The 72,089-nt window shown below is 33.2% G+C and overlaps 3 protein-coding genes and 1 non-coding gene across 4 annotated transcripts; 2 read left to right on the forward strand and 2 right to left on the reverse strand.

Moving 5' to 3' along the window:
- Positions 1 to 15,953: 15,953 nt before the first annotated feature.
- Positions 15,954 to 27,330, forward strand: LOC120067762 (mitochondrial import inner membrane translocase subunit TIM44-2). The gene is made up of 15 exons (XM_039019331.2): positions 15,954 to 16,397; positions 17,129 to 17,224; positions 17,354 to 17,460; positions 18,198 to 18,281; positions 18,419 to 18,494; positions 18,848 to 18,892; positions 18,972 to 19,388; positions 19,500 to 19,568; positions 21,766 to 21,830; positions 22,331 to 22,399; positions 22,487 to 22,559; positions 22,736 to 22,840; positions 25,736 to 25,807; positions 25,899 to 25,961; positions 26,987 to 27,330. Exons 2-15 carry the CDS (start codon positions 17,150 to 17,152, stop codon positions 27,116 to 27,118), a joined length of 1,452 nt encoding a protein of 483 aa, XP_038875259.1. The 5' UTR covers positions 15,954 to 16,397; positions 17,129 to 17,149; the 3' UTR covers positions 27,119 to 27,330.
- A 5,578-nt stretch (positions 27,331 to 32,908) lies between these two features.
- TRNAD-GUC (transfer RNA aspartic acid (anticodon GUC)) lies at positions 32,909 to 32,982 on the reverse strand. Its single transcript has one exon. It is a non-coding gene; the product is annotated as a tRNA-Asp (tRNA).
- Positions 32,983 to 45,319: 12,337 nt separating this feature from the next.
- Positions 45,320 to 49,585, forward strand: LOC120066989 (uncharacterized). Its single transcript, XM_039018330.2, has 6 exons — positions 45,320 to 46,135; positions 46,570 to 46,781; positions 47,309 to 47,597; positions 47,719 to 47,804; positions 47,885 to 47,976; positions 48,671 to 49,585. Exons 1-6 carry the CDS (start codon positions 45,812 to 45,814, stop codon positions 48,901 to 48,903), a joined length of 1,236 nt encoding a protein of 411 aa, XP_038874258.1. The 5' UTR covers positions 45,320 to 45,811; the 3' UTR covers positions 48,904 to 49,585.
- A 3,222-nt stretch (positions 49,586 to 52,807) lies between these two features.
- On the reverse strand, positions 52,808 to 54,891 carry LOC120066990 (uncharacterized). The gene is made up of 3 exons (XM_039018332.2): positions 54,487 to 54,891; positions 54,190 to 54,395; positions 52,808 to 53,369 (listed from the first exon to the last, which is right to left on the reverse strand). Exons 1-3 carry the CDS (start codon positions 54,577 to 54,579, stop codon positions 53,060 to 53,062), a joined length of 609 nt encoding a protein of 202 aa, XP_038874260.1. The 5' UTR covers positions 54,580 to 54,891; the 3' UTR covers positions 52,808 to 53,059.
- Between the last annotated feature and the right edge of the window lie 17,198 nt (positions 54,892 to 72,089).

A 72,089-nucleotide genomic window follows, 5' to 3' on the forward strand; every position in this document is an offset into this window, starting at 1 on the left:
GAGAGTTCCATGAGCATGTTCAGATCGCTCCGCTCTCACTGTGACCGAAATACAACTTTATACATTCAACATATACAGTTATGCAAATAAATTTTAATTAATGGCATGCTACGAACAAACAAAATTATAAGAGAAAGAGTTCCATACCAGTTGAAGACTATCTTCAAACTTCAGAACTCCAACGCAGCGAAACCCTCCAACTGATCTACCAATGCCCCGCGGGAACGTCGACTACAACAGCATGATCAACGAGAACACGAACACCGCAACGGGGACGAAACCACCACTAACGAGCCCCAGGTATTCTTTGAGTGAAAACCCAAAGGGTGGGCTTTGGTGAATTTGGTAGAGGACGGAGGAAAAACGAGTCGTGTAGGCGATAAGCAAGTGGGAGAGAAAACAACACTATCGTATAGCAGAAGTGCTTTTCGCATAGAGAAGCTACACGATTGTGTAGGATATGCTGAACAATCGTTTAGGAAAACGATCGTTTAGTTAAATCGTGAGGTGGGTGATCGTTTAGGCGGAGAAGCGGCTATCGTATAGGTTTCGTGCGATCGTTTCACGAAATCTTTTGGGCGGAATCACCGAATATCGATTGCACGATCGGAAATGAAAACTTTTTTCTTTTTTAACTCATCGGTTACCATAACCGATGTTGCCCACTATCCACATCCGAACGTGAAAAAATGATTAATTATCACATAATCAATCAATCAATTAATAAATAAATATAATCATATTATATTTATATCCTATAGTTTGATATCACATATCTACTATAGTATTTTCTCCTTTACTTGATATAAATCATATTTATATCTAATTTTCTCCATCATAATGTATCTTCTACATTTGTCAATTATATCATATATAATTAACTAGTCCAATTATATCATATATAATCAAACTCCATCTTGTCAATTTGAACATTTCAAATTAACCCAAATATTGGTTCTCGACTTTATCCAAGCTACCCAGGGGACCTAATGGACCTGTGGCTCGAAGCTCCAACGATACGTGAATAGTTGACTAAACTTTTTAGCCACGAGATCCATCATTCGTTAACTGTCAGAAATTTCACTAAAGATCAACAGTTGAACTTTTTTTACCACAGATATATTTCTGTGTCCATCGGATATAACCAATCATCAGTACGATGATCCTTCACAGATGCCCGTAAGTACAGCTGGGCCAATTTACCATTTTTCCCCTGTAGTTACATCTCACTCCTTAAATACCACTGATTCCTTTAATGAACAATATAACATAGTCCAACAATGTATGAACACCTCTCGGGCCAAGAGAAGGTGTGTGGCACCACATCGTTCAAGCCCTGAAATCAGCCCTCAAGGGAGCCATCTATCTACTTACCCCTGCCTCGGGGAATGAGTGAATTCTATCTTGTGCAGCTGAGTTCCCAGCTCCTAAATCAGACAAATCCCTAAAATAGTAGGTTTGAATCGGCGACCTGGCCACTCGCACCCATACAAATCAAAGAACCGCCTTCAATGGCAGGAGTTCCCAACTCACTCAGGATTGAGATCATGTTACCTATGGTCATCCTAGTGAAGTAAAGTCTCTGTCATGAACGGTGTTATATAACGAGACTTTAACACTTCGTGGTTAGGTCTTATATAAACTCTTTGTATAGGACGCCCCCACTCGTGTGTCCCCAACACGAATGATTAGGATTAGACCATCTATGACAAGTCACAACACGTGTGACCATTTCACAAAACGGGTCGTATCCGTAACGTTACCAAGATAAGGTTTTCTTACTTTATCCATATACTACAGACCATTTTGGTTATCACTCAAGACGTGATTCACTTATATGTCACCACATACATGCTTAAGTCACATATAGATAACTAGTTTGTGAAATAAATATCATATATTAACAACACAAGCGTTCGTACATACCAAACTACAGGACACGAGACTTTAGGGCATCAACCCCAACAATATCATTATGATCCTTGTTGTTTGTTCTCTTCATACGTAATTTATCCTATCTAATACCTATGCATGCAAAGAAAAGACGTTGATTGCACTAAAGGTGGGGACCATGGAGATACGAGTGGTCATGCTATAACAAATGATGAGGATGAGGATGCTCATTCTCATGGAGCTCTAGGTGTTGTAGATGGTGATATGGTACCTATGGTTCCAATGATTATCTTATAGATGAAGGGTCGGGCATTGATGGACAAAAGGACGAGGTATGACCTCATTGAGAAGTTATTGATCAAAACTATTGATGTAATTCTTACGGTCGTTGTCTTCCTATTTAGTATGTAGGTAAATTTATTGTTGTAATTCTTATTAACAATTGAAATTTTATTTCCGTCTTACTACTATTCTCCAACTTCATTATTTCTTTGATCGAATAACACTATAATTGACATAGAAGTGTAGTCATCATCTATAAGTTCACAAGACTTTATTTATTATGTAGGTCGATCGAATAACACTATTCTTATTAATAATAATGTAGTCATTATTTATTGTGTAGGTTGTCGATATAAGTTCACAAGACACGAAAAATCTAAACGTAATAGAAGGTCGTGTTGGCTGAATAAGGAAAATTTATTGAAAATTAACTACAATGTGGAAAGACACAAGGAAGTATGGGAAGAGGCAAAAAATGTAACAGAAGTATGATCTCCTCGTTGACATACTTAAAGATTTGAACATTTAATCTCAAAAGTGGATGGATAACATAGACCCGTCTGTGATGATACAGAGGAATGCATATGCTCAAATAGATTAAAAAAAAGGTTTAGTAGTCTGTTTACATTGTCTGAATGGATGAATGACGAGGTATATAACCTTTAACGAAGATTTTGTTGTATGTATAGGTGTCCCTATTTAATTAAACACTCAACATTGTTATGCAGGTAATAGACACAATATTTATGTTCATAAAAAAGAAAATGCAAGCCCAACCGGATTTCTGTCATCGAAAATTTGTCATAGCAAACATTATAGTAACAATACGTTATTTACATTATTCCATAGGTTCATACACTCAACATTGTTTGATTTTCTCATTGCTTTAGAACTTCCTAAGACGCGATCGTCATACTACCGGTTGGAGTGAGGCGGTGAACATATTGAAGTACGTCAATGGTACACACATTGACCACGATGTATCTTGGAGCAATGTTGATGTTGTTTACCTGCCTTTCAACCTCTCTGGGATGCACTGGGTGCTTGTTTGTGCGGACTTCTAGGTCATGGAATTAATCATGTTTGATTCATTGATTGGATTACATTCAAATGCAGACTTGAAACGTGAAATGAGATCAATGTGCAAAAATTTTCCCGGTTTACTCCTTGTTGGTGCAGTAATGGAGGCTAATAATCTTCTAGTGGATCGATGGACTCTACGTCGAGATGCTTTCATGCCTCAACAACATGAGAGTGGTGACTGTGGTATGTTCACATGTAAATTTTTTTAATATGACGTAACTGGGTCCAAAATGGACACCTTAACACAAGATAGAATGACATATTTTCATGATAATATGTCATTCAGATTTGGGCAAATAGAGCACTATTTTATAAGTTCGTAGACTTTTTTGTCATTAATGGTTGAAATGATGAATGAAAATTTATAGTTGACTTACATTGTTTTTGTAATTAATGATAAGGATATATTAGAATGCACACATTTCCCGCCTGGGTTCATGCAAAAATCATAAAAAACAACACATTCTCGGTCGGGCCCATGCAAGTAGGTACCAACTCTCAACCGGGCTCATGCAAAAAACCATCAAAGCATACTAATTCCAGGTCGAGCTCATACAAGTAGGCGCCAATTCCCGGTCGGGCTAATGCAAAAGATCATCAAAGTATACTAATTCTCAGCCGGGTCCATGCAAGTAGACGCCAATTCACGATTGGACTCATGCAAAAAAATCATCAAAGTATACTAATTCCCGGCTAGGCCTATGCAAGTAGGCGTCAATTCTCGGCCAGGCTAATGCAAAATATAATACAAAAATCATCCAAATCCATAAAGATGATAGATATAATTAGTAATAAAAAATCCATATCACTCAGCAGTATTGAAAGGTTGATTGCATGCCGTTTTGTTGTGACCCCGTTGCCCACATCTCGAATGCCTGTGGACTTGACGAAATTCATTTGCAAAAGGAAATCTTGTTATTCGTAGGCGACCTACTCTTTGAGCTCTTTTTGGAGGCAATGTTTCAACATCGACAAAGACCGATGATTGCTTCCACTTTGAAAAGTGTCCAAGTGGTTGTATAGGTTCAGCATACACAGCTAATACTGATTCAACAGAGTATACCCATGAACAAAGAGAGATAGGATCAATATTCCGAACATGCAGCAATCGCATGTGAATAAGGGGTTTCATAGTAATCAAACTTGCGACAAGTGCATGTTCTTGCATGAATATTTACACGACCTCCCAAACCTCCATCTATCACCCCAAACTCATGTTGGTCAATTGGTCTAACTTCATGTCTGCTTGCTTTGTCTGTCGCGTCACGAATTATTGTCATTGCATAGTCCGACAATCTTGACATACTGTTTGATGCATCCGTTCGACGTCTGTAATACAAGTCTTGTAACCAACCTCTAATATGGTCTAGAAATAATGTGATTGGTAACTGCATGCATCTTTTAACAGTTTGTTTATGCATTGCGAGATTTGTCATAATTTGATTGTACTTTCTGTTATATTGGTACACCCTAGCCCACCACTCAAGACCAATATCTTCTAGGTATTTGTGTGGACCTAGATACCCTACAAATTGACTCTAATGGTAGTTGAACACAGACCCACGACTTGCCTTAGCTGCTTTATCAAAAATATCTTTATTCTTAAAATTAATTAATAAATTAGTTTTCAAGTGATGGATGCATATACCATGAAATGTTTTTGGGAAGACCATTATAATTGTCTTTTTTATGTTTGGGTGTCTATCCGATACGATAACCAAATCACGAACTTGTCCTATTGCACATCTTAATTGCTGAAAAAATCACACCCAAGATTCATCAGCTTCTCTACTAGATATATCGAAAGTGACTAGGTATATTTGATTATTTCCATCGATCCCAGTCGCAAGCAGGAGTTTGCCATTGTACTTACCCCTTAAATGTGCTCCATCTACAATTAAAACATGGCGAATGCAGTTCAGAAACCCCTTAATGGAAGAACCAAAAGCCATGAACACGTGCTTGAAATATTTATTTGGATTTTCAATTCGTAAGGCTTCACCAAATTTAGGTAACTTCTTGCAGGATTCCTCTGGTGACCCCCAAACAAGAACTAATGCTTTTGCCCTTACCCTCTATGCCTTGTCGTAACTAAACTCACACCATATTCTTGTTTTATATCCTTCACAATGTCCTTCGGTCTATATTGATGACTAACTTCTCAGACTTCGACTTTATTAAATGTTTGAGAACCCAACTAAAAGCTTATCTATGATCGTTGGTCAATATTTCATTTCCAATGTGTGGACATAGTCGAACTTAGAAATCTTAAATATTTCATAATTTTTCAATTTAAAGACTCGAAGTCTCCATTTGCATTCTTCAACTAAGCATATAACTTTGTATAATGTTGCAGTCGACTTCTTCACCCTAAACTGAAAGTTAACTCTAATTGCTAACATAGATCACCGCATCTTTAAACCCTTCTTAGATATAAATATATCACGAACTTGTACATCTTCATAAGAATAAGACTGACCTAGCATGACAATTGTGATACTAGATGGATGTGACAAATCACGACCCATTGCGTGTGACGAGCCTCCATAGTTTTCGATTGTTCGTTTTTCTGCATGAGGTGTATGGTGGGTATTAATCTTGGGTTCCTCTTCTTCATCCTTCTCCTCCAAAATCCATCATTGAAATATTGACATTGGTCTACATCATCCCTAAGTTATGAGTTACAAAATTACTAGGCGATGAAGTAACTGATGGGTTAACATATGTGGGGAAAAATGGACAATGTACTAGCCTAGATATTGAAAGGATTTCTTCGGTTCGTCGGATATATGAATTGTTTGGATGAAATCCTTAATTACTTGAATAGTTTGGAACGTAAAGAGATATTATTGAGACCTCTTCCCATGTAAAAAATATGTGTAATCTTCCTCATTCTGAATTACAAATGAGGGGCTAAAGAAAAAGTAAAATAAAAAAAAGAAACTAAAAAGAAAAAAATTGGCCCGATCGTCCACCCAACCGGGTACAACATTGGGCCAAAAAACAGTGCACATGCCCGATCGGGCTAGAGTTAACTCTACTAGGCCTCGGACCAATTATTTTGTGTCCGGTGAAGCCCAACTGGGTAATTTTAAATCATTTCCTTTCTACTTGGTGAAATCCGGTCGAGTATTTTAAAAAAAATTGCTATTTTTTTTTTTATATAATTATCAAATGTAGGACATTAAAAAAAAACAACCAACCAAAGCAAGTATATGAATACTAACATGGAAAATAAAACTCGAATAAGGGTAAGTAATATGCCAAATGGCATTTTTTGTAAATAAAATAATGTTAACCTCTAGGGCTTCATCCTGGATGGCAAGAATGAAGGTGCAGCCGAACAGTTGTGAGAGAGAGAAAATGGCCGCAGGTGATTTAGTTTCGCCGGAGACTGCCGTTGTGGGTGATTCCAGTTAGGTCCTAGGCAGTGGGTATTGAGTTGCGTCGTTGGTGGTCGTTGGTGGTCGTTGGTTAACTGGTCGTGTTGGTTGTTTAGAGACGTGTTCCAGCATGAGTAATTGTGGTTCGGGTGTGTGTTCCGGCATAGGTTTGAAGACGGGCTTCCATCGTGGGACGGCGTGTTTCGGTTTCAATTCCGTTAAAATTGGGGCGATTTGAGAAACTGAGAATAATTGCACATCAGAGACAAAAATCGAAACTCAATAATCACCTTACCGGCAAGAACACCCAGTAGCGGTCACGGGCGTCATAGACCGAAGGAGCTCGACAGTTCGGCAGCGCCGCAGACGGAGTTAGGCGAGCGACCGAGATGGCGTTGTGGTTGATCGGTGCGTGAATGAAATGGTGATCGAGGAAGGAGAAATTGTCTTAGGATGCATGCAGTCAAAGGAAACAAATCACTATATATAGAAAATTAGGGAAGTAGAGGAGGGTAAAGTAAACATTTCCTCTAAAATTGAGGGTAAAATAGGAAGACAAAAATTCTCTTCTTTTACGCTAATTTAAGATAGTGTATATAGGAAGAGGGGATGTTTGAAAAACAATTTTCAACTACTTTGCCCTTATTTTAATTTCTATAAATAATTTTCAACTACTTTACCCTTATTTTAATTTCTATATCTACAAAGATGCCATCAACCTTGACTATTAATTATGTATAAATTTTGAAGAATACAATTTTGTATGATTTTTCTAGAGCAGTTTCGTATGAATTTTAAAGTGTACAATTCTCTCTAATTATTTAATGTTATTTGAACAATTAACTATTTAAAATTGATGGTTATGTTCTATAAAACAATAAATGGTTCTGCAATTTTTTTTTTTAAAAAAATTACATTGCCACGTTAAGGATTTATTTTAACAATGGTGTTGAATACAATTTATCTAGAAAAAAAAAATCCTCTCACCCACTAAATTTGCCATTAGAAAAAAAAAAAAAAATTGTATTCATTACAATTGTTAGTAAAGAATAAATATGAAATTCAAATATAATATATATGGTAATGATTAATTGAGCACCAAATTAAAATTTGTGATGAATAAATAGGAAAAAAACCAAAATCTATTCTATCTCTTTTACTTTTTCGCTTGGCATATATAAATAATAAGATAGAAACCTTGAAAACATTCAAAATAAAGAAGAGAGTAGACCTTCAAAAGGCGTATGATTTAGTCAATTGGGATTTTCTATTTGGTGTGTTGCTTACTATAGGTACGTCCCTTCAGTTTGTTAGTTGGTTGAAGATTTGTGTTACTTCGCCTATGTTCTCTGTGATGATTAATGGTTCCTTGAGGAGTTTTTTCTGGTAGGAAAGGGTTGAGGTAGGTGGATCCGTTGTCTCCTTTTTTGTTTGTGATGGTGATGGAGGTCTTGTCTAGGTTGTTGAATAATCCTCCTATGTGGTTTAGGTTTCATGATCGGTGTGAGCGTGTGGGCCTGACTCATTTGGTTTTGCAGTCGATTTGATGATTTTTTGTTCAGTTGAGAGAGATTCTTTGGAGTTTGTGAGGCAGGTCCTGACAGATTTTGCAGGGTTGTCTGTGTTAGTTGCTAATGTTAGAAAGAGTTCCATGTTTGTTACGGGTGTGGAGTCTGAGGAGGCGGAGGAACTAGCTGCGTTTATGGGTTTCTCTCTTGGTTCGCTGCCTTTTAGGTACCTGGGTTTACCTTTATTGGCGGGTCGGTTGAGGGATGGAGATTGTGCTCCTTTAATTCAGAGGATTACAGCTCATATTAGAAGCTGGGCAGCGTGGTCCCTCTCCTTTGCTGGGAGGTTACAGCTTGTTAGGTCTGTCTTACAAACCTTTCAGCTGTTTTGGTGTAGCATCTTCGTGTTGCCTGTATGTGTAACTCATGAGGTTGATCATCTGTTACATAGTTATTTATGGAAGAGTAATGCGGGGAGTCGGGGTGGTGCATGGGTGGTGTGGGATGAGGTGTGCTTGCCGTTGGGGGAGGGGGGGGTTAGGTGTGAAGCATATGGCATCTTAGAACCTGACTTCTCTTAATTAAATCGAGTTCATTGTGGGTGGCATGGGTGGAGGCTTATGTTTTGCGTGGGCAATCTTTGTGGGTTGTTTGGAGTGAGGTTGGAAGGTCTTGGTGTTTAAGGGCTATCTTGCGAAATAGAAATAGATTCAAGCATTTGGTTCGTTTGATGGTTGGCGATGGTCGGTCTTGTTTTGTTTGGTGGTATCCTTGGCTGCCAGGAGGTGCGATTTTGGATTCATATGGGTCTACGGTGGTTTATGATGCAGGGAGTAGTTTGGAGGCACGGTTGTCGAAATTAATGGATGGTGAGGGAGGTTGGAGTTGGCCTACACTGTCTTGGGAGCTTCTTGAGATATGGGGTCTTATTCAAGCAGTGGGGCCTAGGGTGAGGGGGAAAGATTATTGGGTATAGGTGTCGGATGCGAGTAGTCAGTTTTCTATCGGTAGTGCGTGGGAGAGTTTGCGTCCTCGCCATCCTAGGGTGTCTTGGGCTGGTATTTTGTGGGCGAGGGGTGGTATTCCGCGTCACTCCTTCTGTGCGTGGTTAGCTGTGAGAGACAGGTTGGGTACGCGAGATTAGTTGAGGAGTTGAGGTGTGTTGTCAGGGGGGGTGCCTTCTGTGTGGTGGAGGTGTGGAATCGTGAAATCATTTATTTTTTGAGTGTGGGTTTGGGAGAGAGGTGTGGTCTGGTGTGTTGCGTCAGTTGAGCTCGGCACATCGGGTGGCGAGTTAGAACGTGGAGTTGAGTTGGTTGTGTCAAGTGGGGTAGGGTAAGAGGGTGCGTAGTAAGTTATTTCGTGTATTCTGGTGTGCTTCCATATACTACATCTGGCAAGAACGTAATCGGCGATTGCATAGAAATAGACCGAGGTCGGTATCAGCCCTGGTTCACCTTATGGTCTCTATGGTTCGTGCTCGTACCTCTTCCTGGTGGGTTGATCTTTTTGGTCTTATACAGTGTGCTTACGAATGTTTTCTTGTTGTACTTTCTGTTGTTCTTTGTTTTGTTGTTGTCTCTTGTTTGTGGGATTTTGGTTTCTTTTCTCTAGCTTTCTCTCTAGTGGTCTGCGAGTTTGTTTTTTGTGTTGGTTTTGTTCTGATCTTATCTTGTAGGCTTTGTTTTGGGCTTTTTACCCTTTCTTTGCTTGTGCCTTGATGCTTTGATGCCTTGATCCCGAGCTGTGGGATCCCCCTTGTCGTTGTATAATAATATCACATATTCTAAAAAAAAAAAAAAAAAATAGAGAGATTGATTTATACAGAGACAAGTTGAGGATGAGAACTCAATTTGATATATATTTCTACCAAATCTTCTTTCTCAAAACAATTCAAATCCAATTTATTTACATAGTTGTCAAACACTTGATTAAACACGATTGAGGTAAGTTAGAAGATGATTATCTACCGTTGCTAAATAATCAAAGTGAGTTACGAGAATTATAAGATGATATGATATTGATTACTATCCAAATATGTATATGTGATTTTATTGGTGATGGATGACATTTTTTTTTAGTGGAGTAGAGAATGCAATAAATGTTACACAAAAAAATTCTCAAGTGTTTGAGTTAGGATAATAATATCAAAGAAATATGAGTGTCAATTCTCATTCCAAGTCAATTCAATTTTTTGTTATTTTTTTCCTTAAAATCTGTTTTAATAATATTCCACTCTCTACTTTGTGAGTGTTTTGAGAAATATGAAGGAAATGAAATTTGCAATGTTATATATTAGATAAAACTTTATTCGACGTATAATTTATATTTGGTTTTATAGATACAAAATTCTCTATTTTCCTTTTACATATTTATTATTATTTCTTATACTCCGATGATAGCATCCACCTAACTTTGAAGAAAAATATCATTGTAATTTTAGGGTTGTTTTAAAAAATTAATTGTCAATATTATGGTAATTCTTAAAGAAATGTGGAAACATATGCTACGAAGTATGAGTACGTGAAGGAAGGGATGGAATCCGCGTCCAGATACGTCTTGAGTAATATATATATATATATATATATATATATATAATTTTAGTATGTGTATCAAAATCACGTTCATGGACAAACTGTTATATTTTTTTTTAAAGGTTTAAATAAGAAAAAATCCATCGCAAATCGAAATCTTCGAACAAAGAAAAAAAAAGAACAAAAACTAAGAAACACCATGCCTATTGTTGCCGATATGTTAGTCGGAGGAATAATATATGTGGAGGGTTATGAGATTGAATAAGTCTGAAGAGAGATGGAGATAGAGATGAAGATGAAGATGTGAAGAAAGTGAAAAGATAGAAACTAAAGTATGTTGGAATAATTAACAATTAGAATAAAATGTATGAAATTTGATATTTTATGTTTGGGCGGATTACATTTAGTGTCCTCCTATATATATATTGACAAATCTTTGCATTCGACCATATCTGTATCATGTATCTGTGTTTGTACTTCTTAGCATATACAAATAATTAAAGGATCAATTAAAAGAAATTCAAATTTATTTTTAATAATTAAAATGTGTTTGGTGAAAATTTAACTTTAAAAAATAAGAGGGAACCAACCTTTGGTTGGAGAATCCCACATTAGAAAATTTGGATTTGGAAGTCTCCCTTATGTACTCAAATCTTGAGTTTTGGGTTCGGGTGTACCCATATTTTGAAGGGAGTGAGGAGATAGACCAATGTGGGTTCGATGAACGCACGTGAAGGTCCTCCTCGTTCGCGCAAGTCCGCTTTATCCATGCAAGCGATTCATTCAGGTTTCTTTGGTTGTTTTATTAAGTCTATGGACACTATTACTTCCAAATTTCGCTTCCTACCGTCTACGTTGAAGGCCTATTCTTTTCATTCACTCCATTCCAGTTTTTTGTCCTATCTCTTCCATTTTAGTTTTCCGAGCAGTGGGTTAGAAAGGGTAACGGTGCATTTCCGATCGGGTTTCTATGGTTTTTTTATCATGGGGACAACGCGACATTTTTCAAACCTGCTTGCACACTTGGACAGAGCCGCGAAACGTCTTAAAGAAAGTTAGCTCCACGACTCAGCCTATAACGAGTTTCTGTTTACAGGTTTTTGCTCTTTGCTTGACCATCGTGCCTTGACCATTTGCTGTTCGTCGTTCTAAGGGTCCTGCCGTTTCCAACAAAGTGTGTAATATATGTTTAGATTGATTTCTTTTCAGATTGTCATACTTTTTTTTTATTTTTCAAATATGTTATCTATTTATGACCATTTATACACTCCAGCTTATCCCATTTTGCATGAGTTCACAAAACATGTAACTAATATACTTTTTTGCATTTCAAGCATATGAAAATCCAAATTGTTTGTAACTCAAGTATTAACTATTCTTAAAGAAACAACTATGGTAAATGCATAAGTTGTCACCAAATTAGTGTTACGTGTTATTAACATTAATTATACTGAAAACAAATGACCATTAAAATTTCACGTAAAATTATAAGGACTAAACATCATAATAAGACTCCCTAAATCTAATTTTATAACAAGTAAAATAACTTGCAAGGAGCTTAAAATGAGAAAATAAGTGAGGGTATAATTGATGAACAAGTAAGGTGATTTCGTGCGACGCACATGACAGATAATGTAATTGACAAAAGATATAGATTATTGACCATTTGATAGAATTGAATGTAGATAAATGTCTTTAAACAATTTTGTTCGATTTGAATATATGATTAATTGATCCAACTTTCTCTATTAAAAAATATTAGTTTATTAGTTTTATGCACCAAAAAAATATTATAATTCAGTTTTTGATCCATGTGTCTAATTATGAAAAAAAATAATATTAACAAATACACTTTAAAAAAATGAAAAATACCCTAATAGAAAATTGTAAAAAATCAAATACATACCAATTTCAACCTTTCTTATAGAAGACAAACTATTGAAGATCCCATAAAATAAGTTAAAAAGTCGAGACCTATTTAGTAATCATTCTATTTTTTAGTTTTTGCTTTTAAAAATTAAGTCTATATATATTACTTCTACTTTCAAATTTATTTCTTTATTATCTAATTCTCACCGATGGTTTTAAAAACCAAGGCAAAGTTTGAGAACTTAAAAAAAGTTGTTTTCAAATTTTTTTTTTTTAGAATTTGACTAATAATTTGACCATTGTACAAGAAAGATGCAAAATTATAAGAAACGTGGATGATATAAATTTAATTAAAAAAAACTAAAAACCAAATGATTACCCAAAGAGTCTAAATTTTTTTAGACATTTCAAAATCTATTTGACCGTAATACACTGATTTTAAAACGACAGCCATCTTTAATTTTTCTAATATCCACAAATAAATATCAGGTCGTTTTTTAAAATGACTATTGCATAAATTAATTAAATAATAACACGTTATTACAAAAAAATTGTTTAAAAACTAATTAATAAATTTATTTCTATAGATCAAAGTTGGTAATTAAGAAGACTCAAAAAATGGTACCAGTACTAAATACTACAAGTATGATATATGAAATAGGGCAATTGCAAATTTAATAAAAAAAAAAAATAGTCCCTCCATGTTAGAATGAACTAAAAACCTACAAACATAATATAATATTTAGTTTTTAAAGAGACAAAACTTGGAAATATCTTCATTTTTTTTAAAAAAAAAAAAAAAAAAAAAACCAGAATATAATATAATATTTAGTTTCAAGTGGTTGAAAACTTGAAATTTCTTCAAATTTATTAGAAATTTAGAGGAAGAAATAAAAAACAAAAATCTCATAGATAGAATTTTGTTTTGCCTTTTTTTCTTTTCCCTTTTATCTATTTTTACAAATTCACCAAGTATTATGTCAAGTGAATTTATAACCAATTTTAGTATTTCCTAAAAGGGAAAAGCTCAATGAAAAAAAAAAGTTAAAACCCAAAAAAACTGAACTGAAATCGCTAAAATCATGTCGACTAAATTGGAAAACAATCAAACATTAGGGACAATTCAAATATATGTATCTATCCATAAGAATATTCAAATTAAATAAGATTATATTATAAGAAATAATCAGTAGTTTTTAAAAATGATTATATTGAATAATGTTTAAAAAACAAAAATTTAAAAATTTACAAGTACAGTACACGTGGTTAAACACTAGTATATATAAAAGTTTATAACAATAATTCTGGAATTAATATTACTTCAATTTAAGTATGCTATATTAATGTGTTTAAAATTCAATTTATATGAAAAATTAAATTTAAGTTTAATCCCTACGTTCTAAAAATCATAATTAATATATTTCGAGACTTGGATTTGGATTCTGATAAGTCTCCTAAAATTTACTAATACATCTAAGAACATTCGAATTTATATATAATATATTTCATAAATATTAAAAAATAAAAATTAATTATTAAACCCTGCAACATTTGGGTTAAGAAATTCAATAGAATATTAAATCATAGGTAGGTGGTGGTGTCTTACATAGAGATGTCCATTTATTACACGAGGACCCACCCCAATGTTGCTAGAAATCTCCGATTGCACTAGGAATGGAGGAGAGAGCATGAAGAATTTTCTTCCCGTTGACTAAACGAATTATATATATATATATAGACACACACTTTACAAAATTTACAGGATAAAAAACTAACCATTTTCTATTTTTCATCTCACAACTTTTCTCACTTTAATACATAAGATATTTTAATATTTAAGACTCTCTTACTTACTAGCCTATAATATTATAATTTTAATTTTAATTTTTAAAAATTATAGCATTAAATTATATTTTTCACATAATAAGAAATTTTATAGTATTTTTTTAAAATTTAAGATGTATTGAAAATAACTCATTTAACACATAAATTTTTATCTTGTTGATAATAAATTTAAAAGTTGTTAAAAATTAACAAATTAAAAAAAAAACAAATGGGAAATTTTTTTCACTATTGGAAGAATTTTGCGAGGATGAGAATTGAAATATAGGATGGGAATGGGGATGGAAAAGGCTTCTCCGTCTCCTTCCTCACCCCTGGACATCTCTAACCTTACAAAATTGATAACGAGTAAAATTGGTGGTAGTAAAGAATAAGGGAAAATATCAATTTATACTCATAAACTTTATGGTTATACATCATCTATTTATATTTAGTGCCTTACATAGTTGGTACCGAGTATAATTGATGGTAGTAATAATGATAATAAATAAGAAAAAGAAAGAATATCAATTAATATCCCTAAACTTTCAATCTAGACCCCTATGCTTTAAGGGTTGTAACAAATTAATCCTTAAACTTTTATAAGTATATCGATTTACAACATCTATTATGCTCTATTTAGAAAAACGTCGTCTAACAAAACACACCTAAGCCTGAGAGAAGATTGGGAGGAACATTTTCAAAGTGAATATGTACAAAGTCATAGACTTGAGAATTCAAAATTGATCAACACTTAGCCCTAACCAACCATGACTATGGCCCAACGAGGGAGTCAAAAACCCATTTGGCCACCCTTAACAAAGTGAGAGGCCGAACACATCCCTAACACATATCAAACACATATCTAGCTCGAGAACTCCTATAGATTCGGTTAAAGTTCTTCCGATCTAATCCGAGAGGAAAATTTGGAAACCTTAATCCTAGGTCAATGTGTAAATAAATAGAACATCAAGTCTTTAATGGAGGCAAACTTCAATTGAGTTATCCTTCTTTAAAACTCTATTGCTCCACTCATTCTACTTCGTTTTTCGACATATATAAACCTATGTGGTATGCACCTACCATTTCCTCATCTCAAACTTTTCTATAACATATTGTCTCGAAAAAAAAAAAACTAGTATTTGACTCTTTTTTTTTTTAAAGACTAGTTTTTTTTACTTCAAACTCTTTTACGACAATCGCTTACCTCAAGGATGGATTCAGTATGGGTCTAGAGGGTTCGAGCCCCTTCAACTTTATGTTCTTTATATAATATATATAAAAATTTGATATAATATCAAAATCATTGGCTAGCCTAATGGTAAATCTAGTTTTTAGCCCATTTAAACTTAAGTTCAAATCCATTTATTATATTTATTTTTATTAAATTACATAAAGTCTCTGTCAACAAAATTTTTGGATCCATCACTAGCCTAACTCGTATGTTGTAGAGATAAAAGATAAAATAAAATAAGTTTATTACAACTTATATTTGACTAACATGTACATAACTCAATCGACAAATAAATGCAAAACATACCATCTCAATCATAAAAGCGGAGTTTCGATACCTTAACCCTACCCAAATATTATTTAAGAAAAGAAAAGGAATTACATTATATTGATTTCCTTCTCCAGCCATTCCCTTTTACCTCTCCGCACGCAGAACTCGGCCGCCCTTTCTTTCTTTTTCCTTTTTTTTCCAACCATCCCCTTTTAATTTCTCTGAACCCTATTTCAAGGTCAGCCACCCCGTCTTTCCCTTTACAAGCCACAACACCCCCGCTCGCCGGACGCCGCTGCTACCCGACACATTCTCAGCGGCTGCCGCCGCACGCTGTACTTTCAGCTGCCCAAGTCTCAGCTTTCCGACGAACTCGCTGCCGCTCCCTGCCTTTCACACGCTCTCGCCTCTCCGAGCAACCAGAGTTGCTTATCTCTGTTTTTTTTCCTCCTCAGTGGTTCAGCCCCTAACCCGTGCCGTTGGCGAGGTCGCACCGCCGCTCACTTTTAATATACACAAGGTTTTGATTTTTTTTAAAAAACATTTTGTTCTGTTGATTTCTTATCAGAAATTCATGTAGATTATTTTGTTGATTTCATCATCAACGAATCCAAATGAAACCATGTAACTATGAATTGATACATTATAGGATATAAAGAAATTGAATAAAAAATGAAAGGGTAATGAAAACATATATTCTTATCCGAATCAGTAAATATATAGAAAAAATGGTTTAAGAAGATGAACGAAGCAAAAAAGGGAAAACTCACCTGTATGTGGTTCGCTCAGCTATAAAAAACTTGTTGGAATTGGCTATCTGGAAAGGATTGAATTCATTGGTATTAGTTTTAGAAAACAGAAAAATTTGAAATCCTTCCAATTCAGGGTTCTGGACAGCAGTAAGGTAGAATTTGACTTCGAAATCCAAAATCTTCCTTTTAATATTTCTTTATATTCTTCTTTTTGTCGGTTACTAACAATAGCATTAGAATTTAGAGGCTGGAAGTTGCTTTACTTTACCTATATAACTACATTAAAATCGAAAATTTGTGGTTACATGGAGATTTATTTTTCCTTGTAAAAAATTTTCAGAACTTGTAATACCTTTAGTTTCCTTTAACATTACAAAATTTCGTCAAAATTTGAATCTTACTTCATTCAGGAGATATAGATCCATGCTGACTTTTATATCCATATGATACCAATTAAATTGTGTTGATTATTGTTTTATAAGAAAAAGTTTATGTGCAGAGTTGCACTGGCTGTATCTTAATGGCTGGCAGAAAATTGGTTCGGGATATATTACTCTCAAGGCAAAGCATTTTTTATCAGCTTACTTCCCATCAAGTAATTTTTCTTACCTATGCTTTATCCTCATCCCATCTCTGCTGTAGGCTTCATAGGATGGATTTTTGTGGTGTAAAGTTATTCAATATGCAGTTTGTTTTAATTTATGGTTGCGTTTTGGTGTGGTAGAGCTCCTGCACGAGATCACAATTGCTATTACAAAATGGTTATTCCATCAATCGTAGATTCAGTGTATTCAATGAGTTCTCAAAGAAAGTGAAAGGAGAAGCTGACAAGTACCTTCCCTCTCCTTTAGAATTATAATATTCTTGCATGTATATTTGTTTTAGCTTTTCTGCAAGTGTTATATTTATTCAACAAAGCAAGTGCAAATGCACGTGAATTGTTTTCTATTCTGTATGTAATTTATTAAGGATATATGAATTTAGCCGATGGAAAATCCTTGAAGAGACAAATCGATGTATCATGTGTGTCCTAGTATAAAGTACAGGTTAGCTTAGGCAGTGCCCAAGGACTTTACCTTCTCTTGAAGTTAAAATCTAGCAGCTTAGGCCAACTAAAGGAGCTAAACTATCCATTTGGTTGAGTAAAACATAAATATTGTAACACCCTGGACACTTGATGGTCTGGACATTCCCCGGCATCCTCTGCAACTTGGCTACGTTTACCTTGCTTCTCTTAAATTGCTTCTAAGAGAAGACTATCCCCACAAACCAGCATGGTTCCTTTCAACATGCTTTATTCTTACTCACATGCTTTTTAGGAAAATTCCCAAAAGAGCACCCAACATAGATTTGCTCCAAGCTAAGCACACTTAACTTTGGAGCTCCTATAATTGAGCCACCAAAAAGGAAGGTGCACCTTGTTGGTATGGGTAGTAATTTAGAAATTAGATGTATAACTTCTTAGCTTTCAGTTACTTCTTGTATGGACTGTTTTACTGTTAATTTTTTTTCCATGGTTTGTATCCATGGTTTTTAGTTCTGTAATGAGTGTCTGGGGAACATTGCAGGAACCCACAATTTCAACAATCTGTCAAAGAGTGGAAGGAGAAGGCAGAAGAATTTAAAGGTGTGAAGGAAGACCTAAAAGTTAGGTAATCTTTTGAGGACTTTGTTCTTTTTCTTGCATAGTTTTAGTGGTATTTGTTAACAGGCTGAGACATACTCTTGTATGTCAAAGCTGGGTGGGCACCTCAATGGATGGCCTGAGATGGTGAAATGGCGAATGCAGAACAAAGCAGACAACTGAGCAGCTTTACAAGCAGGTGGATGGCGTTTGGTCTGAGGCCGAGGCTACAGCTAGAAAGGTGATTTTCCCCGCATTTGCATGCTCCCTGTATTTAGTTGTGGTTTATCTGTGATGGTGAATAAATATTTAAGTAGTTTCAAGTTGTACAGCATGTTTGGGTTAGTGCATTTCCCCTCACACTAAATTAAAATGTTATTTAGTTATTATCATTATTTTTTTTTTGGTTATGGGCAGGTAATTGTTGTTTGGGTTTCTTATTTTTATTTCCTCACATTTGGGGAAAATCTGTTTCTTTCACAACTTGTTGAGTATGATGGCGCTCTGGCCGTTGTTCCTGCTATTTATTTGAGACTACTATTCATTTTTTCATGGAATAGAACTTATTCATCATTTTGATTTTAATTTTTGCAGGTTTCCGCAGATGTCAAAGAGAAAATATCTGCTGCTACAGAGGAGGTTTGTGGTTTATGTGATGCGTCAGTCAAACATATATAACCATACCATGATATTAATATTTCAACACTATTGGGCCCAGGTAAAAGGAGCTTTTGGATTCAGTCATAAAAATTCTTCTGGATCTACTTCCGCAACTGATCATGGTGCTGATGCAAAAAAACCTGGAACGGAAGCCAGTTCCGATGAAGCCAAAGACCAACATCCTGGGTCTAATGGCTCATCCGAAACGATATTTGGAAAATTTAAGTCCAGCATTCCTTCCCCGGGCATATCCTCTGCATTTGAAAGGTTGAAAAGCACAAAGTTAATTGACTTAACAAAGAGGGGATATGAAATTGTAAAGGATGAGTTAAGTGGAAAACCACATAAGAAAAAACATTTAGAATATGAGCCTTCAGCCGCACCAATAGTTGAAAGAAGTACAAGAACCGATGTTGTTGTTTTGCCATCAAAGCAGTCTCGATGGAGTAAGAAGTGGGAGGCATTCAGGGAGAAGGTGAATTTTATGAGTTGCCAATGTCTTATGGAGAGTATCATTGAAGCTTTTATTGAAGCATTTTTTTTCTTCTTTTTAACCTAATCAGTCCATTTTTTTCCCTTCCTTTAGATGCAAGGTCATCCCATTCTCAAGCGTGTTATACGCTATAGTGAACCTGTAAGGTCAAAGACTGAGGAGGTATGTATTTCCAATTTTAACGCTGTATTTTAATTTCTTCTATAAAATTCCGTATCTGTTGCTAAGTTTCATTTAATGTGCTCAATTGCTAGAGATAGGGTTATGCATTTTTTATTTTAAAAAACAATAATCAATTTCATGAAATTACAAAAAGGGGAGAGAGAAAGCTCCAAACTGAAGTAGTTACGAAAGACATCTCCAATTTACACCAAGTTAAAGCAAAGGAAACAGCACTGTCCCAAAAAACTGGGTATCCAGTTTCCTTTTTATTGAAAGTTCTGCTGTTTCTTTCGAGTCAAACTGACCACAAAATGCTCGAACGAGATTCTTCAATAGGAGCTCTTTCTTACTCTTGAAGGGGTGGCCCAATAGAAGGAGACTAAGAAGAGAAAAGGGATCATTTGGTTGCACCACCGACCAGATGAAAGCATTCTGAAGATCAATCAAGAAACGTTGAGCAAGAGGGCAGTTTATAAGGATGAGAGATTGTGTCTCTAAACTATATTTGCTAGGGTAAACCAGTTTGGAATGTGGGCCATGTAGGGGAGACACCTTTTGAAGCCTATTGTGAGATAGCTCCCAAATGAACAGTTTTATCTTCTTTCTCTTTTTGAGAGGATTTGTGCCAAATTTAGCATTATTAGTCAACCACCATAGAGCCTCTTTCTCTTTTTGATAAGACCACAACAACTTGGATAAGGGATCTTGGTTTCTGTCTTTTATACTATGGAGGCCCAATCCACCCTTATCAATTGGAAGGAAAACCTTATCCCATTTTTCAAGATGCTTGTAAGTACTCTCACTTTCAACATTACTACGCTAAGGGTATTTCCTTAGAAAGCTTTCAATATTTTTTGTAACCTCCGTGGAAGGTGAAATTTCCAAAGAAGAATCAATTTTTCATTTGGTAGGTCATCCATGGAAGAGTTAACACTTTAGACTGGCTTCGAAGAAAGATGTCTTCTTTGATGGGTCATTTTGTTGCATTTTTTGTGGCTTACAACTTGGAGACTATAGAGATGATCAAGAAGTTCCTTCTCCATCTGCCTTTTCAGGTGAAGGAGAAGTTTTTGTGGCTAGTGGGGGTTTGTATTGTGTTGTGGGAGTTGTGAGGTGAGGATTAATTGGAGTTGGACCTTCAGAGGGATGGAATGGACCCTAGCATGGGTTTGTGCTGTGTTGTGGGGTGAGGAATAATTGGATGTTTTGAGGGATGGAAAGGAGACTCTAGCAATGTTTGGTTCTATGCCTTTTCTCTAGGCATTAGTGACGAAGGCTTTTGCAACTATTCTTTAGGTCTTATTATTCTTGATTGTAGAGCCCCATTCTTTATGCGGGCTCTCTCATTTGTGGGCTTACTTAGTTGGAAACCCTTTCTTTAGGGTGCTTTTTGTGGGCTTGGTTTTTTATATGCCCTTGTATTCTTCATTTTTCTCAACTGAAGTTGTTTCTATCAAGAAAAAAAAAGTTCAGTCTTTTATTAAAAAAATAATAACAAAAAATAAGGCTTGAGGTTGGGGTTAGGGTTAGGGTTAGGTTCAAGATGGGAACATAACAACATGGATTGAATGAATTTTTAAAAATTCAGGGTTAATATTAGGATTGAGACGGGAACAAGGGATAACATAATAACGGAAAAAAAGTTGGGGCTGAGCTTTGGATTGAGGCTGGAGTTAAGACCATGTTGGGAATATATTGATGGACAATAATAATTTAGAACTTTTGGGTTGAGGTTAAGCAGGGTCTTTTTTTAATTTTTTTTTTCATAAATATATTATTTATTTATTTATTTATTTATTTATTTATATATATATATATATATTTGATTGTCGAGGCCAACTTATACGCACCTCGACTAATCTCACGGAACAACTGGAGTGGGGTCTTGGGATAATTTTTAAAATTTGAGGTTGGGGATTGGGACATCAAATACATAATAATTAACAAAACTTAACTTTAGACTTGAGTTGCTTGATGTTAGCAGGGGCTGGGGAAACTGAATATAGGGAAAAAAACAAATTTGGTAGATGAGTTCGAGGGAATTCTGACTATTCAATGGTTGGTTAGGTCCAAATTATATTTGTGAGTTAGGGTACTTCATTTGTAGCTGAAAACTTATACTTTTAGCTCTTTTTTAATGTTTAATTTAATATTTTATATGATATGTAAACATATTTTCTTATATTTGAGTTTACAGATAGCTGAGGACATTCGTGAAAGGTGGGAGACAAGTGATAACCCTATCGTTCAAAAAATTCAGGAGTAAGTATTTATGGTATCATATTGGTTTGACAAATAAGAGAAACTTGAGTTCTGTGTGGTCATGCAACTTGAAAGGCCAAATTATTTGGCTGTCTTTACCTGATTCATTTTTGTGAGGCATTTGGTTGGGAATGATAAACTACACTTTATTGGCTGCTCGAGTATTTTTTCTTTTCTTTTCTTTTCTTTCTTTCTTTCTTTCTTTCTTTTTTTTTTTTTAAATGGGAAAACATTAATCAACTTTTCATTGATGGTATGAAATGACAAAAGGGCAATAATGATAAACTACACATTATTGGCTTCTCTAATTTCCCAATGAATAGTATTATGTAATCCCTCCTTGGTGTTACTCGAGTTGTGAGAACAGACAATTTGGTATTTTGTTCATAAACTGTATTTGTAATTATCTTTTAGCTTTTGTTTTGTTTTCCCATCATGGTTTTATGTTTCTGTATCTAATTGTCGCCAAAAGTTCTATTTATTTATCTTATTTCTCACAGCATAAATGAAAATGTGTTTCAAGAATCAGATGCTGCTACATCATTCAAGGAAATTCGTCGTAGAGATCCGTAAGATTTTTCCTTTGGAGCTTTGGTACTTATCTGTTCGAACAAGGGAATCTGATTTGGTTTTTTCCTCTTAACTCTGTGGATTAGGTATTTCTCTTTACCAGATTTTGTGGCTGAAGTTCAAGAAGCAATCAAACCAGTGTTAATTTCTTATATAAAGGTTAGTGATAAGCTTATTTCTAAGGTGAAAGATGCCTTTCTCCCCTCCCCAAAGATTATCATTACTATTTATGTTGTCTTTCCTCCAATTAATTCTTGCATAGCATCTGGCTTGATGATTAAAGTAGAGTTTCTGACGTGGAGGTTTTCAAGTGGTAACATATATTAATGTTTCAGGGAGATTCTGAAACTTTGAAGAAATTCTGCAGTTCTGAGGTAATTGAACGTTGTAAAGCAGAGCATCGGGCTTACCAGAGCCAAGGTATCTTCTTCGATAACAAGGTAAGGATATACTCATTGTATATCATGTTATGACCTGGTGCAAATGCATAGCTTTCCATAGATCATACAATTTATCATCACTATTAACCAATTGGAGGAATCTTTTGTAATTCTGTTTGGTTTTTTCATCACAAAAATGATACGAACGATTATTTTTTAATATTAACCTGCAATACCTCAAATGAATGCTAGATTAATTGAGTGAGATGGAGAGAGTGTTTGTAACGACCCGACCCCCTAGGACTTAAGTTATGTCGTTACTAAATACATGCATACATGCATAAATGTTAATTAAATAAGTAAGTTCAAAAGACTTTCATTAAATTCAAATACTAAATCAATAGTAGGGTACCCATAAATCATAAAGGATAATAAATAAATCTGAAAAACGATTTTAAAAGTAAGTTTTAAACATCAAAACTAAAAATTAAGAGAAACATGAAAAGAACTTTAAATTTCATGAGTAGGAGCGTAAAAACTAGTCCTAGTGGCTCGATCACGAATTCCGCTTGTCCATCGCCGGTGCATCTCTACCCTTACCTGAAACAACAACATGAGAAAGAATGAGTATAAAATAATCAGTAAGTAACCCCACTACTGGGGTCAGGTTGGGCATCTATGTCCTCTAGATACCTACCTCTAGTGAAACATATAAACTGCTATAGTCCTCATGGGACACATATGCACATGAAACAAGAAGAAGACTGAGTCCTATCCTACTGTAGTTAAGTGTATGCCCACTACCTTTGGTGAATCCCGAAGGAGACAAAATCTAATGGGCATCTAACTAATCAGTAAGGACATTTGCACAGTCTCAACATCATAATCATCACTGTACGAATCTATGACATACATATAAACCTCAACATCATGGCTCTACAACATACACATATACCTCAACATCATGGTTCTACAACATACATGTATACCTCAATAGATCAAATACAACCATGGAAGCACATACCATCTCATACTAGCATTCAAGTGTCTATGTACATAAATAAATAATTCGGATCTCGTAACAGAATATACTTTAATCATGTTATACTATCAATCTTTCATGTTGTCATTCTGCCATAACCTTCATTTAACATGCTAGCATTCATCTAATGCCTGGCCCGTGGGCAGTTCCAGTAGTAAGATTACTTACCTTGATATTAGGTCGAACCAAAAAACAATTGAATCTTTGTGAAATTCTTGAATCCTTAATCAAGCCTAAACATAAACCAAGCTTTAAAATTAATAGTTAAGGCCAAATCCCAAACACCCAAATATTACAAAATATTTCCAGGTAACCTTACCTAAGGTGTGGTCCAATTCGAATTCACCTTCCAAACCTCCAATTTTAAGTCCAAATAATTAGCAAACCAAACTCTTCTTCATCTTGAATGAAATTCTTGAATCAACCCCCTAATCATAATTTGAAATTAGGCTTACATGATTAAAGCTTGAATCAAATACATACTTCACTACCAATGTCTCAAATAAATTATCCATATGTAGCTTCGTCAAAAGATCACTTCCAAACGACTTTACCAAAATTTTTCAACAACCAAAATTAATCCACAAGAGGGTAATCAAAGTATAAAACTTACCAAAACTCGCTAAAACAAACTCCAACTTCACCGAACAACACCTCAATACCTTTACAAACTTGAATCCAAAGTTCAAACACAATGGGTATCAACCAATTGATGCCAAAAGTAAATGAGTATTTAAGAATCAATCGAAAACAAACCCAAACGACAGAAATCTTACCCAAATCGATAGATCCAGTGACGGTAAAAGCGAATGATGCTTGAGCAGTGGTGGACGGAGGTCATGAAGAAGAAACTGACGCGGCAGCTTTGGGCGGAGTCGGACGAGCTCATGAACGTGAGGAAGAAAAGGGGGGTGGGGTTTGACTTTTTATAAAAAAAAAACAACAACAATAATAATAATAATAATAAAACACAAAAGGAAGTAAATATAATTACATTTAATTCTTTTCCGTTTTATACTATTAAATTCCTTTCTGTTTCAAAAGAAAATTAATTCCTGCCATTAATTTTCAATTTGAATTTCAAATTGAATAATTTCACGCCAACAATTAAATTCCCGCACATATACTTGAAGTCCAAAATTCTAAAAATGTCCTTTAACTAATAACAATTACTGAAATTCCAAACAATAAAGTTACTGAAATTACATTATTACTAAAAAAAAATGTGCGGGGTGTTACATTCTTCCCTTCTCAAAGAACTTTCGTCCTCGAAAGTTCATTCTTGAAAAAAAATTCCGGGGGTGTTACAATGTTTGTGGGCGCTTGAGTGCCATCTTTCTCCAAACATAGCTTTATTTATTTAGTTATTATAAAAAATAGATTCATCGATGTATGAAATTTACAAAAGATTAGGCTAAAATCCCGAACCAATGGAGTTACAAAAATCTTCTCCAATTGGTCAGAAAGAGAGGGGAGATTATAAGAGCTATAGAGATATGTACATTTGCACCAAGTCATAGCAGGATAGATGATGTGATATGTAAAAGAAAAAAATACTATCATAAGTGCTTCCCTTCTCATTAAAGAGGTGCTTGTCCTGTTCCTTTCATGTAGTCTGTCAAAAAAGTCTAAATAAGATGCATCCATACGTCTCTTTTTCATTAGTGTAAGGGTGGTCAGTGAGAGTGCATAAGAGGAGGTTGATAATCTCATTCGGTAGGGTGGCAGACCAACAAAAGGGGAGAGAGATCTCCTTCCTAAATTTTTCATCAAAATGGCAACTAAAACACTCCTCTTATGCTTGTGATTAATATTTCGAGGTCTGCACGTCTTGATTGGTGGACAGAATTATAATTAATGCAAGGCTTTGTTGAATGCGACTTGTGAGCACTAATATCTGTTCTGTTAAACAGATTCTGCACATTTCAGAGGTTGAAGTGCGGGAGACGAAGATGATGGGAAGCACTCCCATCATCATTGTAGCTGTACGTGCTGACGGTCTTTGTTGTTCTATAGTTATGGATTTTGTTTTGGTGGATGAAATGATGCTAACGCCTCTTTATTTAATTTCCACAGTTCCAAACGCAGCAGGTCTACTGCGTACGTGATGCAAATGGATCAATTAGGGAAGGTGGTAAGGTGAGTTTATGTTTCTTCTGTTTCGTACTCTGCTTACATTAATGCACCTTATGTAATGAGAGTGAATAGGAGAGAATTGGATTGAAAATCATCCTGTGAAATATTTAACTTCTAATTTCCAAGAACTTTTTGGATTAAAAAACAAACTGGAAAGGATTAATTTGATGTTTATTGACGCTTGAAATCATAGTCAAAGTAAATTGATCAGTCTTGGACCTATAAGGAAAATTGGAGAGAATAAAGAATAGGAGTAGGACCCAACGGGGGAAGAAAACCATGTTTTTTACATTCTATGTAGCGTGCTCTCTCTCAAGATAATAAAGGCCAGAATAAGGTTCAGTTTTTGCAGACTTTCAGTCTTTCAGATTACATAGAGAGATGATCCCGGATTAGGGGTCTAGCCAAGGATTTCTCTTAAATCTATCCTAAACTATGTAGCGTCCGGTGTCTCTAATCATCTAACCGTGCATGACTTTTGGACCCATCAACAAGTTCTAAGAGAGATGTGAGACCTTCCTATCCCCTTTTCGTTCTTCAGCTGCATAAATTGAATTTCAAGTTGCAAAGCCCAAGGAAGATTTCAGTGATTCCTTGAGAGGAAAATAAGAAATTTCCCATGGATGAGAGAAATCAAAGAAGTTTTAGGGGCTTTTTAGGATGCTTAGTTGGTTATTATAGTAGAGGTGGTTATTCTAGTCTGTGTGTCATATCGTAGACATTTTTTTTTTCTGAATTATGATAGTCTATGACTGGAGTGCAGACTATTTTAGTCTAAATTTCAAATGAGGAGAGACGATAGTTACAAAATAGTAAACACTATAGACAATGAGGGTTTTCAAATATTTTTACTGTAACGAAGTGTAGGTTATAATAATTGGGAACTTCCAACTATTTATAATGGATATTGAATGAGTTATAGTAGCATACGCCACCTAAGGCAAGTTGGGGACGATTGATCGATGCTTACTTCATACTTGTATGTTTCATATTATTGTATTAAATTCAAGTGTTCTTGTTATTGGCAGGATACTATCCACACTGTATATTATGCATGGGCTATGCAAATGTTGGATCCTGAAGAAGTTGGAGAAGGAGCTTCTCATGCTATTTGGAGGGTTAGGGAAATGCAGCAGTTTGGTGTTCAAGCTCTCATCTAGTTGCTTGTTTTGATTTCTTCTCAAACTCTTCTACTTTATCCATTCTTATTTCTTATTTATTTTTTCTCTAAACTTCCTCTGGTTTTTGTTGGTTTCCAGAGATAAACTATCTTTAACAATTTTGATTCATAAAATCTGGGGATTACACAAATTTTCTATAGGAAAACGAAGCAAATCATTCCCAATTCTACAGCAAATCTTCATTTCCTAAATGCCTATGGACTTGTGAACCATCTTTATTACTGCTTTCTTCAATTTCACCAAATGCTTTTTTGAGTAAATTACTGGAGACTAAAGAATCTTAAGAATCTTATAGTTAGGCAATATGGAAGTGAAAGACAAATCCCAAAACTCAAGCAATCAAATATGTTACAATTTGAGATTTGAATTTGCTCGAGACTATTCCTCTACTTTAAAAATTATTATTTGGGTTAGGGGTATTCAAAAAATCCGATGACTCGAAAAAATCGATTGGTTTGGGTTGGGTTATCAACTCATTTGGGTTGGGTTGGATTCAAATAAATGAAAATTTTATAGGTTGGGTGGATTCATCTAATATAACTCAAATTTATTATTAATTTTAAAATATATATTTTTTTTATTTATAACACAATTATTTATATATATATATTGATTTTAATTTTATTTAATTTTAATATTTTTTTAATAATTTATTCTTCAACGACTCTAGTTTCTTTATACTTTAGAAAGAAAATTTTTACTATATAAATTGAAATTGAGTTGTTAATCTTAATTCAATATATGAAAATAATTAAATTAGACTTTCATATTTACGTTTTGCTTCTTTTTAGAATAAAATTTTAAATATATAATCCGATTAACTCAAACCAACTCAACCTAAATATTTCATAGTTGGGTTGGGTTGAGTTCATTTTTTAATAAAGGTTATTTGGGTTGAAAAGATTTATGACTGAACATTGAGTCTAAAAAGTTTTTCAACTCAATCAATCCAACCCATGAACACCTCTAATTTGGGTCTAAATTTTTATTCATAATGAATTTAGTTGATGTACTTTCAATTTTGAAAATATAGTTGGTTGGTATTGGTTTTTTGGAAGTTTCTTCGGAGTAGGTAACCTACAGTGGGGATTAGTGAGAATATTTGGGTGATTTTATGTATTATACAAATTAGGGAGAAACTAACTATTGAACACTCTATTCTTTTTCTAAAAGTTGATTTCAAATGTTTGTCTAAATCCAACTTATTTCATAAATTCAAACTTTTTTTTAAAATGATAAATTAAGATAAAACTTAAACCAAACACACTTGAAGTGTTGATCCGGTTGCATAATTTCTTGATAAAAAATTCATTGGGATAAAATTACCCTTTCCCTCTTCCTTTCTTTTCTCGACTTTCCCTTCTTTTTTTTTTTTTCCTCTTCTTCGTCTCTTACGTTTTTTTCCCTTCATTCCTCTCCATCATCTTCTATGTTTCAACATTGAGTGATAGAAAGAGAGGAGAGGGAGGGAGAGAGCCCAGTCTGCATGTGCAACATTCTAAACGTTTTGGTAATTTTACTAGAATATAATGTAAGTAAAGGGTCCAAAAACCTTAAGTATGGTTTATTTCGTTTTGCTCCCAAATTTTGGTTCATCCATCTGGTGAACCCCAAGAGTTAGTCCCTAGTGACTATGGTTCCGTGGGAAAAGTATTTACCTAATGGTTGTTTTCTAAATGCCAAGCTAGGTAGTTGACTGTCTTACACGTTGACGCGGAATACTCTGGAAATGACACTTCTATTAATATAGAGTAAAACTTGGGTGTAACTTAAACTTTGCATTTTTCAGCAGAAGCAAAGTCCTAGCTAAACCAAAAAAAAAGGAGGGTTTAAGTGTAGACTGACAAAAATCAAACAAAACAAGAGAAATTTATGGAGTAAGAAATTTACAAGTGAGTAACGATGGAGAAGAAGTTGGAGATGGATTGTTGCTCAAACGCATAAGGAGAAGGAGATGTTGTAACAAACGACTATAGAGAAATGATGTAACAAATGTGTATAGAGATGCTGGAACGACACCTATGGAGATGTTGGAATGATCGAAGGAAGTCTGTGAAGGGGAAGAGAATGATTTGTGTAAAAAAGAAGGGGAAAATAGTGATTTGTGAAGAAAGTTTGTGAAGGGGAGGGAGCGATTTGTGTAAAAGAGACGAAGAGAAAAGTATCCACATAAACGTCTGAATGAGAGATTTTAGTTGAGTTACTTTTTGGGCAGCTAGACTAGTTTGGGTTCTCGGCTTTTTATTTTTTAATTTTTAAACATTTTTCAATAGCCTTATTTTTAAAAAAATGCTATCCTCAAATGCAAAAGAGGTATTTCTTGTAGTGTGCACACATCTCCATGCATCTCCTTCAATTCGAAAGAAAAAAATTATAAAAAAAGAGAAACCGGTCACGTGATAACTATTGATTGGATATTAACCGCATTGGTTTATACATTCCTCTTAGTCTCGACTCTAGGAATAATTTTTTTCGCTATCTTTTTTCGCAAACCGCCTAAAGTTCCAACTAAAAAAGCGAAATGATTTCTCATTATCTCAATTGAAGTAATGAGCCTCACAATGAGGCTCATTACTTTGAAATCTTCCCTCTTTGCCTTCAATTACATCGAAAAACGACTTGTAAACCTTATTATGGCCATCCCTCATTGGTTGTCCGCGGATTCCATTATCAAGAAGTGCATCCACGGCTTCTTGTACCAATTTCTCCTGATACATTACTAATTCTCCTGGCGTAGATCTACTTGTTGTTAATAGATCAATAAGTAGATTTGGAATTAAGATGAGGAATGAAAAATATGAAAATAAGGGCCTCCATTCGGAAAATTTGTGAAAAATGTCGCCTGATTCGTAGGCGGAGACAAATTATGGTAATTTGTTCCAAAGGCATTTGTAACTAATCGCGTAGGGGATTTTGGTTTATTATTAGGGATTTTAGGTCTTTATTGGACAATGGGGAGTTTTGAATTTCGGGATTTATTTAAAATCTTCAATAACTTGATTGATAATAATGAGGTGAATTTATTATTTGTTACTTTGTGCGCTGTCCTATTATTTGCAGGTGCGGTTGCTAAATCTGCTCAATTTCCTCTTTTTTTCCGATCCAGTTCCTCCACCACCGCAAACCCCAGTTAGATTCAGGCATGATACACTTTTTAGTTATTGGGAGAACCTAAGGACTCAATCGTATGGATATGTAAAATATAGGATTTCCAATCCTAGCAGGAAAGGGAAGGAAATGGATACTCAATTTAAAGTAAGTAAACAAAATTCCATACTCGATCTCATAGATACATATAGAATTCTGTGGAAAGTCGTATTCGATGAAAGTCGTATGTACGGCTTGGAGGGAGAGTGATTCAGTAAACATAATATTAATTTCATCATTGCTAGATCGATCCATTTTATGATGAATAAGCAAATAATGAGATTTTTTTTATAAATAGGAAATAAATAAAATACTTGGGGGTAGAAATGAGAGAATGTCTACAATACCTGGGTTTATTAATCTTATACAATTCTTTATCATTAAATTGTTTATTATAGTTAGTTTTATATAATAATTTGAATTTAAAGATAAATTACTCTTCTCTTTTTTTTTTTCTTTTTTTTTTCTTTTTTTTTTTGCGGAATGAACTCGTGACCTTCTCATTACTTTATTCAATATATGTTTCCTTATTTACCATTACAGTAACTCACGATGGTTTTCATTACATTTTGTTTAGATCAACAAAGACTTCTAATTTTCTCAATTTGACCTCTAACATTCATGATCGTATAAACTTAAACTTTTGTTATATTTTCTTATAAAAAATGTTTTTACATCAATTTAAATCGTCCATTTTTATAAAGCAACTCGACTTCGATTCTTGAATAATCCACATTACTTCTACTTCTATTGTAACAAAAGATTCCCTTTTTATGTGGATTATGTGGAAAAGGCCCGTATCAATAATTATGATTTTACGTATGGACAATTCCTCAATATCTTGTTCATTCGCAACAAAATATTTTCTTTGTGCGGCGGTAAAAAAAAAAACATGCTTTTTTGGAGAGAGATACTATTTCACCAATCGAGTCACAGGTATCTAACATATTCATACCTAACAATTTTCCAGTCACTAGCCCTGCCTTCGGCATCCCCCTCCTTGCGGTTAAGGTAACGACTTCGGGCATGGCCAGCTCCCATAGTGTGAGGGCGGTTTGTACAAGGCCCGGGAACGAATTCACTGCCGTATGGCTGACCGGCGATTACTAGCGATTCCGGCTTCATGTAGGCAAGTTGCAGCTTACAATCCGAACTAAGGACGGGTTTTTGGAGTTAGCTCACCCTCGCGGGATCACGACCCTTTGTCCTGGCCATTGTAGCACGTGTGTCACCCTGATCATAGTATGAATAGTTTTTTTGAAATTGTCAATATAAGTATAATGAACTAATATGATGAAAGACCTGACTGATAGAACAAACACCATACTAAAAAAAATTGAAAAAATTAGAAAAGACAAGAAAAAAGAGTTTCTAAATACAGAAATCAATATTAGTCCTAACAAAATAAGTTATGATGATAAAATATTTGAATCTCAGAAAAGTATTTTACAAAATGAGTCAAGGTAGATTGTCCCACACTAGCACTTCCGCATAATAACTCTACCAAAGGCAACCCTATTACTGGAATAACTTCCGGCACACCTGTTACAATTTTGACTGCCCAATAACCAATTTGGTCCCGAGGTAAGGAATAACCAGGAATAACCAGTTACACCAAAGGATGCGGTCAATGCAGCTAGAACCACACCTGTAACCCAAGTCAATTCACGAGGTTTTTTAAATCCACCAGTAAGATACACGCGAAATACGTGTAGGATCATCATTAAGACCATCATACTTGCACTGGAAATACCCTTACATACCCTTACATACATGGTTACCAGATACCCACGGAGAGGCACATTACAGTACTTGTATGCTTCTAGCCGGAATCTTATTAAAAATGGGAGCATATGGATTGGTTCGGATCAATATGGAATTATTACCCCACGCCCATTCTATCTTTTCATTAGATATCTTACAACTGGAATCCCTCTTTTTTCCGATCCAATTCCTCCACCACCACGAACCCCGCATGATACACTTTTTAGTTATTGGGAGAACCCAAGTACTCTCTTTCGGATCCAGGAAATAGTTCTCAGAGATCTGCAGTAGCTCTTTGATATTATGATTGACAAAGTGGGATCCTTCATCACTTATGATGGCACGGGGAGTGCCAAAACGAGTGAAAATTAGAAAAGACACGAAAAAAGAGTTTCTAAATACAAAAATCAATATTAGTCCTAACAAAATAAGTTATGATGATAAAATATTTGAATCTCATAAAAATATTTTCAAGATATTAAAAAAAAGAAATGTACGATTAATTCGTAAATTGCATCATTTTCTAAAATTTTTTGTTGAAAACATATACATAGATATCTTTCAATGTATGATTAATATGCCGAGGGTTAATGGACAACTTTTTATTGATTCAATAAAAAAAAATTGACTAAATCCATTTCCAATAATGAAGCAAATCAAGAAAGAATTGATAAAACAAATCAAAGTCTAATTCACTTTATTTCAACTATCAAAAAGTCACTTTCCAATATTAATAATAAAAATGGAAAGATCTTTTGGGACTTATCATACTATTCCTTCGAATCTTGACTATGATGCTACCAATAACGTTGAAGAAATAAAAATTCCCATTTTTTTTTTTATTGAATTTGGATCCATCGGAATTGACGGGGCTCGAACCCGCAGCTTCCGCCTTGACAGGGCGGTGCTCTGACCAATTGAACTATAATCCCAGGGAAATAAAGTGTACAACATATGTTGTTGATTTAATTTCCTTCAAACCTTTCTATGTAGATTTTTTATTCGAATTGTCATATTCTACCAGACAGAGACGCGAGTAATAGATTAATAGATTGATATGCGCAGAGCGGAGACATGTACTTTAATGTGAGGAGTATGGATTAATAGTCATTTTTTCGTTATTGTCAAATTGATTGATAATCAATTTGTCAATGAATAATTTTTTTTTTTTTTTTATTCTTTCATATCAAGTCAAGCATTTCTGTAGGACAAATAGGTTATATCATTTTATGGTGGATACACGAATTATTGGGTAGAGCTGGATTTGAACTAGCGTAGACATAGTTCAGGAATTACTAAATATTGGACTATAGGGGTGCATTCAATCCTAAAAAAAAGAGGATTTGATTGAGTATCGAGGAGTCAAAGATTTTAAGCCAAAATACCAAATGCAAATGAAAGTGAATCAATTTTTTTTCATTCCGGAGGAAGTACATATTTTACCTGAATCTTCTTCCATAATGGTACGGAATAATAGTATCATTGGAGTAGCTACACGATTAACTTTAAGTATAAGAAGCCGAGTAGGCAGATTGGTCCAAGTGAAGGAAAAAAAAAAGGATTGAACTCAAAATATTTTCTGGAGATATATATTTTCTTGGAGAGATGGATAAGATATCCCAACAAAACCGTCCCATTCAGATATTCACGACTAAGAAACACTAGATTCTCTTTCGGGTAGGGCCTGAAAGGAGAAGGAAGGCTGGAATGCCAACATGCCTATATTATTGAATTCACCCCTTATTCATCTTTACAAAATTTGAATTTTTGTAATTCATTTGTTAAAAGTTTTACTAATAATTTTTTTTTTTTTTGAAAAAATTATAAATATAATATATAATTGGTCATATAATCGTGGTTTAAATGTTTTTTATAGACTATCCTTAATTGGGGGTATAAGAGTATTAGCTGAATTAACTTCGCCAATTATGAGTTGGGCGCTTTAACCATTCAGCCATGGATGCTTAGCGGGGATCCTCGTACATGGTGAATAACCAAATTCCAATTGAAATGAAATCTTTAGGATAAATCAATGCAATTTAGGAGAACTTAATGAAAGGACATCAATTCAAATCCTGGATTTTCGATTACCAGTATTCTTAAGACCAAAGAGACGGGCGGAAAAAGGGGGAAAGCTCTTCGTTCTGGTTCTCCTGTAGCTGGATTCTCCGGAACCACAAGAATCCTTAGTTAGAATGGGATTCCATTCAGTCCCGTATCGCTTATAGAACCAATGCCTATAATTATGAAACCCATATGAGAGACGGAGGAATAAGCTATTTTTTTTTTTTAAATTGCGTTTACCCGAAGATGTTGAAGCTGCATAGATTATTTGAATTATGCCTACTATGATCAACCAGGGTGAAAAGATAGAATGGGCGTGGGTTAATAATTTCATATTGATCCGAACCAATCCATATGCTCCCATTTTTAATAAGATTCCAGCTAGAAGCATACAAGTACTGTAATGTGCCTCTCCGTGGGTATCTGGTAACCATGTATGTAAGGGTATAATCGGTGATTTGACAGCAAAAGCAATAAGAAATCCGATATAGAATAGTATTTCCACCGTATTTCAAATACTTCGTACAGTGCCAAATAAGTTATTGGGTGTTCTTTTAATGGTATTCGGGGATTATTAACTGTACCATTTTTAGACCAGTAGCGACAACCGTCTTTTTTATTGGTACCGCAATAGCCCTTTGGTTGGGTATTGGAGCAACATTACCGATTGATAAATCCCTAACTTTAGGTCTTTTTTAAATTGATTCAATTGTGAAATAAATAAAATATCATTAAAATATCACGACGTGTGTATCTAGGGAATAGTTGCTTCAAAGTGAATTACCCCTAGATACACATATTTATTTAATGATTTTTTTTTCAATTTTCTTTACCACTCTCCGTCTTAGTAGAAAGACACAATATTCGGGATAGAAAGAAAACAATAATTGAAATAAATCTACGCTTCTTGGAGGTCAATTTGAAAATAAAAAAATTCCTTCTGTCGTGTACGATTAATGTAACCTCAAATGCTTTAATTGTCGATTCTAGTATTAAGCGAAAGGTGTAACCTATGGATTAAGTCAACCCTACTCCACTAGTAAAAATAGGTAGCAGAGAAAATCCAGGATTTGAATTGATGTCCTTTTAAAGTGGAATTCATCCTTTATTTTTACCTGTTATTTATTTGAACATAATTTACCGTTTTACCCCTGTAGTTACATCTAACTTCTTAAGTACCACTGATTCCTCTAATGAATAATACATCATACAATATCATACAAGATACTTAAATGAAAAACTGTACTGGGATTCTCAATTTAGAAATCATTGTATTACTATATTTTATATTTGATTGTAACGAAATCTTTCATAATTTTATTTCGAGTTACCAACTTCTCTTTTTTTCTTCATTTTGGATCGGAAAATGGAAGAGTTGCGTGAATCAAAAATCCAAGGGAGGTTCATGGCCAAGGGTAAAGATGCTCGAGTAATAGTTATTTTGGAATGTACTCGTTGTGTTCGAAACGGTATTAATAAGGAATCAATGGGGATTTTCAGATATATTACTCATAAGAATCGACACAATACGCCTAGTCGATTGGAATTGAGAAAATTCTGTCCCCGTTGTTACAAACATACGATTCATGGGGAGATAAAGAAATAGATCGAACCGATCATCTGTGTGTCACCCTTTTCCGATCCAAGTAAGATGCAAAATTACATATATTAGACATAATTTAGATTTAAATATAAACAAACCATTACCAATATCTTGATTTCGAATGTCAATGCATCGCGGGCCCATATATATATATCGTCCGCTAATACACGACTAATTAATGTTTGGATAAAAACTAAAATGTATTTTTCATTTTTATATACTAAACTAATGGGTTCTAGAGAGGGGGAAAAAAAAAACTTTCAAGATATTTGTCAAAATTCTTCACTTATATGTGATTGCCAACTCAATCTGTCATTGTTCAATTTTAAAAATATATTGATGAGAGGGGCATAACGAAAAAATAATTAAAATACTGAGACTAAAATTCAAAATTTGTAAACAATAATTGAGACAAAATTATATATTTAGCCTTGATATAGACATATTTGTTACTAACTTTTGAGTTAGATTGTAAATTTGATCATTATGATTTGAAGAAATTTATAATTTAGTCTCTATATTTTATAAATAGAATTTATTTCCTATGATTTATATGTATGAGAAATATATCAAATTGTACCGACCATTTATGAGATTTTATCAAATTATGAAGAATAAATTATAATTTAAAATCATAAAGTCTAAATTTTTATTATTTTTTTTCAAATCATAAAGGGCCAAATTTATAACTAAACCAAAATTTTATCTATTTGTTTGGTTTTTAAAGGGAATGAAATCATGTGATGGAGAAGAGGATATGGAGGTGAGAAGGTTCAATTCACTAAAACCTCATAAATGTGGGGGACAAATTGGCTTTCCAACTTTATTATATGTCCCTTTTTAGTTGGTTTCAATTTCAATGGTGGCTTTTTGCCATTTTAAAATTTTTAAATAAAGTTCCATTTTCCACCACCAAGCTTCACATCATGTGGAGACAAGGAAAAAAAATGGGCAAAAATAGTAGTTCATAAATTTTATGGAAATTTTCATTAATGTTTAAGATTATTTTTTAAAAAAATGATACTATATATTTTTAGAAAATTATATTCCTAAAAATATTGTGATACATGGTTCTTTTTCTTTAAAATTGACACTTGGATATAGGGAGAGTGAGGAGTGCTTGAGATGGAACAAACACACATATAAAGAAATGCTCTTAGTATTGTTTTAGCAAAAGAAAATAGAGAATTATAAAGTGTGGTTATATCTCTTATAAGTAATTTTGGATGTTGAATATTAACGACATCAAAGAATGAAAGAATGAGGGAAAAGTCGAAAACAAATTTGAGTCCAGGAAAGGAAGGTGATATGCCACGTTACTCGGCCTCGGCCCATGCCGAGGATTACCCAAAACGTCCACCGAATGAGAGATGCCCCAAAACGAGTAAAGAAGAATAATAAGATGAAAAAATAACTTAGAAACCCTAACGGAAGAGGTTTAGGTCAACGAACACTATAAATGTGTGGCAAAATCCCTATGAGAAGTTAAGTCAACCTTAATACTCAAATTATCCATTTGCTTCAAAGATTTCCTTGTTAATTTAGGCACTAGAGCTTGTATGACAAACAACAAACTGTTATACAAATTTCCTGTATTATAAATTTATGGTGGTTGTCATTGAATGTTAAGTTCATAGTTTGACATCAACAACATCGAATTAAAAAAAGAAAAAAACTTTCTAAAACATAAATACAATTAGCATAGTTAGAAAAGAGTCTATAATATTAAGAAAAAAACATCATTCACTTAAAATCTTTTTTAAAATCAAATTCTATAGGACAACAAATTATTTTAATGTATAAATGACTAAATATGTTAACGAAAATTTATGGGTAAAAATATAAAATAATGAAATTTAGAGATGAAATAAAAATCAAATTTAAAATTTAATGATAAAATAAAATATCGAAACTTAAATATCAAATAAAAATTAAATATAAAATAAAATTAGACTCAAAATTTTACCGTTAAAGTGTGACAATTTTAAAATTTGGTGGCCGAATTGAAGTCATTCTAAATAAAAAATAATTTGAACTTTTTAAATATAAAAAAATATTTAAAAATATTTATACAGTATAAAATATTTATTTATTTTTTTATAAAAGATAAATATTTTTAGAATTTTTTTATTTATAAGAATTTTCCAAAATATAAAGACCTCTTTTTTAATTCTTACAAGGAAAAAAAAAACTATTTTCAAGAGATAGTGGCAGGCAATAAATAAAAACAATAATTCTTATATATATTGAAATAATACTTGTATATATATATTAATTTTCCCACGCACGTGACCACTTTAATTATCTTCCTCCGTAGCTCGTTCCGACAAGTTATTATTTATTGTTACTTTATCCTCTTCCTTAGATCCATGATATTATTATTTTACTTTTGTAGCATGTGAGTTTCAACCAAGATAAAACTATATATTATATTTGATTCCTAAATAATATGTTATATTTGATTAATGTACTTAAAATGTACAAAATATAATCTAACCAAACATGCCAAAATTTGGAAATGTAGTTTTTTCCTATATTACCATTTTTCTCACATGTTTTGTTCATAGTATAAATTATATTTTAGTAAAGTCTTTTAATTTTCATACAACAGATTTCGACAAAATTATACCACATTTGGTCATTTATTCTTTTTCTTTTTTTACAAAAAAAAAAAGGTTTATTTATCGATTGTATTTACAGTATTAAATTTTCGTTGATGTCACAATTTTCTTCGATATTTTTACATTTCTATTAGTTCAACATTGACATGAAGGATGAATTCATACTATTTGTTAAAAAAATTCATGAAACATAAAATTAAGCAATAAATGTCAATAATGTAAATGTAACATAAATAGGAAATTTGTTTAAACAACGTAAAGTATTTATTTATTAATAAAGACATTCTTTTCTTTTCTTTATTTTTTTTTTAATTTTTTTAGAAATATCTACAAATTCCAACATTTTATCTGTGTTCAATTGTTATTTCGGTAAATTAGAGACCCCACATCGACATTTTAAATATTTATTGTGTTTCATTATTAAATTGTTTGAGAAAGAAGTACTCTATCACTCATGAATTGTTTCATGCTTCTATTTTAAGAAAAAAAGTTAGGTATATCTCGAGTTGCACCTATCTTTATGCATTTCATCAAATTATTTAATCATAATTTATCATATGATAAATTTCTTCTCTTTTTTAATATTTTAAGTCATTTTTTTTTATATATATGTAATGAAATTGGGATGGATAAAGATGCTATTTATGACCTATATTTTTGTTGTTCCCTTTAAAAAATAAAAATAAAAGTTTCAAACGATCAATTATCAATCACTAAAATCTAATTGTTGAAGAGAGCTTAGTGGTGGTAATTGACAAAACCTTCTTCCCTAGAAGTTGGAGGTTCAATCCTCCATCCCACGATTGTACTAAAAAAGATACTAGAATCTAATTTGTAATTACTTTCTCAAAGTTGTTATTAAAACGTCCCATCTTTTTATATTTCATCATAAAAGAGTGAATTAGTTTGAACTTTTGGTTTTACTTAAAAGGCCTTATACTATTAGAGATAGTCGTCCTATATTACATACTTATGATTATTCTTTATATAGCTAATGTGAGACTTCAGTTGTATTCACAATTATTGATACAACTAAAATGGAAAGTGTCAAAGATGTATGTTATTGATAATTATCTAAAACTCCCAATTTGAAATTTGCATTGATTAATTATCAATTTTGGACAAAAAATATTTATGATCCAGTATTGAATGTTCTTTTAATATAAATGGAATGCTAAACCTGATTTAAATGATTATCTAATAGAGCCTAAAATATCATTTTTCAAGCATAAACTTCAAATTATAATAATACAAGATGTATTTAGCTTTTTCATTTTTTAGGAAATTGTTTATTTTGAAAATCCCTTTAAAACGCGAATCATGTATTATTGTTATAGGGAAAAATGTATTTTTAGTCTTTGGGTTTTATGAAATAAATACTTTTCAATTTGACCAATTTAGTCCCCAATTTTGAATAATGATGTTAAAAGGTCACTATTTTCATTAATTAAATTATTTTTATTACTTTAACTGAAATAACAATAATTATAATAGTATTTATTTATTTATTTAAATCCTCTCTTTCCTCTCCCTAACCAAGCCCGTACCGTTGCTAGAACTTTTTTCCCTTTGTCTTCATTCTTCTGCGTAATTAACATAATTTTCAATTAAAAAACAATTGGGTTAATTCTAGTGTTGATAATGGAATGGTGACCAATTGAAGAGAAACAAAGAGCAAATTTGAATAGAAAATTTTGCTATAATTTACTAAAATAGAGTAGGAAAAATGGAAACTAAAAGAAAAACAAAATCATTCCTCATCATTTTTTTATAGAAGCCATTTTGCTTAAATCACACACCACATTTTTCATCAAAGTACAAACGATCCTATTAGAAATTGTCTGCATGAATTTTATATGGGTTGATGATAAATTTAAATACATTTGGATTGATAATAAATCTTGACGATTTTATTTGGGTTTGTCGTGTTCACAGTGAATGTGACCACCATTTCGATTGTCGACACTAGAATTAACTCAAGACGAGAGAGGAGGAAAAAGTTTTGGCCACGGTGTGGGTTGGTTAGGGAGAGGGGAGAGAAAAGGTTTTTCATTTTTCTTTTTAATTGCTATTTTAATTAATGTTAATTTATTTAAAATAATAAAATAATCTAATTAATGGAAAGAAATATCTTTTAGACCTATCATTATGAATGTACCTGTTCCTTAAAATTCAAGAATTAAAAAAAAAAAAATCATTATTATAATATAAATATTGATTTTTGTTCAAATTCTATCTTTTGTCAACTGTCAGCGCTTCCGCTTAAATTGCCGCGTCTCAGGTAAGCAAATAATAATAACAGTAACAGTAATTTAGTAAATGTAAATATATAAAACCAACATATATTTTTTGGTCCCTCTTCAAATAATCGAACGAGATAAGATTAATATCTAGTCTGACACGTGTCGAAATAACATTTTTACACGTGTCACGAACTGCCTTACTAACTAATCCTCATTTAACAAATCCGACCAATGATAGTCCTTCTTTATTATGGGTTTAAATATTTCCCGATTAGATGGTTCTGACTAATGGGGCCCACCAAAATTCTATTCTACACCCAAATTGACCAAATTACCCTCTCTAATATTTCAACCAATTTATTATAAGTGTTTTTTTGCCTATTATTTTTGCCTTATTTTTTTTTTCAAAGTCGTGTTTAACTTTTTTTTAACCAACTTTAAAAAATATTTCTGTAATTACTGTTTCTAATTTTCAATTTTATCATATATTTAAAGAAGCTGATTATAAAACACATATATGTACGTGGAAAAGTAAATTTAATTGGAGAGAAAATAATAACGAAATTTGGATCCAAAATATTCTAAACTAATCTACAGTGTTTTAATATTTAATATCTAAATCCTATTAAATCACAAAGTGACACAAAAGCTTAAGATGATGAGTGAAAATAAATTTAATGTTTAAATCCTATTTTGGTCTATGAACTTTGAATCTTGTTATATTTTGTTCCCTAAATTTTCAAAAACAACAGTTTTGATCCCTAAACTTTTAAAAAGTATTTATTTTAGTCTCTACTATAAAATTTTGTTAACTATTTGATAAAATTGCATCTAGCATGTGTTAAGCAAAATGAAGGTGAAGTAAAATGCCAACAACCCACACAATAAAGTATTGATCGACCAAAATCTTGAATGCAAAGTGACTTTTGAATTCTATAGAAAATTGTTTTACCACCTTATTCAAATTTCAACTCTACATTTTTTAGTGTGACTGACTTATTTCCGCCTAATCGCCTACAAATACAAGTCATCTCGTCATTTTGTTTTAAGAATTACAGAAGTTTAATAGTAGAGACCAAAGTATGTACTTTTTAAAAATTTAAGGACTAGAATAGACGTTTTTAAATGTTTAGGGACTAAAATAGGATTTAAACCTAAATTTAATTACATATCATCTAACATAGATGGTTATTTAAGATCTAAATCTAACCATAGCCATTTGAAGTTTGAAAATTATCTGACGTTATATACAACTTTGTTAGATAGTCATTTAATTTTGAATAATATTATAATTTTTATTGAAAGAAAATGATCTATGTTCATAATCCTCGAATATTTGAGAGGGAACTACTCAATTTTTTTTTAAGCAAAAGTTAACCATAAGCTAATGTCGACGAAGGTTTATTAAGTCTAAATTTAAATATTTTAAGGTATAAAAAGATATAGTAAAATGAGTCTCTATGGCCAAAACAATAAGTTAGCCTATTTAGAAATCCTTTTGCAATTTTAAGAAAGGGATTCACATAAACAACATCGTATATTTTTAAATTGCAAGAAATTTAGAACCTTGTAAAAAATGGGTTTAAATATTATTTTAATTCATATACTTTTGGTTTTTGTTCATTTTGATCCATCTAATATTCATTTATTTTTAAATTGCTAGAAGTTTAGGACCTTATAAAAATGGGTTTTTTCATATATATTTTCTGTTAAATTAATATCTGTATTGTATAATATATTATATATTATATGATATTACAAAATAATGATTTTATACACTTTTTAACTTAACCAAGTTAATAAATTTAATTAATAATAATTTATACTCAACCTAGTATTACATAGTTCGAATAATTGTTTAAATTTGAATCATATAAAAATATCAAATATAACTCTATTTTCATTTAATCTTTATTTTTTAATTGATATATATATATAAATATTTAAATTAAACTTATGCACAATAATCCCACATCAAAATTTCTTATTTTGTTATCTGTTACCAATGGATTAAAAAACCAAAGCAAAATTTTGAAAACTAAAAAATAAGGCCCCATTTGGTAAACATTTGGTTGTTTGTTTTTGTTTTTAAAATAAGCCTATTTATCACATTTCTTACAATGATTTGCATCTTTCTTAAATATAATGGTTGAATTCTTAACCAAATTTCAAAACTAAAAACGACTTTTGAAATAAACTTGGGGGTGGATGTAGTGTCATAAGCTTAATTTTTAAAAACAAAAACAAAAAAAACAAAATGATTACCAAATGGGGCCTTAGCTTTTCTAAGGTTGTTTTTTTATTTTTGGAATTTGGCTTAGAATTCAACCATTGTATATAAAAGAAATGAAGAGAAAATGAGCTTAATTTTCAAAACCAAAAATAAAAAACGAAATGGTTACTAAACAATACCTTAGATTTATGTTTTCCAATGAACTATCAAACAGGTCGAATATGAAATTTGTAGTGGGAGAGGAAAGTCCAAATTTATACCTAGCCTTATCTTAAAAATTTAAAGTTGGTACCCTATTTTCATATTTATTTGGATAATTGTTTTAAATGGTAAAAATACTGAAAATATTATAAAGTATAGCAAATTGTCGGTGATAGAAGTCTATCGCAGTCTATAAATAGATAACGACATTTTGCCATATTTATAAATAAGTTGGCTAATTTTTCTTTATTTGAAAACAACTCTATATGATTTGTACTTGAACTGTTACATTCATTTGATTTTTTTATTAAAACTTTATTAATAATTGTTTATAATTTTTTTTTTATCATTTAACAAAAGTGTTTATTGATAATAGAAACCGATAGAAGTTTACTAAATAGTTTGACATTTTTTCAATTTGTGGAAATTTCTTTATTGTTTTATAATATCGTATAATTTATAATATATTATATAATACACATTTTAATTTAACAAAAATAATTGAGTGTATAACATGAAATATCATACTTACTAATGTTTTTATCTTTTTAAATACAATTACTACCAAATGCATATTGACAAATCTAATTTTTATGTAATAGATCAATTAATTTATCTAATTTCAAACTTTTATATAATAGATTAGTTCAAATTTCAAATTTCAAATCTATCATATTCCTTAGGCACAAATTAAAAATTAATAATTTATTGGTAAAATTAAAAATTTAGAATTTATTAGATATTTTGAAACTTTAAGGATATAGACATAAAATTAAAAGTTTAGAGACTAAAATTATAATTTAACAAAATATTGGAGGAATTATAGAGATAAGATTGAAAAAAAAAGAAAAATTTAACCATAACTTGTTAGGTTATATCAAGTTGGTCCCTAAACTTAGCTTCATCAAATTGAATCGAAAACTTAAATAAGTGTCACAATTTTTTTTATAAGTCGGTTCACTTTTTACTAATTCACCAACCAATTTTTTAACAATAAAATTATTGGCTAAATATCTTCATACATTCATTGATTTCATATAATAATTTTTTAAAAAAAGTTTAACCAATGCACAAATTATTCATTGAAAAATTTTGCCAAAATTTACAAACTAAGAAAAATAGATCTAATGTCTTTTCAACTAATATTTTATCAATTTCATAATCTACATATGTTTTATAAATCATTAAACTTATAAGAGAAATGTTTTTTTTAAGTGAGAACTTACTTGGAAAGTGTATGAGATAATGAGTTAATTATTATAATCTTAGGTTATTATAGTAGGGTTATAATAAATTGTGTTTGAGGTGTAAATTGTTTTAGTTTGACTTCTAATGATATGTGTTTGAGGTGTAAACCATCTTAATTTTAGAAGAAAATGGTAAACAAGGTAGCAAATAATAAAAAATGATGAATGTAGTTTTGAAATACTTTTGACGGTAGTTAATTGAGAAATACAAAATAGTATTTACAGTAGCAAGTAGTGGTTATTATAGTCCTTACCTTAAACATACTAATGTTTAAAATTGTAATAATTCGTAGGTTAAACTTTCATTTTGATCTTTGTACTTTGAGATTCATTAAATTTTAATATATGTACTTTCAAATGTTTAATTCCAGTCCATTTATTTTGATCAAATATTAAATTTAATCCTTCAAATTAATTTTTTTCCTTGAAATTGGGTAAATAATTATAATACTTTCCATGCAAAAATGTCTTAAAAAATTATAATAAAAATGTCAATAGATATCAGAAAAAAATTAATAGTAATAAATAAGTAGGAGAAACAAAATTTAAGATAACTAAAATTGAATATTTAAAATAAGACTAAAATTGAATAAATTTTAAATTATAAGATCAAAATAATATTTTAATTTATATTAACATTCAACCATTATGAAATTAGAATTAAAATTAATACAACTTTAAAGTGAAATTTTGAAAGAAAAAAAAAATTCAAAAACTTCAATCTAAAAAAAGGTATAAACTAAAAATCCTCTGAGGAAAGGATATAATTGTCTTTCCATTTTAAAGCAAGTAGTCTATCCTAATTAAATTAGGGCACTTGTTTTAGTTGGTGAAGAAGACTATAATATAATCCATATATATAGAAAAATTGTTTTAAACTATAAAATTATTGAAAATATTTATAAATAATAGAAAAATCACAACCATGTCAATAGTAGTTTATTTCTATCTATATAAACAGTAAAAATTTATTATATTTATAAATATTTTACACATAAATAATAATGTTGTCTGAAAACAACCCTATGATATATACACATAAACAATAAAATTAATTAATAAAAAAATAATAATGTTAAAATGAATTAGTGGCTATTTTCTTCCTTGAAAAAACCGGCGCATTGGTTCTCCTCCATCTCTCTCCTTTTCTCTTCTTCAATCGCTTCGTTTTCCTTCCATTGCTCTCTCTCTCTTTCGACGCCATTGAAACCCTCATTCTCTGTATTAGATCCATTCCCTTTCAATCTCTCTAAGCTTTTCTCATTCAAATTCATCTTCTCCGATTCGATTTGCCCCTTTTTTGTGTTCCTTTTGACGAGCTACAGAGGGCTCTGTTTTTCGTCTCTCACATTTTGGTAGCCGATTGTTTGTCTAATTCTATCTCCCATCCAATCGGGCTCTTCTGTGTTTAGGGATTTTCGTTCTAATCCGATCAGTCTGTAGCGAGAATTTTTCGGTTTTGCATTTTCGTTGACTTTTATTGAGGATTCTACGACTGCCGATTGCCATTTTCCAGAGCCATTTTTTTTCGTTTGGTTTTGGAAATATAATGTTAGGTGCAGGCTTGCAGTTTGCTCGTGGTTGTGGTGACGATAGGTTTTACAATCCAACGAAGGCCCGTAGGGCGCATCAGGGCCGTCAAAATGATCAGCTCCGGAGAGCTCAGAGCGACGTTTCTGCTGGCCAATCCCCTCTCGTTAAACCGGGCGTGGTGTCCTCGGTGATTAGAGAAACCGAATACGGCGATGGGTGTGAAGAGCTCCCTAAATCCATTGCGATGTCGGCTTTTGAGCCAGTCGTGTCGTCGTTGAGTAATCTCGAGCGGTTCTTGCAGTCCATCGCGCCATCTGTACCTGCACAGTACCTCTCAAAGGTTTGAACCTATCGGAATTTGGGTTCCTTTTTTCCCTTGTTTTCTTTAGTATCAAAAAGTTGATTTCCAAATATTTTTAGTTTTTACCTTCTGGGGCTCTCAGTATGGCCCTCCTAGCTCTAATCTGCGGCCACAATTTGTTTTACTGATTGATGTTTAAGTTCTCTGTAACAATTCTGAGCCATACGAGAAATAAAAGATTATGTGAAGAAGAAAACCAGTTTGATTGTGGGAGTTGATGTAGGGGATAAATGCAGATTCCAGTAGGAATTTTAATTGCTTTCCTTTTCTTCCCCTACTACTTATCGCCTCAAGTTCATCAATGATCAGCGAGGGGTTGTTTTTCATAGCTAGGATCCACTTTAACGCTTCAATAAAGGGTCCCAATAATCAACATCTCCCCTGATTTCGTTTCCAAATGTCTTTAATTGCAGACAACGATGAAGGGTTGGAGAACCTGTGACGTGGAATTTCAACCATACTTTGTCCTAGGTGATTTGTGGGAGTCTTTCAAGGAATGGAGTGCTTATGGCGCAGGTGTGCCTCTTGTATTAAACGACAGTGACAGTGTTGTCCAATATTATGTACCATATTTATCTGGTATACAGATATATGGTGAATCCTTGAAGTCCTCTGCAAAGTCAAGGTATTCTCCTTCACTGGAAATAAATTCTGTCTAAAATTTAATTTTGATAAGCTGTTAGTATGATTTATTGGCAATATAATCAAATGTTCAAGTGACGGTCAGTTTCTCTAATGTCTTATATACAGACATACATAACAAATATATATATATATATATTTCTTGGTCTAACCATATGTAATAACTAGCATGTTTATTGAACTGTTCAAGGATTTTTGTTGATCAAAAGAACTATTGGAGTTGATAGCTAATATTTGGTTTAGCCATGTCATAATTGCTAAGTAAGCAACCTGGTGTAGGGGGCAAAGAGACAAGGCAAACATTGTCATATTGACGGATTATGATAATTATTTTTTGGTTTTGTGTCAGAAATATTCAATAAGAGCCCTGCATAAGTTCACTGCTTCAATTTTAAGGATGGTGTATTTTGATTTAGCAATTGAGTTGCTAAGTGTTTTAAGTCTAACATTGAGTTGAAACGTAATATGTTGAATACTTTAGTAATTTAAACATGAACCTATGTGATGTAGGCAACCAGGTGAGGACAGTGATAGTGACTTCCGAGATTCTAGTAGTGATGGTAGTAGTGATTCAGAACCTGAACGCGCACTAAAATACATGGGGAAGCAACTCAATCATCACCATTTATCTTCTGAGCTTTTTCGTAGAATGGATAGGATATCTTTTCGGGATCAGCTAATTGGACTTCAAGAAGACTGTTCTAGTGATGAGGCTGAATCTCTCAATTCTCAAGGCCAGCTACTATTTGAGCATCTTGAACGTGATTTGCCTTATAGTCGTGAACCTTTGGCAGATAAGGCAAGTTAATGCTTTACCCCTCCCTCTCTCTTTGCCTCTATTGAGATCAGAAGAAATAAAATATCTAAATCCTTTCCTTTCATCACTCGTAACCTTACTCTAGTTTTGATATTTTCTCCAGATATCAGATCTTGCTTTTCAGTTCCCTGAGCTCAAGACATTACGAAGTTGTGATCTATTGCCTTCCAGCTGGTTTTCTGTGGCATGGTACTATCAAGCCTTGAACCTAATTCGACATTTTTATACATGCACGCATAACTTATCGTGCTTTGGTGGTTCCTTTGTAGGTATCCAATTTACAGGATTCCAACTGGACCAACATTAAGGGATCTGGATGCCTGCTTTCTCACCTTTCATCATCTATCTTCCCCAATGGGAGGTAATTGAAGATTCCTTCTGCTTCTTAAGCGTCTAATTTTTTGTGTGGATACTTTTTCTTTTTTCATTCAAACCCTACTTTATTTTGTGCTATGTAATGCTTTTTACCTCCCTTTCTGCATATGGAGTTCACTGTCTCTGCTCATCTGTTTTAACTGAGGTTGATGGCAGCTTCAAACACTACTCCGACTATGCTTGGACTTGGAGATTTAAGTAGCAATCTCTATTGTGTTTCTCAACTCCATTTTCATCTTTTTCTACATTGAAACTATTTTATACGGAGTACGATCGTTGCTAAATTTATTGTTTTCTTTGTTATTTACTCCAACTTGAGTGGAAATTGGTCTCTACATACAAATATTCATGGATGACTTGGCATAAGAATGGAAATATCAATGGCTTATATATTAGATAATTCTATATAGAAGATTTAGTCTTCACATTGGAACTGTTTTGTCCAAAAACAGCGTCCATTGAGTTCTGATTTTGTAATAAATTGGTAATTGTCTCCTCATGGTGTTGTAACGTTATGACAAGTTCTAGTGCTCCATCCATACAACTTAGCGAATTTACAAACATATTTTCATCTGGACGAGTTGTTTCCAGATTCTGAAAAATGAAATGACTGGGCCTCTTCACGTTGGCTTACATTTTATATCCTTTGACACTGATCCTTTATATATTTTTATTTACAGGGGCACGTAGTGTTCAAGGTCCGGTAGTAACGTATCCTAGTGAGATAGATGGTATCCCTAAGATGTCCCTACCAGTTTTTGGTCTAGCTTCATACAAGTTTAGAGGGTCTTTATGGACTCCAAATGGTGGATATGAGTGGCAATTGGCAAATTCACTTTTGCAGGATGCTGAGGAGTGGTTAAGAGATCGTCAAGTAAATCACCCCGACTTCATCTTCTTCAGCCGAAGGTGAAATGAAATCCTTGCAACATCTACAATGCCTAAAACCTAAAGGTGGAATAGTTCATTACCATGTCGTAATTTGCTCTTTGTGGTGCCGTTCTACTTTCAGAAAATTGGAAGGAAAAGGAAAAGAATAAAAAAACCAAAAAAAAAAAAAACCAAAAAAGGGAGGAAAAAGGAAGGAAAAGAGAAGTTTGTGATGGGATGGAGGTGAGGTGGGTGGATGGCGACTTGAACAAAAACAAAGGTCAAAAGGGGAAAAGGCTATAAAGAAAAAGCTGAAATACAGCAGTTGGATGAAGATGTAGAAGTTGTAGCAAAAACATTGCCTAAAGTTGGTTCTACTTGCTGCTGCTTGTGCTGCATGGTAGGTTTTTGTCCTTTCTTTTTTCTCTTTAATTACTGAGTTTTTTTTTTCCTATAAGTTATTAACTGTAGGCGAAACGAAAAGAAAGAAAAAGAAAAAAAAACCCAAAAGAAAGAAAAACAGGCCCTTTTTACTGTCCTGATGATGTTTAGAATGTAAACTATGGAGAGGGGATTTTTGATAGGAAGGTTATGTTAGGAGTAAGCTATGGATCCCCCCCAATGTATTTGAATGTTTGTTTATGCACCTTAGTTGCTATTGAAAACTGTATAATTTGTTATGAAGAGCTTCGTTATCAATGAACCATCATTATTCAAGCTCTCAATCATTCTGTTCCTGATTTGTTTGAATGGGGAGGGCTGAATCTTTATGCAGGTTTGATTGATACATTGCTTACGAGTTTCAAATTTGTATCAATAATGACCAGAATGGATTATTAGCAACCAGTATCTGCAGCATGTATTGGCTGTTCATGCTATTTATTTGCATTTTGGAATTTATGTTCATCTAGTTTGAAACTTGTTTCATAAAGTTTCTTGAATGCAAAAAGATGTACAATATGAAGGGAATTTAAATAGGAGGAATCATTCTCTCACATTACAGTTATCCTAGGAGGGGAAAATGTTTCATGAATGCATTGCTTAAATGGTTTTAACCTTGCATTTTGTGTAAAAAAATCATTGTTGTTGATTGATTGTCATGTGTTTTAATTGGAATAGTGTGTGTATTTTAAAGTGCTTTCTTAAAAATTTATATTTAAACTGATAATAGTTTTTGGTTCATATTTTGGGCCCTTGAATTACGTGCACATTTATTAATTTCATGAGACATTTTAATATATATATATATTTTTATTTCTTTCCAATGAATTTCAAATTACACAGTTCACTTCTGACCTATAATCAATTTTTAGAATTAGTGAACTTGTCTCTATTTAAATAATCATGAGATAAAAAATGCTTTTAGCCTTTAGGTGCATACTAATCAGGAATAGTTTCTGAACTTAGTTCTTAAACTTTTAAATTTTATAAAATTCATTGATTTACTAAGGCATACAATTCAAATTTATTTTTATTTGATATTATGAGTTTTCAGAATTTTGAATTTTTCAAAGATTTGTTATAGACACAAAATTAAAAGTTTAAAAATTTATTGGATCCTTGAAATTTTAGGGACTAAATGGATATAAATTTTAAAGTTTGGGTACTATACTTGTAATTCAACCCTTTCAACCCTAATGAATTGTTGATTTTCATTGTTTTAAATTCATACATTTTCAAGAATTCAAGTGTAATTAAATTTCAGCCTGTCAATATCTTAAGGAAATGAATGAAAATGCTAGCATTTTTTTTTGGAAACCATTTGGATAAATAAACAAAAAGAAACAGTTTTTGTAACAAAATTAAAATTAAATTCTGTTCTGGTTTTAAATTCTTTTTTATTTTTTAATTAAACTTTCGAATATTTAGTTTGATGGTTTGCTTAATGAAGTTTCTCCGATCCATGACTGCTCACAATGCCTGATTTATGTAAAATTAAAGGTATAGGGTCCTTCTAGGATTTAAAATCTATGATAATCATTCTTAGATCGTAAAATAATTCATTCCAAAATTAGCTTAATCAAGACTAATATAATGAATTGGTTTAATCATCGAATCTAAAACAATATTTGAAGGAAAAAAAAAAGAAAGAAAAAAAACCAAAGAGGTTAAATAAACTCAAAATTTTTAATATCATTGATCTAAAATTTGAAAGACATCACAAAACGTTTTAAAAGTCAAACAAACGTTTAAAAGTCCAAATACTCAAAAGTCATTTAAATCTAATAAAATGAAAATTGTAAAAAAATAAGACATAGGAACTTGAAGCTGAATTGGATACTAATTGAGAAGTAAAAATGTAAAACTAAAAATGTAAAAATGCTCCAAATAGTCTTAAATAATTCATCTACAAGGTGGCTGAGTTGATGAGCATGTTTCACAAGGTTTTTTGATATCATGCATTTCTATGCAGTGCACACTTGACAACACTTTTTTCACAAATAATGCATAGTTTTCGTCTTCCGTCTCATCTTTCAGACTAGACAACTTTTATCTAATCTTTAAAGATATAGTATGAAAGCCTCTTGTATCTTCTTGGTCTTGCTTTTTGTAATAGCTCAATCTTATACATGCAATGATTCACTAATTGAATTCACATATTTAATGTTGTCTTAAAGAATCTTTGCTTGACAATTTTTTTAAAAAGAAAATACATTGTTTGAGAACTATTTTTATTCTCGCTTACATTAACATGTTTGGTAATTTTTTTCACTCTTGTTCTCTAAAATTTTAAATTGCAGATGAAACGTGTTATATGAAAATAAATTTTGAAAAGCTTATGTTTTATTTGCTTTTACATATTTATTAGGGAAATTATTTCAAATGGTAAAACTGTTGAAAATATTTACGAGATATAACAAAATTTTAGAACTATTAATGATAGACGTTGATGGATACTGATAACGTCTATCATTGATAGTTCTAAAATTTTGCTATATTTTATAAATATTTTGGTTCATTTTTCTATATTTAAAAATAACCCTATTTATTATGCATTTTAGAACTACAAATAATAAAATAATGCTTTTATTTATGTTTCGAAAAAACTGATATATATAACCTTGATTTGGTTGTTTCCAAAAGCAACTTCTATTTCCCAAAATTTAGGGAAAAAAAAAACTAGAAAATTACCAAATGATCTCTAAGTTTCTCAATTTCTAAATAATTAAACGTGGCATAAAACAAACATTTTCATCCATTTTTTAGTTCGACAATATGTAAAGCAGATCTTCTATACTCTTGATCAAAAATACATATTTAAATTAAAGAGCTATATTTAGAGTGACAACACTATTATAAGTGATATTGTTAGTTAATCATTGATAATTAAAAAAAAAATTATATCAAATAGATGACCTCATTTCACCAAAGAAAAAAAAAAGAAAAAAGAAAAAAGAAAAATATAATAGATTATCCAGAGCAATCCACTTATTGGTCCTTCAAGTACTAAACAATATTTATCCAACAAAGATGTAAATATTAAACAAGAAAAAAATACTTGGATTCATTCGGGATTGTACCCCACATTTTACAGTCCACCAGTAGTTCAATCGCTATTTGTCATGTGACAATCTTTTTTTATAATATTTTTAATTTTGTTCTTTTCTATGTGATTAGATGAAGCTGTAAGATGTATGTAGATTAAGTTACATCCAAATAGGGGTATATGACAGTCGGTCGGAGTCGATTTTTCGATTAAACTGTCACCGAACCTCGTTTTAATTCTTCAATTTTTTTTTAAAGGATGCCGGTTTGGATTTTTTTCAAACCAATGCCGACCGAGCCCCTCTTCTCTTGACCAACCGACTTCGATTTGGTTGATTTGATTTTTCGGTCCATCATGCTCACTCCTAACCCAAGTATTATTTTCAATAGATTAAATATTTGCCTAGATAAGGCCTCAATAAATAATTTATTTAAAAACGATGGATAGAGATGGAAAGTGATTAAGAGAGAATATTTGAAAGCTTCATAATCAAACTGGAAAATACACCAAACCTTAAATATTGGAAGTGTAAGTGTAAATGAGTGGTCCAAAATTCACTAAGCATTGAATCTTGGAGTCCACAGTTAAAAAACAAAACATATATGATATACCAGCCACCACTTTACATATTCATAGTTTAACAACAACCAGTTAATATTTTGTTCTACCTGTCTTTCCCAGCATAAAGTCTAATGATCAAATCCTGCCATAGCTAAACCTTCTCGAATTCTTCCGCTCTTCGATCATGCTGCTCTTGTCGTGGAAGATTAGAAGGCACCATGCCGACGCCTTCATTCTGATGCTTCTGCCAGCCTCCAGTATCGGCTCTCGCGTGCGTCGTGTAGTAAAGGATTGAAAACACCAATGACAGAAATGTCAAAGCTGCTGCAGCTGCGAACACCCCGCGGCGAAGCATGGCACACGACAAGTTCTTGAGAGACAATGCTGATCTGAACTTTGTATGATAGGCATTCCTCACAGACCCAGCCAGCAACAGAGACTCAGCTCCTAAGAAGAGATGCCTAGTTTCATTTTTCAAAATTTAGTGTTAAAGAACATATAAAAAGAGATTGGATTTACCATAATGAATCAACTTGGCCCTGGTTTAGTAACCTTATGGTTTTTTATTTTTGAAAATTAATCCTATATCTTCTTAATTTCTTACCATAATTTGTATATTTTCTAAGTAAAAGAGTTGAATTATTAGCTAAATTCCAAAAAAAAAAAAAAAATTTTAAAACACAAGTAAAAACTAAACGTAGATAACAAAGCAAGAAACTTAGAGGTGGAAAGAGTGTTTATAAATTTAATTTTAAAAAACTAAAAATCAAATGATTACCAAACGGAGGTTTAGAGTTTTGGATTTGGATTTTTAATAGTGAAATAATGCTTAGTAGAGTCATAGTATCAGTTCATACTTCCAAACTAGTGTATACGAGTAATAGTCTCTCAATCATATCCTCATACAAACACTTTGTGATAGCAATTAAGCAGAAACATAATTCAACACCTCAGGACATATGTAAACAATGGTATTCAGTAACAAATATTAATTTGAACAAGGAAATTTTATTTGGATTATAGTACCTTCATTTCCATATGATCTGAACTAAATTAGTGAAGTTCTAAAAGGAATTTAATCACCCCATAATTTTACTTTTTAGTAATATAGATATATAAACAAACCCCCCAATCAGCAGAAATTTACTCAAAACACTTCAAAATTCTAGGCCAAATGATTCAATTCACATAACAAGAAACAGCAATTAGGAAAAACCAAGATAAACAGATCCATCACTAATATTCTATTCAATTTGAGATAGCAAGAAAATAGGAAAATACCAAGAAACGACGAAGAGAATGATGGCACAAACAGTAGATCCTCCACTTTTCAAGCCTTTACCACAGCAAAGACACCTTGTGACTACCATAAGCACTGTGTGACTAATCAATAACAAACCAAACGCTACAAGACCGTACGTCGTCGATGCATCGGAGTCGTAAACGCAGTAAGTAGTCTCGTCGTACTCATCCGGCACTACCGTTGCCTTTTCAGTCCATAAATGCATATAAACAAGAACTCAGAAGGTTTTAGAAGCCTCAATTTAGAGAAAAATCAGAAAAGAGGGAGAGAGATACCGTGCTCCGGCGCATTTCAGCTCCGATGGCGAATACGAAAGCGATTAGATGAAGAGAAGCGATTATGACTATTACGAGCAAAGAAGTAGCCATTGTTGTAATTAATTAGACTCCGGTGAAGTCTCCGATCTGCAGCGGCCACTGCCAGTTCTCCTTTTTTCTTCGGTTTTCGTTGTTTCGTCGCCGTTTTTTCACGAAATAATATCTTTGCTTTGGATGCTTTTTGTTTTTATTTTATTTTCTATATTCTACTTTTACTTTTTTTCTTAATTTAATTTTCCCCATTGAAGAGTAAATCCACTTTCATATCACGTGTCATATACTCATTGTTCTTCAATTCCATTCTCTTTTTCAAAGAAAAGAAGGAAAAAAAATAAAAATAAAGAAATCATTGAAGACCCATTCATTTCTTTTTAGTTTTCTATTGGTTAAATTTATACTTATTTACTTGATTTTTTTTTAATTATAATTTTCATCTTTCGGTACTAAAATTCCTAATCAAATTTTATAAATAAAAAATAAGTTTTTGAATTTTTTCCCTTTATTTATTATTATTTTTTAAAAAACTTAACTTGGATTTTGAAATCATATATAGAAAGTAGATAACAAAATAAAAGAAATTGGTTATTAAATAAGGCTCTATTTATTTATTTTTTAGTTGAACAACATATCACGACAGAAAAATCAATTTATATTCATACTCTTGAAATTTGAAATTGTATCAATTATAATCACAAACTAATAATGTATCTACTTAGATGCTAAACTTTTACAACAGAATCAATTTAAATTATTTGTTAAACTTTCACAAACTAATAAAGTTTTTAAAAGCTATTTTTTTTAGTTTTTAAATTTTGGTTTTTGGTTTTTTAAAACTAATTTTCTAAACTTTACTTTCACCTCTAAACTTTTATGTTATACTATCAATGTTTTAAAAAATCAGGTCAAAATTTAAAAACTATAAAAATTAGTTTTTGAAAACTAGTTTTTGCTTTTAGATTTTTGAATAGGAATTCAAATGTTTTCAAAGAAAGTGAAATCCATGGTGTTGGTGCATAAAACTTGCACGCGTTTGTCGACATCACAAGTTTCTCGCGAGTTTGACCTCTTGCTCGCTTTTCTTGGTTTAGTCTTGCTTTTTTGAGCTGGCCTGTATGAAAGTTTCTAGCTGGTGTATGTCGAGTCTACCGCACTCTGATGTTTAAGTTAGTACAAAGAGTGTACAGTTTAGTTAAACACACAAAAGTAAAGTCAAGGCTCTCCTTAGGAGATTACTTACTCTTCCCCTTTAGGGTCATCGAATGGGATATTTATAATGTCTTTCCTCGGACATTCGCATGCGCTTACGTGTAACTCCAATGATATCAGGGCAGTTTTCGGCACTCGAGGATGTAGGGCGTTAAACCAAATACGACTCGGTTATTTCCTGATCAGTATATATTTACCAGCTTTATTGGTCGGCCCAGGACTCAAGACTTTAACTTTTTCTTTTTGGGGCGTACGTTTTCTCATGTCATCTCCTAGTTTTCCTTGGACTTAGAGCCTTTCTTGGGGCAACCCTCAATACATGGTAAGGAAATAGGAACAAAACAAGCATAAATTTAAAAAATAGAAAGTTAAAAATAAAATGCTTATCAAATAGGGCCTTAAAAATTGTTGTTGTCTTTGAAATTTTGATTAAGAATTCAACTCTTTTACCTAAGAAAAATGCAAACATTTGTAAGAAATTGAAAAAACGACTTAATTTAAAAAAAAAAAAATCAAATGATTAATAAGGACTTCATTTGGAATTGTTGTAGCTTTGAAAATAATCATTGGTAGTTATGTTTTGAAAAAATCAACTGTTATAGGAAGCTAATTGGCTTTGGTAAATTTCAATTTTAAATATAAAAAAGCATGTAATGGTGTTTGTAAGTTCAAACCAGATTTGGTGTAGATTAACTATAATAATCAAATTATACATTATTTAATTATCTAATTATTATCTTTTAGTATATTAAATTGTTATGAGTTATTTATTTAGAATTTTTATAGTTTAAATTCCAAACTATATGTTATCCCAAAAAAGTACAAAATATTGGTATTTCCTTAAATTATATGATAAAAAGTCTAAAAAACAGTAATGATTGAATAGAATAATTGTAATGAAGAAATGTTATTTGAATTTAAGTAAAAAAATGAAGAGATTAATAGCAAAAAGAGGGTGAAATCTGAGATTATAGAAATAAATTATTTATAGTTACAAAGACGCTGATTATTAGGGAATTTAAAAGAGAAAGCTAGTCTATTGTAGATTTTGAAAACCATAAGATTTAAAAAGTGATTGTATAAATTTTTTTAAAAATCTAACTTACACGAAAAATTTCAACTCTTTTACTCAAGAAATATGCAAATTATTGTAAGAAATTGAAAAAAAAAACTTAACTTTCAAAAATAAAAAAAAATCAAATGATTAGTAGGCAGAGCTCAAGATTTCATTTGGGATTATTGTAGCTTTGAAAATAATCGTTGTAGTTATGCTTTTAGAAAATTCAACTGTTATAGAAAGCATATTGGCATTTGGTAAATTTCAATTTTAAACATAAAAAGTTAGGTAATAGTGTTCGATAAATTCAAACTAGAATTGATTTAATTTAGATAATGATCGAATTAGACATTATTTAATTATTATTTTTTAGTATATTAAATTGTTATGAATTATTTATTTAGAATTTTTATAGTTTAGATTACAAACTATATATTTTACCCAAAAAAGGACAAACTATTGTTATTTTCTTAAATTATATGATAAAAAGTAAAAAAAAAAAAGTAATTATCGTATAAAATAATTGTAATGAACAAATGTTATTTGAATTTAAATAAAAGAAGAAGAATTTGATAACAAAAAGAGGGTGAATCGGATAGAAAAAGAGAGATTATAGAAAGACATTATTTAGAGGCTGTTTGTTTCACGGGCATCCTAAATTCAGTGGACATCCGGATTTTCCAGTTTTTCGAGTTGAGGAGATCCCCATTTCTATTTTTGTCATTCTTTTTTATTTTATACATACATACATACATACATACATACATACATACATACATACATACATACATATCTTCATTTGCATTATATAATTAAAATAAATACTGTCAATCATATATATCATATATTTTAGTTATATCGTAATTCTTATTATTTTTTAGTAATATATTTAAATTTAAATTTAAATGAATATTTATTTTATAAAAAATCTTAAATTATGATATATTATTTTGTTGAGAAAAATAACATATAAAATAATATAAATTGCATTAGTTTTAAAAGAAATTCAAATTGATAAAAACAAATATGTTATAACAAGTTCAAATTATATGAAATTAATTATAAATTAATTAATAGACATAAGGGTATTCTTGGAACATTATGTAAATTTAAGACATTCTCAAATTGAAATCTTATCAAAATATTTCTAGATATTTACAAAAATATTTCTACAAAACAAACATGGTAATTTAAAGATGACGGACATCTATAATTCATAATATCTATAATTCCGAGCATCTAAGATTAAGGTTATCCATATTTCCAAAAAACAAACGGTCCATTATAATGCCTGGTTATTAGGGAATCTAAAAGAGAAAGCTAGTTTTTATAGATTTTGAAAATCATAAGATTTAAAAAGTGATTTTTATATAAATTTTATAAAAATCTAAATTACTAAATATGTAAAACGGTTAAGATTTTTTTTAAATGACTTTTTGACGTAGCTAACACAATACCAAATGCAATTTAAGTTATTTATGTTTAAAGTTCTAATCAATTTTTAGGATGGTTAAGGCAATACAATCATAAAGTTTAGACATATAAATTATTTTTTCTCTAAAAAGTTTAATCTAATTTTGTATATCTAATAAAATTTATAAATTTTCTATTTAGTAACTTAGATGAAATTGAATAGTTATAGGGTAAAGTGTCACTACAAAAATTAATCTTTAGGAAATTGATGTCTCTAGATGATGTCTCGAAGAGTGTTATTCTTTCTTTTACTTTTTTTTTTTAATATATAATTCTGTTTAGAAATTATTTGATTTTTAAAATTAGTGTGTACTTTCTCCTAATTATGAAAAGACTATTTAAATTTTTAGTCAAATTCAAAGATAATATTATTTTTTTGTCCCTCAAAACTTAACTTGAATTTTTAGGCGTGTTTGTCAAAAGTAAATAACAATTATATATATATATATATATATATATATATATATATATATAGAAAAATAACCTACCTAGAAGTAGTGTTTGTTCTTAAAAACTAATTAAAAGTCATAAAAATTGTCGTAATAAATGGGTGTGTGAGTTCGTAATTGAAATGAGGCTGAATTACAATACCAACAAGAGTTTAGCTCAATTGGCATACTGTTCATACTATCAATCTCATGGTTATTGATTTTACCAATAAACTTACAATATAAAAAAGTTATAAAAATTCCTTTTAATCTAGCTCAGTTGACATAAATTTATATTATCAACATCGAGATCTAAGGTTTAATTTTTCAACCACACATATTATTTAAGAAAATAATTTGCTAATTATGTCTAATCTATTTTTTCCCTCACATCAAAATTTGTGTCACATTTAACACTAAACTTTGAAAAAAAAAAAGTATGAGGCAGTATTGTTTAGATAAATAACATATAAAAAAAGTAGTCATTATTTGTGTCACATTTAATACTTTACCTATGTCATTATTCTATAAATGTTATTTAGGAAAAATTATATCATTATCATTATTTTTTTTAATAGGTAATATTATTATACTACAATAAGAGGGATCTCACAACGCGGGATCAAGGCACCAAAGCAAAAAGAGTACTTGCAAAGACGTACAGTTGCAAAAAAATAGAACCAACAAAAAGGACTATACGAACAAATAACAAAACATCCAGAAGAACAAAAAACACATCACAATCCAGGGACCTTAGAAACTGGACAAATAGGGTTAAAATATCCAAACAAAGAACGAAGAGATAAGACAAACTATATAAGTCCATGAAGTTCAATCTGCCACGAAACACCATACACATGAACTATAAAGACAATAAGCTAAAACACAGTATATGTCAATCTCGGCTGACCGCCGTGTAACCGACGGTTCCTCTCTTGCCAAATATAGTAAATCGACGCACATTAGAATCTAAATAACTTACTCCTCGCACCCTTACCAGACCCGACTCGACACACCCAACTTAACTCCACATCCTACTCAGCAACACGATGAGACGAACCCAACAAGTGTACCAAACCCTCCCAAATTTCATGTCCAAACACACAGTCAAAGAATAGATGATTTTTGGACTCAACCTCACCAAACAGAGCAGACAAAATTATCCATCGACTAATCCCATCTCCTCAACCAATCCTGAGCGCCCAACCTATCCTTCACCGCCAACTAGGCACAAAATGAATGCCTTGGAATATTACTCCCAGACCAAACCAGACAAGCCCAAGTACCTTAAGACACCAAGGATGCAAACTCTCCCATGCATTGGCAACAGTAAAACGATCATTACCACTCGAAATCCAAACTTAACTATCCTCCTCACCCACCCTCGAAACCACATCTTGAACCAAACCTCACAAATTACGCACTTCCCAAGATAACAAAGGCCAATGCCAACAACCATCATCAGATAAGAAATCTGAGAGTCTAGCCTCACGACAACTCGCAGCATCATAGACCACCCCCTCCCCATAATTATTCAAGATAGACCCCATAGGCAACCACAGATCCCACCAAGCAAAACATCTCCTCCCATTACCAACCTGCTGAAGGAACCCTTATCAAAGAGGACCTATGAGCGGAAGCGACATCGTTCCAAATTCATTGTGACAGAAAAACCACATTCACAAACATACAACAAGTTATGTATCTACTAACAAATTACGACATGCTTTTCAAACTTAAATACAAAAGAACGAGAGACATACCTCTTGAAGAACTTTTCTTCTTTTTATATCTCGCTCTCGTCAAGGAATAACAATTCTCGCTGTTGTTGTGATCACTAAGTTAATTGTACACCAAATCTCGCTGTCGCTCACCATCGTACGGTCTTCTACACGAACAGGTAGCAAAAAGGACACCACCACTCAGTAACCTTGATATTCTCGGAGTGAAAATCCAGGAGGTGTGGGCTCTGTTGGATTTGATAGAGGGAAGGAGGAAACTACGATCGTTTACAACGACTAAGCAAGTGGGAGAGGTTTGGAGTCTATCGTAAAGACGGGTGCTTGATCATTTAAAAACAGGTGCACGATCGTCTAGTAAATCGGGGTTGATCGTTTAGACGATTGTTTAGGAACTCGATCTCGCGTGCGATTATTTAGGAAATCTGCGCGTGTACACAATCGTTTAGTAAAAATTGAGCTATCGTGTATGCTCTCGTTAGCTAGACGATGGGCAGTGTACTAATCGTGAAGTGATTATCCGATCTCTTTTGCAAAATGAAAACTATTTTCATTTTATCCTTCAGTTACGAAAACTGAATGAAACCTCCCACTATCACGTTTGGTTATGGAGAAAAACTACCAACAATTATCTCATAATTGTTTAATTAAAAATAAATATAATCATATTATATTTATAACCTATAGTTTTAATATCACATCATATGCAACATATAAACTATAGTCCTTTTTTCCTCCACTAGATATAAATCATATTTATATCATTTTCCTCCAATTAATGTATCTTATACATCATGTCAACTATATCATATATAATTGACCAGTTTAATCATATCATATATAATCAAACTCCTCTTGTTAATTTGAACATTTCAAACTGGCCCAAAAACTGATTATCAACTTGAATCCATTGAGCTACCAAGGGGACCTTATGGACCTGTGGCTTGAAGCTCCAACGGTACGTGAATAGTTGATTAAACTCTTTAGCCATGAGATCCACCATCCGTTGACTGTCAGACATTTCACTAAAGACCGACCTACACTCTTCTCACCACAGATATATTTCTGTGTCTATTAGATATAACCAATTAACAGTACGATAACCCTTCATAGATGCTCGTAAGTATAGTGAGGCTAATTTACCGTTTGGCCCTTGTAGTTACATCTAACTTCTTAAGTACCACTGATCCCTCTAATGAACAATACAACATAGTCCTACTATGTGTGGACCCCTCTCGGGCCATGAGAAGGAGTGTGGCGCCATATCGTTCAAGCCCTGGAATCAGTCCTTAAGGAAACAATCTATCTACTTACCCCTGCTTCGGGGAATGAGTGAATTCCATCTTGTGTAGCTGAGTTCCCAGCTCCCAAATCAGACGAATCCCCAAAGTGGTAGGTTTGAGTTAGCAATCTCGCCACTTGCATCCATGCAAATTAAAGGACCACCCTTAAAGGAAGAAGTTCCCAACTCACTCAGGATTGAGGTCATGTTACCTATGGTCATCCTAGTGAAGTGAAGTCTCTGTCATGAACGACGTTATATATAAGACTATAACACTTCGTGGTCCGGTTTTATATAAACTCCTTTGTATAGGATCCCCCGCTTACATGTCTCCACATGAATGATCAGGATTAGACCATCCGTAGCAAGTCACAACACTTGTAACTATTCTACAAAGCGGGTTGCATCCGTAGTGTCACTAGGATAAGGTTTCCTTCCTATATCCATATACTACAAACCATTTTGATTATCACTTAAGGCATGATCCATCTGTATGTCTCCACGTACATGCTCAAGTTACAATGACAACCAGGGATCTTTGTTTATTGGTTTGTGGTAAAGCAAATAAAACATCCCATGTTTCATAGATAATAGTGAAGAAAATATCATATATGATTACATCACAAGCGTTTGTTCAATACAATGTTTACAAACCACAGGACCCAACAAGAGCTTAGGGCATTAACCCCGACACCTGCATCCTGATCAGTGGCTTAAGCCTATCCCGACAACCTAATATCACCCTCAGATACCATGACCCCTGATAACTTGTTGAAATACAAGTTACTTATACCTTTTATTTAGATTATGCAGCAAAAAGAAGGAAAAATTGCGTCGACCGTATAGAAATTAGCTTAGAAATACGAAAATTATAAAGCGTCGTAAGAACACCCGCTAACCCCATTTCGATGGCAAAATGGAATGTCCAAGTCTTTGTTTTGCAGGAAAACAGGTCACCGCATGACAAAAATGAACAACACATCCACATTGCATGCAACAATCAATCGAGAACGAAAAAGAACAATGCAATTGCAACGCATGCGATGATCGATCCTGGACTCAAACGATCAACGTATTTCCACCGCATGCGGCAATCGATAAAAGATCAAAACAATTACACTGCATGTGGTGATCGATCGTAGATGTAAAGAGAGACGCATTCACAAGGACTTCTGACATTGTACAGCTTTTCTGTTGTATGATTTTGACAAATTAATCGTGGAGCAGAGCAAACATTTCCACCAAGCCATGGCAGGAATTATCAAATTTTCAGAGCGAGATCACTAATACAGAAGAAGCCAAGGTCTATAAATAGCTACCTCAAATTCAAAGAAAGAAGGCTTGTTTGAAGAGACAATTTAGAGAAAATTCAGGAGAAAGACGAGACAAGACCGAGAGGTAAGTCTCTAGAGCAAGAAATTATTTCCATTCTTGAACAAGAAGCTCTGTGCAAAAAGCCACTTCTACCTGGAAAGCAAGCCTGAGAGGGAAGCTTTCTATTCCATTTCTACCACACGCCGGCAAGAAAATCGTCTCAGATTGGGATCCGTGTCAAGACATTGACACTCTTTCCGTGTTTGTTCTTATTTTCTATTCATCTACTGTGTTAATCTCTAATCTTTCATTCACTATCTGTAACGAACGCTTATCCTTAGATTTAATATCATTATCGTATTCATCATCATCTCTCTGTTCTTTTCCATACATTCATCATCCATTTTCTTCATCATATGTAGCTAATCCCCTGGGTAAAAGGGAAGGATTAAGCGAGTGAGTTAATCCTTGTTAAGGAAATCGGCTGAGTTTAGCTAAAGCATGCTCGACGACATCTTCACCTGTGAGAGCAGAAGTGAAGATGTTATTCTGCCTCTCGAAAGAAAGTTGGAAGAATGTGTTAACTAAAGTAAGAAGTATTTCCAGAGATGGAAACAACCTTGCATTCATCACGTTCATCCCTGTTTCACCATAGACATATGGGAACGCGACCGATCACTGAGAGGTGTAAGCCAAGAAAAAGCGGAACCTTAGTTGCGTCCTCAACGAGATTGACGAATTTACGATGTCCTTTCCTTTAACCTATTCTCTTTCTGAATCATTTCACAAGATTTACCACCGCATTCATCAGATTCTTTTGCATAACTTCACAGTCAGTCCTCAACTGGTATATTTAATTGTTTATTCATCCATTTTATAACCGCAATTTTATCTATCACCGCAATTTACTTTATCATCGCTTTATTTTTATTATCACAATTTACTTTTACTGCATTTTACTTTCAAAATCAATTCATTGTTCTTTTTGTCTCCAGTCGCGTATACCACATTAGTATCGCCTTAATAATAACAATCCCCGTGTTCGACCTCAGATCACTCTGAGAAACTTGCATTGGAATTATACTTGGTTCCAACACAAGAAAACTTATGAAATACGCACTACACGAACACATACTATGAAAGCATATAATTATCATCGCATACATTTAGAACGTAGTATCGCATATTATTATCGCAAAGTGCACATACATACACACGTATACTTCGTCGGCAACCTAACAAGTTGTTGGCGATACACGATTAAGAATAAGAATAATCTCTTACAACTACCCCACCTTCGAGCGAATTTCCCATAAAGATAGCCCCACCTTTGCACAACTTTTAAATTATGGCAACCGCGACATTAGCTTTATTAGCCACCGACAAACTAACTGGCGAAAACTACGCTAGTTGGAAAAACTCAATACTTACAATACTAATCATCAATGACCTTCGATTCATCCTTACGGAGGAGTGTCCTCCTATTCCACCTTCTATGGCTGGACACGGGTGAACGAGAAGGCCCGGACATACATCTTGGCCAAGAAGCATGAGCCTATGGTCACTGCATGTGAGATCATGGAGTCCTTGGAGGGAATGTTCGGACAATCGTTCGGGTAGCTCAAGCATGATGCTCTAAAGAGCATTTTCAACTCCAAAATGAAGAAGGGTACATCTGTTCGAGAACATGTTCTGAACATGATGGTCTTCTTTAATGTGGCAGAGATGAACGGGGCTCACATCAATAAGGGCAGCCATGTTAGCATTATTCTGCAAACGTTGCCAAAAAGCTTCCTGCACTTTGTAAGCAACGCTGTTCTGAACAGAGTTGATTACACACTTATAACTTTCCTCAACGAGTTGCAAACGTTCCAATCATTGCTAAAAAAAAAGGAGAAGACAGTTGGTGAGGCAAATGTTACTTCATCATCTAAAAAGTTCCACCAAGGTTCGACCTCATGAATTAAGTTTGCACCTTCTTCTTCCAACATTAACAGGTGGAAAAAGAAGAAGGGTGGTAAGGGGAAGGGGAAGGTACCAACTAACCCACAACCTGCTGCACAACAGGGTAGGTAAGCAACGCCGGTTGAAAAAGGAAAATGTTTCCATTGCAACCAGGATGGGCACTAGAAATGGAACTGCCCATGTTGGCCAAAGGAGAGGAAAAAGGCAAAGGCAAGGCCAGACAAGGTAAATGTGATTTATTGGTTTTGAAAACTTGTTTAGTGGAGAATGATGATTCTGCTTGAATTATAGACTTTGGGGCCATTAATCATGTTTGTTCTTCTTTTCAGGGGATTAGATCTTAGCGATAGCTTGAGGCTAGTGAAATGACGATGCGAGTAGGCACCAGGTATGTTGTTTCAGTTGTGGCAATGGGAGGCCTCCTGTTGACTTTACAGAATAGGTTTATCATTTTAGATGATGTATATATAGTTCCCAAATTAAAGATGAACTTAATTTATGTAAAGTGTTTGCTTGAATGTAAATATACTCTCAACTTTTCAATGAATAAAATGTTTATTCTAAAATATGGTATTAAGATATGTTCAGCTGTACTGGAAAATAATTTGTATATGCTAAGACCATTAGCAACAAATTCCCACAGAAATGTTTAAAATTGTCGTAACTCAAAATAAACGACTTAAACTTTCTCCTAAAGAAAATGCCCAACTTTGGCACCTTCGATTAGGGCACATCAATCTCAATAGGATTGAGAGATTGGTGAATAATGGACTTCTAAATGAGTTAGAAGAAAATTCTTTACTTGTATGCGAGTCATGCCTTGAAGGCAAGATGATTAAAAGACCTTTTACTGGAAAAAGTTATCGAGTCAAAGAGTCTCTAGAGTTAGTGCATTCAGACCTATGTGGTCTGATGAATGTGCGAGCCAGAGGAGGCAACGAGTATTTCATCACTTTTATTGATGATTATTCAAGGTATGTGTATGTTGATTTGATGCAACATAAGTCAGAATCCTTTGAAAAGTTCAAAGAGTTCAAGGCTGAAGTTACGGATTAGATAAACAGATTAAGACACTTTGATCTGATCGGGGTGGAGAGTTTTTGGATTCTGAGTTCTAGAACTATTTGATAGACCATGGAATCGTTTCCCAACTCTCAGCACCTGGTACACCTTAGAAGAATGGTGTATCGGAGAGGAGAAACAGAACCCTGTTGGACATGATTCAATCGATGATGAGTTACGCTTCCTTACCAAACTCGTTTTGGGGTTTTGCAACACATGTGCTTGGGGTTAATCCTAAGAAACTAGAACCACGTTCGAGGCTGTGCCTATATGTAGGCTACCCAAAGGGACACGAGGGGGTTACTTTTATGATCCTAAGGAAAACAAGGTGTTTGTGTCGAAAAACACTACTTTCCTTGAGGAGGATCATATAAGGGAGCACAGTTCGCGAAGTAAAATAATATTGAATGAACTTTCCAAAGAAATTATTGAAACTTCAACAAGAGTTGTTGAAGAGCCTGCTACATCAACAATAGTTATTGATGGGAGTTCATCTAGTAGGTCAAATCCACCTCAAGAGTTGAGGGAACCTCGGCGTAGTGGGAGGGTTGCGAACTCACCTGTTCGCTATATGGGTTTAACTGAAATCCTGCTATGGTAGCCGATGGCGAAGTTGAGGATCTGTTGTCTTAAAAGAAGGCAATGAAGGATGTTGACAGAGATGAATGGGTCAAAGCCATGGATCTCGAGATGGAGTCTATGTACTTCAACTCAATATGTGATATTGTAGATCAACCTGATGGGGTTACACCTATAGGTTGCAAATGGATCTACAAGAGGAAACAAGGTACTAATGGGAAGGTACAAACCTTCAAGGCTAGACTTGTGGCAAAGGGTTATACCCAGGTGGAGGGCGTTGACTATGAGGAGAATTTTTCACCTGTTGCCATGCTTAAGCCTATCCGCATCCTCCTGTCCATTGCCTCATATGTGGTACCTTTCTAAATGGTAATCTTGAGGAGACCATTTATATGGTGCAACCTGAGGGATTCATAGCCCAAGGTCAGGAGCAAAAGGTTTGCAAACTGAATCGGTCCATTTTTGGACTAAATTAAGAATCTCAATCTTGGAATATAAGGTTTGATACTATGATCAAATCTTATCGCTTTGACCAGAACGTTGACGAGGCTTGTGTCTACAAGAAAATCATCAATAGTTCAGTAGTTTTCCTAGTGTTATATGTAAACGATATCCTACTCATTGGGAACGATGTAGGTTTACAGACTTCAGTTAAGAACTGGCTAACGACCCAATTCCAAATGAAAGATTTGGGAGAGACTCAGTTTGTTCTTGGGATTAAGATCTTTCGAGATCGAAAGAACAAAGTGTTAGCACTGTCTCAAACATCGTATATTAACAAGATGTTGATCAGTATTCGATGTAGAACTCTAAGAGGAGCCTTTTGCCTTTTCATCATGGAGTTACATTATCTAAGGAGCAATTTCCTAAGACACCTTCAAAGGTTGAGGAAATGAGACGGGTCTACTATGCATCTGCCGTTGGCGGTTTGATGTACGCAATGTCATGTACTAGACCTGACATCTACTCGTTGTAGGGATAGTCAGTAGATATCAGTCTAATCCAAGACAGGGTCACTGGACTGCCGTCAAGAACATCCTCAAGTATCTTTGGAGAACGAGGGACTACATACTTATGTATGGTTCTAAGGATTTGATCCTTACAGGATACGCGAACACTAATTTTTAGATTGATAAGGATTCTCGAAAATCCACTTCAGAATCAGTGTTCACTCTTAACGGAGGGGTTGTAGTGTGGCAAAGCACTAAGCAGGAGTGCATCTCTGACTCCACTATGGAGGCCGAGTAGCTAGCGACTTGTGAAGCTGCTAAGGAGGCTGTTTGGCTCAGAAAGTTCCTGACTGATCTGGAAGTTGTTCCAGACATGTCTAGGCCCATCACCCTTTATTGTGATAATAGTGGTGTTGTGACAAATTCCAGAGAGCCTAGGAGTCACAAGCGTGACAAGCATATCGAGCGAAAATACCATCTCATCAGAGAGATCGTGCATCAAAGGGATTTGATAGTCACGGAGATAGCTTTGGAGTACAATGTTGTTGATCCTTTTACGAAGGCTCTCACGCAGTGTTTGAGGGTCACCTACAGATCATGGGTCTATGGGATCGTTTGCGGCTGGACTAGGGCAAGTGGTAATATTATTGTACTGGGCCTTTATGCCTTAGTTTATTGTTTTATAATTGTAATTTTCTTGTACACCCCACTAGCTTTAAAACAAGTGGGAGATTGTTGAGGTTGATGCCCTAAATCTTTTAGGGTTCTGTAGTTTTTAAACATTTGTATGAACAAACTATTTGTGATGTAATAATATGAGATATTTTATTCACTTCAGTCTATGAAATATGAGATATTTTAGTTGCATTAACCATAAACCAATAAACTAAGATCTTTGGTTATCGTTGTAACCTAAGCATGTATGTGATGATATATAAGTGGATCGTTCTTTAAGTGATAACCTAAATGGTCTGCAATATATGGATAAAAGAGGGAAACCTTATCCTGATGTTTGCGGTTGATGCCCTAAAGTCTTGTGTCCTGTAGTTTATAAATAGTTTGTACGAACACTTGTGCTGTATAATATATGATATTTACTTCACTTTTTGATTTTGCTCATCTAAATGTTTCATTTGCTTTATCAGAAACCAATAAACCTAAAATCCCTAGTTGTCTTTATGTAACTTAAGCATGTATATGATGACATACAAGTGGATCATGTCTTAAGTGATAACCAAAATGGTATGTAGTATATGGATATAGGAGGGAAACCTTATCCTTGTAACACTACGAATGTGACCCACTTTGTGGAATAGTTACAAATGTTGGCCTATCATAGATGGTCTGATCTTGATCATTCGTGTAGGGGACATGCGAGCGGGGGTGTCCTATACAAAGAGTTTGTATAAGATCTAACCATGAAGTGTTACGTCTCGTTATATAACACCATTCATGACAGAGACTTCACTTCACTAGGATGACTATGGGTAACATGACCTTAATCCTAAGTGAGTTGAGAACTCCTGCCGTTGAGGGCAGTCATTTGATTTGCATGGGTGCGAGTGGCCAGGCCGTCGACTCAAACCTACCACTTTGGAGATTCGCCTGATTTGGGAGTTGGGAACTCAGCTACACAAAATGGAATTCACTCCTTCCCCGAAGCAGGGAGATAGCTTCTTTAAGGGTTGATTCCAGGGTTGAACGATGTGGTGCCACACACCTTCTTTTGGCCCGAGAGGTGTTCATACATAGTTGGACTATGTTGTATTGTTCATTAGAGGGATCAGTGGTACTTAAGGAGTGAGATGTAACTAAAGAGGAAAAACGGTAAATTGGTTCAGCTGTACTTATGAGCATCTGCGAAGAGTTATCGTACTCATGATTGGTTATATCTGATGGACACAAAAATATATCTATGGTAAGAAGAGTTCAGCTGTTGATCTTTAGTAGTATACCTGACAGTTAACGAATGGTGGATCTCATGGCTAAAGAGTTTATTCAGCAATTCACGTACTATTGGAGTTTCAAACCATAGGTCCATAAGGTCGTCTTGGTAGCTTGGATACAAGTTGAGAATCAATTTTTGGGTCAGTTTGAAATGTTTAAATTGACAAGAGTGAGTTCAATTATATATATGATTGACTAAATGTATGAGATACATTATTTTGGAGGAAATTGGATATAAATATGATTTATATCAAGTAGAGGAGAAAACACTATAGTTGATATATGATATCAAACTATAGGTTAATAATATAATATGATTATATTTATTAATTTGTTAATTGGGCGGTTATGAGATAATTGGCCGAAGTTTTCTCCAAATTCATGCGAAAGTGGGAAGTTGAATTCAGTTCTAGTAACTAAAGAATAAAATGAAAATAGTTTTCATTTTGCAAGATTACGCAAGAGACACGGAAATTCGCTCACGGTGTGAAAGCCTTGTATCTCTTAGTGTTGATAACCTATACGATAGTGCCCGCCTAACTAAACGATCACACACCCACGTTTCTAAACGATCGCCCGCGATTTCTTAAACGATCGCTTACCTTGACTAGACGATCACTTAGCGCGCCGAGCGTAACTAAACGATCGCTTACCTTTTGATAGATGATCGCTTAGCATTTACTACACGATCGTGTACCCCAACCTAAATGACCAAGCACCCGACTATACGATAGTCTCCCTTTTCTCCCACTTGCTTGTTCGTTGTACACGATTTTTTTTCCTTCTCCCTGTAAGGATACGAATGGAATGTTATGCTGTGTTGTGTTATGTATCGCTTATACACATTATTGATGATGAAAATGATTCAAGTTCATGTTGTCATAAACTTGATGACATAAATTTAATCTCTTTATCTAACTCTAACGCATGGTTTGTGAATGAAATGAATGATGTGCTAAATATGCGCTCAAGTATTTTGTGATAAAGATGATTTTATATGATACTACGTCTAAGTATATGCGTTGATGATGATATTTTCGTAGTATGCGATGAAGTAGTACATGTCACAAGTTTTCTTGCGCTAAAACCAAGTATAATTTCAACGCAAGTTTCTCAGAATGATCTGAGGTCGAACACGAGGATTGTTTTTGTTAATGCGTTACTTATGTGATACATGCAACCGATTTTTAACAATGAATAAGGAATTCGGGTTTATACAGGAATATAAATTGCGATAAAATAAAATTGCGTTAATAAAGTAAAATCCTAAGCTACTATGATACATGATACAAGATACATGATACATGATACTGAGATCGAGAACTGATTGTGAAGTTGTATAAAGAATCGATGTAGGCGATAGCAAGTTTTATGAATGAAGCAGAAAGAGAAAGAGTAAATAGTAAAAACATCACAAGTTTGTCAAATGCATTAAAGATGCAACTAAGGTTTCGCTTTCCCTTGGTGTACACCAAGGTGATCGACTGCGTCCCTATATCTCTATGGTGAAACAGGGATGAACGTGATGAACGCAAGGTTGTTCCCATATCTGGAAATACTTCTTGCTTTAGTTAACGCATTCTTTTAACCTTCTCTCGATAGGCGGAATAACATCTTCACTTCTGCTCTCACAGGTGAAGATGCCATCGAGCATACTTTAGCTAAACTTAATTATTTCCTTAGCAAAAATTAACTCACTCGCTTAATTCTTGCTATTTACCCAGGGGATTAAGAACACATCATGGAGAAAATGGATTATGGATGTACGGAAAGAGACAGAGAGATGACAATGGTGACTATCATTACATTTAATTCTAAAATTAAGCGTTTGATACATGTTGTGAATGAAAGATTAGAGAAAATGAATACAGATGATGAAATAGAGATTAGAAACAAATACGGAAAGAGTGTCAACGTCTTGACATAGATCCCGAACGGAGATTGTGCTTGCCGGCGTATGGAAGTGGTGGAAAGGAAAGCTTCCCTCTCAGGCTTGCTTTCTTGGTAGAATTGACCTTCGCACAGAGTTTCAACTACGGGAATTGGAAGAATTCTCTGCTCAGAGATTCACCTCTCGACCTTATCTCGTGGTTCTCCCGGATTTACTCTGGACAGTCATTTCAGACCAACCTCTCTCTCAGAATTTGTATATGCATGTCTCTATGTATACATGTAGGTCTTTCAGTGAATTTGAAGAAGCTATTTATAGGCGAGACTTGGCTCTTTGCATTTATGGTCCCCATTATATAGTTATGGTAGTTCCTGAAATGGCGGAATGAGAAATTTCTTCTGTTACGCAATCAACCCATCATAAATGCACAACTAAAAGCTGTACGCTTATCCAAATCTTTCGCAAATGCGTTGCTCTTTACATCTTTGATCTATCGCCGCATGCGATGTTGTTTTTGATTACCGCATGCGGTGTTGTTTTTTATTACCGCATGCGGTTGAAATTGAGTTGATCGCTAGAGCTCTTGATCGATTGTCGCATGCGCCATCATTGCGTTGATCATCTCTTCATTCTCGATTGATGGGCGCAATGCGACATAGATACGTTGT

Source organism: Benincasa hispida, chromosome 12 (genome assembly GCF_027475165.1).
Source record: "Benincasa hispida cultivar pf3 chromosome 12, pf3_genome.v1.1, whole genome shotgun sequence".
Lineage (NCBI taxonomy): Eukaryota > Viridiplantae > Streptophyta > Magnoliopsida > Cucurbitales > Cucurbitaceae > Benincasa > Benincasa hispida.

Coding starts and splice junctions, on each gene's coding strand:
- LOC120067762 (XM_039019331.2), top strand. CDS start 17,150: ATGGCTGGCAGAAAATTGGTTCGGGATATATTACTCTCAAGGCAAAGC. Junction 19,569..21,765: donor TAAGGTCAAAGACTGAGGAG/GTATGTATTTCC, acceptor TTGAGTTTACAG/ATAGCTGAGGACATTCGTGA. Junction 25,962..26,986: donor CAATTAGGGAAGGTGGTAAG/GTGAGTTTATGT, acceptor TGTTATTGGCAG/GATACTATCCACACTGTATA.
- LOC120066990 (XM_039018332.2), bottom strand. CDS start 54,579: ATGGCTACTTCTTTGCTCGTAATAGTCATAATCGCTTCTCTTCATCTA. Junction 54,396..54,486: donor CTGAAATGCGCCGGAGCACG/GTATCTCTCTCC, acceptor TGGACTGAAAAG/GCAACGGTAGTGCCGGATGA. Junction 53,370..54,189: donor ATTCTCTTCGTCGTTTCTTG/GTATTTTCCTAT, acceptor AAATGAAACTAG/GCATCTCTTCTTAGGAGCTG.
- LOC120066989 (XM_039018330.2), top strand. CDS start 45,812: ATGTTAGGTGCAGGCTTGCAGTTTGCTCGTGGTTGTGGTGACGATAGG. Junction 46,782..47,308: donor AAGTCCTCTGCAAAGTCAAG/GTATTCTCCTTC, acceptor TATGTGATGTAG/GCAACCAGGTGAGGACAGTG. Junction 47,598..47,718: donor GTGAACCTTTGGCAGATAAG/GCAAGTTAATGC, acceptor TATTTTCTCCAG/ATATCAGATCTTGCTTTTCA.